Here is a 72,089-nt window from a genome sequence, read left to right on the forward strand (position 1 = left end):
AAAGATGTGATCCACTGCAGTCCATTGGATTCAGCTAAAAATGAATTTGTTATGAACCTACTATGTTCCAGGCACTATGCTAAAAGCTGGAAAGGCACAGGCAAAACCAAAACAGTGTTGAAAATTATGGGCAAAATTCTTTCTCATGTTTTCACCACAGATACTTTTTAATGGATGCAAAGATCATTTTCATAAAAATTTACCACCTATAAGAAAGCAGATAGGCAAGTGGGTCAGTAATGGTTGGTGTTGTCTTTTTTTTTTTTTTTAGTAATAGTTTCTTCTGTGGGCTTTTCCATTCTTTTGGAATCTTCCCTCTTTGAAATATCTTAGAAATTGTTCTCTGAATGTGTCAGTCACTGTTTTTGCCTTTAAAACCATGTCATCTTCAGCACAGATTTCTTCGTATGGATTTGGTCAGGTCCAGCTGTTCTTTCTGACCTAACGGAATAAATTGATGCCTTGAAGGATTTCTTCAGACAAGGAGTGTTTTTTGTCTTTTTTCATATCCCAGGGCTTAACACAGTGTCTGGCACACAGTAAGTTGATAATAAATGCTTACTGAATGACTGAATTGCTTGTGTATAATAATGATGATGATAATAGCCAGCATTTAAATAATCCCTATGTGCCAGGCACTGTGCTAAGCCCTTTTTAATGATCTCATTTGATCCACACAGCAACCCTGGGGGGGAGATGCTATTATTATCCCCATTTTACAGTTGAGGAAACTGAGGAAGACAGTGGTTAAATGATTTGCCTAGGGTCACATAGCTAGTAAGTATTTGAGGCTGCAAGCATTTTCCTTGCCTCCAGACACCAGCAGCATAATGGAGAATGACTGCATGAGAGAATGAAATTAGGCTTTAGTGATATTAGAGAAAATAAAATTATTTCTACTCAATAGCCTAAACTCCCAGCAACATGAGGTAGTGGAAACTGAGCTGGCCTTGGAGTCTGGGGACATATGTTTAAACCAGGTCATAACACACAGTAACCACCTGACCCTGGGCAAGTCAGGTTAACCTCTTAGTTCCCCCAGGACAACTCTCCAAGACTGTAAGTCCCAGATCTGCACAGGTAGAAGGCTGTTTCCTCGCTGGGAGTTCTCTACAAAGAAGAAATCACAGGTCTGGACTCTTCCCTCCCCCTTCCACCCCCCCCCCCCATAACCTGAGGGCATATAGAGAACATATAGAAGCTAAAAAAAATAAATTAAACATGTTTGCAAATAACACAAACCCTTGCCATCTTTTCCCTTTCTAACTAGGTTCTTAAGATACACTGGTATTAAAGAGAGCTGACAGTAAAGGAAGAGACACCTCCTTTCACCCTGATTGATTAGTCCAGCTGTAGCTTTAACCTCGGTCTATACCACACACTGGAATCTGGGGGTGGGCAGGGGAAGGATCCTTTCAAGTTCACAAGAGACTATTTTCAGAACAGTTTAAATTCAGCACTCAGCGGCCGCTGCCAGGGAGGAGAACTGGTCAGTTCCGGTCATCCTTAGCGCCATCCGTCCATCCCTGTCCCCAGGAGGGCGCTGTGCCCCCGCGGCCACACCTGGCTGCAGCAGCAGCAGGAGCAGGAGGAGCAGGAGCTGCTGCAATCCCAGGCTAGCGCAGCCGATGCTGCCGCTGATACAGTTGGAGACGCCAGGAGCGCTCCCCACCCCCATCGCCCGGCCCTGCCCACAAGCATGGCGGCTCCCTGCGCGGCTTCACCTCGCCCAGGACAGCGCGAGTCGCTTGCCAGTAGTTGGCACTTCCTATGCTCGGCGGTTTCCTGCAGGGCTGGCATTTAAACCCAGCCGCACAGGCTGGGGCATGCCGCCGTGCTCGCTGCTACCGCTGTCGCCGAACTGTCCGCAGGCGCCGAGCTGAGCAGAGCCTGAGCCGGCTGCACCGGGGGCTCCTCCTGTTGAGACCTGGACTGAGCCGTCTCCTGGGCATCGCGGGACACACGCCACTCCCCGGGCGTCTGCGAGGCGCGCGGAGAACCGGGGCGGGGGTGAATTCTAACCTAGCGCTTCATTGCAGCTTCAGCCCGAGCCCACTGAACGGGCGGCGGCGGGGGAGGAGGGTGGAAGGGGAAGGAGCTTATTTGACATTCTAATTGCAGATATGACTTTTATTGCTAAGACTAAATAGCGCTTGGGTCCTTCAGGTCACAGATTCTCCACCTTCCTCCCCACGCAGTTTAGCTGGATGAAGAAGGCACTACGGTTGCACCCAGGAGAAGGGGAGAGCACATTCCAGGTTGGCCCTCCCTGCATGGCAAAGGAGCAGATAGGTCCGTTTACTGCCTGTAGCCAGTGTCCTCTTCTGCCTGTGCATTAGACAGGATGATGGTGAGCCACAACGCACAGTGAGATAAAGGGTGCCTGTGTGCGTGTGTGGGAGCCCTGGGGTGTACCTGCCTCGGGTGGATGTGTGGGTTGTTTTTTTTTTCTTCTCACCATTATAATTGTAAAATAAACTGGACCAACTTTTGCTAGCAGTCTCCGTGTTTAGAAAAAGCAGATCTGAGAGAGTTGGGGGCTGGGCAGGTGCTCTCTCTTCCTGTCTGTTTCTGAGACTAGGAGAGAGAGAGAACAGGCACCTGGGAGAGGCCCTAGAATAGCTTTAGACTGCTGGGACACCCTCAGCCGAGATGTTCAGTTGGCTTGGTCATGACGACCGAAGAAGGAAGGACCCGGAGGTGTTCCAGACTGTGAGTGAGGGGCTCAAGAAACTCTACAAGACCAAGCTGCTCCCTTTGGAAGAGCATTACAGGTTTCACGAGTTCCACTCCCCTGCCCTGGAAGATGCCGACTTTGACAATAAACCCATGGTGCTCCTCGTGGGGCAGTATTCCACCGGGAAGACAACCTTCATCAGGTGAGAGAACTTATGGTCAATTTCCATCACCCTGTCCGAGGTCTGAGTTTGTGAAAACCTTGACCCAGTCTATCTCCGAGCCCCACCTCCACCTTCCTAGGATCGCCACACAGACTCAAAGCCTGGGAACATCATCTGGGAAATATCTGGGAAATATTTTTAGACAGTTTGGGGCTCAGAAGAGATCAGGATCGTAGATTTAGAGTTGGATGGGAGGTTATCTAGGCCAACCCCGGCAATTTATGTTCATAGAGTTAGGTGATTAATAAATGCTTGTTCGATTTTTTTTTTTAAGATGAGCAAACCGAGCCCCAGAGAGGTTGTGATTTGTTCAAGGTCACACAGATAGTGTCAGAGTTGGTATTTGAAAAGTTCCTCCGTCCCAGCCCACTACCTCTTTCCGCTCTTCTGTATTCTGGGTGTCAATTCTGGGTGTCAATTGAATTAACCACTCTTTTGCATAACCTTTTATAAGGGGATTGGGGGTGGGGGGATTAGTTGGCCGTGTTATTCCCCTTACAAATGATGGAACTAAAACCTAGCGAACATGAGAAATAATGAAGGAGGTGACAAAGGAAAGCTGGTTTCCATAGCTGCAAAGTTTCCGGGATATTTCTGAGGCCACTGAGGCACACATGGCTTTGCTCTTCTCCTTCCTTGTCCTGGGTTAACCGGGTAGGACCCTGGTGTCACTACCCTCCCAGGCCGGCCATCTAAAGCTTGGTATCCTGTCATTGCCGCCTCTGAGCTCAGCCTGGGCTCAAGACAGGCCATTGGAGAGCCACACTCCTTCACATAATGTGAATTACAGCTACAAGTTAAGCTTGCTGGGGCCAGGGTGGGTTAGGGACAACAGCTGCAACTGTGGTTTGTGGAAGGGTGAGATAGTTACATTTGGGTCGGGAAAAAGAGCCTCTTTTGGCGTCTCTGGGGAAAGTATGCTTATGCATCATTTTAACCCAGAAAGCTTTGATAGAAATGACTTCCAGGACCGTCTCCCATGTAGCTGTGTGGTTATGTGAGTTGCAGGGAGGCTTTGTTCCCCGTTCCTCTGGGTGGTGGAGATGGTGGGGACTTCCATGTAGGTCCTCTTTTTGGAAGCCTGGGTGACCTCAAAAATATTCTAGGCATCTTCCCAAGTCAAAAATTCCACTCCCTCTGAGAAAAAAATATACTGGGGAAAATTGTGTGTATTTTCATTTTTTGTTTTGTAGCGGCCCTAGTACCAAAAGTGATCAGGAAGAAGTAAGCAAACATGGATAAATCATCACATGATTTGCCACATGGTACAGGGCCTAATGATTGAGCCTTCAAAACCACCTAACTAGTGCGTTAAGAGGATGATGACAAAGTATAGTCATAGAGAAAGAACATGGAGGATAAGGCATTTAATTTTGGTGACCCAGTGGATAGAGCACTGGGCCTGGAGTTAGGAAGACCTGAGTTCAAATCCAGCCTCAGACACTTACTGGCTGTGTGATCCTGGGCAAGTCACTTAACCTCTATTTGCCCCAGTTACCTCATATGTAAAATAGGTGGGGGGTGTGAGGACCCAATGAGATAAGAGTTGTAAAATGCTAAGCACAATACACAATAAGTGCTATATAAATATTGGCTATTATTATTATTATAGAAAGAACTCTAAAGTTTGCAAAGCATGTCACATGCATAATCTCATTTGATCCTCACAATAGTCCTGATACTCCTAACTGCAGATTACTGCAAGTGATATTAGCCCCATTTTACTGATAAAATACAAAGTCTCGGATGGTCTACCGACTTGCCCATGGTTACCCCACCAGGAAGTATCAGAGATTGGATTTAAACCCGGGTCTTGCTGACTCTCGTCCAACCCTGTACCCTACCATTTGCCCCTTTGTGATGATGCAAACAAAGTTTTAAGTATTGGTTATCAATCCTGGTTTCTGTGGTCTCCTTTGCCTCCCACATGTCAGTCTTTGGTCTGACTTGGGGGAAATGGTAGATTTTCCTCTCCCTTTCCTCGAACCTGGTCTTTATTGATTTTTGAGTGCTGAAAGAGACAGTAGTCATCATCCCAATCCCTTTGTTTTGTAGATGAGGAGACAAAAACCCAGAAAGAGAAATGACCACTTAAGGTGACAGTTAGTTCTTGGCCAAGCCAGGATTAGAACTCTGAGCTCCTGATTCTTGGTCGAGTGTTAGTAAGAACATTAGGAGATGCATATCACCTTGAGAGAAGACTGTCCATTCTTTGGAATTACAGGATGCTTGGGCTGGAGGGGACTTTGCTGGCTTGGCTTGCCTTGAGGGTTGATCCCAGAAGGGTATATGCTTTGTGTTTTTAGGAGATTTTGTGAACTAGGCTCTCCTCCATACTCCATTCCAGTCATAAAATGTGGGATAACATAAATGGCCCTGGCCTTGGACCGTGATCTGGCACCTATCAGCTGCAGTAACTTACTTAGAGTCTCTGTTACAGTTTGCTCGTCCATAAAATGGTTACAGTAGCGTTTCTGTCACCTCCTTCACAGGGTCATGGTCAAGAAAACACCCACCTCACTCCTTTCCCCTCCCAAGAATATAAGCTCCTTGAGGGTAGGAACTATGTTACATTTTAAAATCTTTGTATTCTCAGTAGTAGACATTTTGTAGATTTTTCTATTGAATTATTTGTTAATCCTTGCATTTGGATTATTTTTTATTTATTGTGTCATAGCATAAGTGATGATGGTAGAAGGTCTGAGCTTCCTTGCTCTGGCTGCAGGGCTTTAGGTTGGTGCCTTGCCATAGTTCAAGGGATACTACCTGACGTTGGAAATTTCGCGTTACTCTACGGTGGACTGACTAGGTCTTGTATAGTGTTTGCAAGTGTGGGTGCAACTCTTTAAGGAGGACTTCAGTCAACTCAGTTTTGTCAAGGAGGTAGGGAGTATGGGAAGCTACCAGGACAGTTATAGGATTGGAGAGATTTAGTCTGGAAAAGGAAAGACCAAGAGATAGCAACAGATATCTCCAAATATTTTAAGAGCTGTCTTATGGTCTTATTGGCTCAAAAAGGCTGTTAATATTTATTCCGTATCTATAGGAAGTCTGCCATACCACTGTGTACAATTCCCCAGTTAATGTTTTGTTTTCTAGTATAGCTCTATCATTTCTGTTGAAATGGTTATCTGTTTATTTATTACAATACTGAATCACATATAAATTTTCAGCAAAAGAATCTTTCTTTTAAAAAAAAAGCTGATTTATGAAAAAAGAAGTTGACTTTTTCTTTGTAACTCCATGGGGGTAGAAGTAACAAGAAGGGAAATTTTGGTTTCATTCATGAAGAAATTTTCTAAACGAGAGCTGGTAAATATGAAATAGTGAGCTTTCCACTCACTGGGGATATCCAGACAGAGACTGGGCAAACCATCTGTTTTAGGCTGACTGTGGAAAAGATCTCAGCTTTGGGTTAGAGTCTTATAGATAATAAGGGGTGTGTGTGTGATGTGTTTGTGTGTGACCCTGAGAAAGGTACTTAACTTCTGCCTCAGTTTCCTCAACTGTAAATGGGGATGATAATAGCATCTATCTCAAAGAATTAGTGTGAGGATCAGTTGAGATAATATTTGTAAAGGGTTTAGCACCTACCCCAAAGGATTGTTGTGAGGAATCAAATGAGATAATATTTGTAAAGGGCTTAACACAGTGTTTGGCACATAGTAGGTATCACATAAATGCTTATTCCCTTCCCTCCCTCAAATGAGATAATATTTGGAAGGTGGTTAGAACAGTGCCTGGCGCATAGTAGTTGCTTAATAAATAATTTTTCTTGATCCCTTGCCCTCCATTAGTCCAATAACCTTTATGGCTGGGTTTCCTAATTTTAGGCCAAGGAACCACTGAGTAGCTACGTTTATGAATTCAGGGTAGGAACATCAGTCTGTATGTGGTACCTGTATGCTCATAACTCCTAACTTTTGGGACAGGTCAAGCTCAGAATTAGAGATAGCGGATCATGTGGAAATAAAAAAAAATGCTTGGGATTCTTTGTGATTGCAGCCTATTGGAATTGTGGTGAGCATCACCTTGGATCTTTCTGATAGATCCAGTGTCCGAAGCACTTTAGTCACTATGTGACCATGGGAGAGTCACTTTAATAATAACTATAGCTTACATGTCTAAGGCACTTTAAAGTTTACATAACACTGTAGATGTTGTATCATTTGACCCTTTCAAGAGCTATGTAAGGCTGGTGCTATTGATATTATTTCCATTTCACAGGTGAAGAAACTGAGGCCACCCTGTTAGAATATGTCTGAAGCTGGATTCCTGTATCCAGGTCCAACACTCTATCCACCATACTGCCTTTCTCTCCGTAAAGCGGAGATAATAGTGCCTGTAGGACCTATCTCATAGGGTTATTGGCTCCAATAAGATAATGTATATAAAGAGCGCTGTAAATCTTAAAGTATTATATAAATGAATTATTGTTATTAATTACTGTCGCCAGCATTGGGGTCTCAGGAGTGTGTCTGGTCTGGAAGAAGTATGGCGAGAAAGGGTGCTTGGTGAAGAGGAGCAGGCCAGCTCTTGTCCTTTGAGGTTTCTGGAATCCAGTGTTAGTCTTCCCCCAACTGTATTTCAGAGCAGTTCGAGTCCATGCCCAAGGGGAAGAGACAGGAAGACAGCTGGGTTCCTGGTCTATAGCTTCTCCATGGCCCTTCCCTTTAAGGTCAGGCTTACACCCCCTCATTTAAAGTTCTAGTTCCTGAGAGATGGTCAGAGGGGCAAAAAGCCGGTGACACTGCTTGAGGGCAGCATCTGAAAGAGGCTAAGGGAACCAGAGAGAAGTGGTCTGAGTTAAGTGCTTTTTGTACTATGAAAAATTTCCACATTAAATACCCCGCCCCGCGCTAGCTGCCTGAGTCATCTCTGTCTATGGCACTGTGTCTGGAGGAGATGGCCATCACAAATTCTTCTTGGTCCAAGGCAAGGGAAGGACAGAACAGAGACCCTCCTCTTCCCCACTTTCAAAGTTAGGCTAAATCCCTTTTTTTTTAACACTAGTGGGGTTAAAAACACTCTAATACAGCAGTTATTAGCCTGGAGTCTGTGATGCTAGTTTTTTTTAAAATTTAATAACTATTGCAATGTAATTAGTTTTCTTTGTAATTGTATGTGTTTTATTTTGTGCACTTAAAAACCTTATTCTGAGAAGTGTTCCATAGGCTTCACCACACTACCAGTGGAAATCCATTACACAAAAGTGGTTCAAGACCCCTGCTCTCATGCAGGTGCTAGCCTTCTGTGGCAGAGAGCCGCAGTGTACATCAGGAGATGCTGCCAGCCCAGCAATATCTATGGCCTAGGGAGGCAATACAAGACTTCACTGGGTCATTGTTCTGAGCCTCTCACCCCTGCCAAAACTCTTGCTTCTCCTGGGGAAGCTAGTGGCCCAGGAACCCAGCTGTCTTCCTGTTCTTTCCCCTATCTCAGCTTCTCCTGTTACACAGGATTTCTCTCAGTCGGGTCCTTACAGCCTGGTACCAGAATGCCCAGCCTACCTGGGAGGAAGCCTGTATCTGGGCAACAAGGACGTGCCTCTTCTTCCCCATTCCCTTGGCCACTGGCTTGCTCTCTAAGTGTCTGCCTGTAATTATATGCGCTTGCCACTAGTTCTATTGCCTGCCTAAGGAAGTACATGCAGATAAGAACATTCTTCTAATAATTAATTAACAAGCTGTGGTCTCTGCCTGAAATAACTTCCCTGGCCCAAGGCCCAGCCACCCAAGTAATAAAATAAACAACAAATTGGCCCAGCCTCTGTTCTCTGCTAGTGCAGCCTGTCGCTAGTATACTAGCTCAGAATCACTCACACACCAGCAGTCTCTTAGCTTTTCTTCTCCAGATACTCAGCCTTGAGCCCTTATCTCCCAGATTGCCCTGCGTTCTTGCTCCTTCAGTTCTGTTTGCCATGGAGGTGGATTTTGCTGAGGGCCATTTCTTGGGATATGAGCATATGCTTGCTGTCCCCGTGTAGACACCCACAGGGAGGCATTGCTGGACTTCAGGGCACTGAGAGGTTGGATGTGGGGGACCAGATTGGCAAGCGCTTGATGCTGCCAGTGCTGCCCCAGGTTGAGATCAGTTCCAAATCCCTTATGTCGTATGTTCCATCTGTAGCGGTATCCTTGCCATTGGGCCATGAGAAGCTGATGGAGTTTATTTTTAAATAATGTACCAGCATAGCTATTAGAGAAAAGGAGCTATGCAGGCTTCTCTCCATCTTCTCTATTAATTCTTCATGACATTCTTTGTATCATTCTCGGTGATGACTCATCATTGGAGGATGATAGCACAGTTTTCTACTACTATGCCCACTTCCTTCCCCCTTTCCCTCCACATTGTTTCACCAGAAAAGCTGTTTCTCTGATGAACTGTAGGAATGGAGAAAGGTGGATGAAATTCGGGTTGGACCCAAGAACATCTGTACAGATGCCTTGGGAGCTGTCTTTCTTCCCTTAGGCTTTTGGATCCCAGGCACTTTCCTCTGACTTGGTGTGACTTCTTTTGTAGGTCCCAGGCCTGCCAGAGCTGCAGAGTGGGGCTTGGATGCTAGTCCATGGACAGCCATCCTGTAATTCCTGCTCCTCTTGGAGGTCCTGAGTAGGATACGAGGAAGCACAAGTCCTTAGAAGAGGGGCGTTAATTAGTGATGGCTGCTTCTTGGTTACCGGTTCAGATTCAGCAGGGGATTTCTGTCCTGAAGGCTCTCAAGAAATGGAAGGATGAAAAGCATTCAATCCATTGATGGTAGAGCAAAGATGAGCTACTTGGTTCTTTGACGTGTAGCTGGACTATTTTGTATTGTTGTGACTCCTCCCGGGAAAAGCCCCCGCTGCAGGTTCATGTCAAGGCGGGAGAATCTATTTCATCCATGATACAGCAGAGAAATAGCATGGTTTAGGTTAGTGGAATAAGCCCTGGACCTAGAATCAGGAAAGACCTGAGTTCTAATCCTGTTTCTACATTTTATTGTCTGTGTGACTGAAGATAATTTCACTGTTCCAACCCTCAATTTCTTTGTGTGTGTGTGTATGCAAACATTTACCTTAAACATGTATATATTTATCTATATACCAGTATCCTCGCCATTGGACAACGAAAAGCTATTTTTAAATAATGTGCTCACGTAGCTATTAGAGAAAAGTAGCTATGTAGGCTTCTCTCCATCTTTATTAATTCTTTATGATATTCTTTGTGTATATAGCTTAAGTATGTATATGTCTGGTTTAAATACGTGTATGTACGTATATATAGCTCAAATATGTGAGTATGTATGTGTGCTTTGCAAAGCTTCTATTATTATGGCTATTAATACTTCTCCCCCTGCCAAGGCCCTGTCCCCCAGGAATAATGAAGGGAGAATTGTGGTTCTGGGAAAATGGTATTGAGTCTTGCGGAGTTAGAAGAGGAGTGGATTGAGTGCTGTCCTGTGTTTGAAAAGCACAGTAGTGATCTGTTTGCCAGACTTGCCCAGCATATCTTGTTTAATTGCATTCTGCCTCTCCAGGGGGAATAGGATATTATTCCCATTTTATAAATGGGAAAAAATAAATTATTTTTCCAGGTCTTGCAAGAAGTGAATGATATAGCCAGACCTCTTAGCAAATGTACTGTATTGATTAGATCAGCTTGCTACCCACTGAATTTTATTGACAGTGATGGGATGCTTGGGCCCCAGCCCTAAAATCTTGTCTCTGGAAGCCTCCCAATTTCTCAGTAGGCCCCTGTCCTGTGAGAAAATTTTCTCTTGTTGCAGAACACATTCTCTTATCAGAACAGACAGAGGGGTGCCTGGCCCAAGGATTTTTATCCCTGGCTGACCCAAGGACTCTTCCCTTCTGCCAGATCCCGAGGTCTATGCCTCTGACAACTCCCTCAGCGTCTGGTACACTCCCTGCACTTTCCCATCCATAGCTCCCAAAGACACCTGGACCCCTAGATTACCTGATTAGCATCCCTGGCATTCCTTTCCCATGCCCCTTTTCCATATAAGCCCCAGCACCATCCTCAGTCTCTCAGGTTCCATAAGGACCCCTGCCCGCTTTTGCTAAAGCTTTACAATAAACTTTTTGCCACTCGATTAAGAGAAGGCTTGAGTGAGAAGGCTGAATTCATTCCAGGCAACTCTGCCTTGGCATTCTCGAGGTCCCAGCACCCCCAAACCCCTTCATATTGAGAAATTGGGAGGCTTCCAGAGACATGATCTTAGGGCTGGGGCCCAAGTATCCCATCAATAGTATGGCATAATGTGGGGAGATTACTGGTTCTGGAATCAGGAGACTTGAGTGCAACTCCAGCCTTTGATGATTACTATCTGTGGGACCTTGGGTAAATTACTTTACCACCCTAGGCCTCATTTTCCTCATACCTAAAGGAGGAGGCTGAGCTTGGTGGTGCATGCTTGTAATCTCCTGCTACTGGGGAGGCCAAAGCTGATGGATCTCTTGAGCATGGGAGTTCTGAGCTGTAGGAGGGCTTAAGTGAATTGGATGTCCATGCTAAATCCAGCATCAGTATGGTGAGCTCCTAGTAATGGAGGATCATTGAGCTACCTAAGGAGGGATGAACCAGTCCAGGTCGGAAATGGGGTTCCAACCTGGGTGAGCTAGGGAGACCTAGTCTCCAGAGCCCCCAAAATAAAATAAAAATGAGGGTTTGCATTAGATGGCCTCAGAGGTCCCTAGATCTATTGACTTCTGACCACTGGTTGCCTGTTCTATTTCTTGGGCCTTGGACTCCAGGGAATCAAGTTGACTCCTGGGTTTGGCCTGTTGGGAGGATGCTTCCCCTTTCCTTGTTCCTGCTCTTCCAGTTCTGGAGATGGACAGAGATGGCCGTCACCTACTTGGATGGACCTACCCAACTACAAATCCACTCTTCTTTATGTGTCTGTGGGAATGTTTTTGTCTCCCAACAGAGGCGATTTTTATCTTTTCCCATAAAGACACAGTGTGTCGAGCTTCTCAGGAGATTTTCCTTTTGTGTGCTTGGCTCTAGACACAGTAGGACCTTTGTTCTAAGCTTGCAAGGTCTACACAGATGCCCTGTGCCTTTCCCCAGCCTGGCCTTGTCTGCTCTGCTCCAGCTTGGTGCCCCCAGGACCTGTTAAGAGGGACTCCACCAGAGTCTTCAATTTCCTCAGGCTCTTGTGCTTCCAGGGACTTATTTTTCATTTGTGCCCAGCAGGGTGGGCTGACACAGAATATCAGGCAACCCTTGAGTCTTGTCCTCCAGTGTTCCTGGGTGTTTGGTCTATCCAGTTAGAAAACTGGGAAAACACGTTATTTGGTCTGTCTGTCAGGAGCTAGAATTTGAGAAGTTAGTGTAAAGACAGAAACTTAATCACTGAGGTTTGTCTTCCCTTAGTTTGGGGCGAAAAGTTCTGGGTTTGACTTCTCCCTCCCCTCCATCTTTAGCTACTGCTGAATGGTTCTCAGCCTAATTCACAGGGTCATAGATTTAGAGTGAGAAAGGGACCTTTGAGTTTATCCAGTCCAATCCCTTATCTTATAGATGAGGAAACTGAGGACCAGACAGGTGAAACCACCTATCCAGAATCACGCAGCTAGTCATTGTTTGAACCCAGGTCTGACTGTAAGTCCAGTTTCCTATCTACCGTGCACCAAAGTGCCTTTAATAGGACCTCTCTTCCTGCCCCCTCCCCCCATGTGGCACCAGATATTATGGTCCCCATTTTACAGATTAAAAAAACTGAGTCCTAGGTTATTAATATTCAGCACACAGTAAGGTTCTGAGGCAAGATGAGAACTCAGAACATAAACCTTTCTTACATACCCTTCTCTAGTTCTTGCTCAGTTTTTATTGCAGTATCTTAATTTCTTCGTATTTGTCAATGTGCTTTTCCTTTTGCCCAAAAAGGCCCCTACAACCTAAAGAGGAACAAGACCCCAATTGAAGGCCCCAATTTACTTCTTTTTAGGGGTGGGGGGCAAGGCAATTGAAGTTAAGTGACATGCCCAGGGTCACACAGCTAGTAGTGTCTGAAGCCAGATTTGAACTGAGGTTCTCCTGACTCTAGGACTGGTGTTCTAGCCACCTAGCTGCCCCTTCCCCCAATTTACTTCCAAAATATAAGGCAGCCAGGCATGGTTAATAAAGGATTGGTTTTGCACTGCAGAGGACTTTGGGTCCAAGGCCTGTCTCTGGTCCATACTATCTATGTGACTGTGGACAAGTCACTTCATCTTTCAGTTTTCTAGACAACCAAGACCACAGGTTACAGATGAGTTGGGGCTCTCCAGGCAAAGAGGCAGTTTTCACACCAGGAGTTTCCCCACACTGAAGTTAGAATTGCAGGTGTGCACCGCCCTAATGTGCCTCAATGGGTGTGATTTGTCTCTATGATTCCTGAGCTCGTAGAAACATTCTCTGGGCCTGGACTGACAAGCCAGCATCTCTTCTTTTGGCATTAGACATCCTCATTCTATTGTTAGAGAGAGATGTGAAATGATGGGCCTCAGATGCATGGAGATGGCGCAGTTTACACAGCTCTGTTTTCTCCAAACTATGACTTAGCCCTCTCCAGACCTCCAATCTCTCAGCCAGGATCCTTCAGGGATAATGTTCCTCTTTTGGTACTTCTGCCCGCTTTGTGTACAGAGTTCAGCCTCGTTCTTGTTTTCACCTGGGCTGCCATATGGGCCCTATCCCACTCCCAGCCACCCACCCACAGTGCCTTTCAGTGACTTCTTCACAGGTGGCTACAGTGCCTGACTACAGGAGGGAGAAAGCCTTAGGGGAGAAGGGTGTAGCGCCTAGGGAGTAGGTATGATGCCGGGGTAAATGTGTTACAAACCCAAGGTCAGCCACTCCTCCCTGTCACTCTGCTCCCACACTGTGTGTGTGTGTGTGTGTGTGTGTGTGTGTGTGTGCATGCATTTAAACTTTTCACTTGTTCTTCAACAAATAAGGCAGCAGAATAGATGGCACTCCTTGAGCCCTGCGTACAGTGTGTAGTGACTGAAGGGGAGTACACAGATCACTAAGCTGACAGAGTTCTGCAGGGCATAAAAGGCAGGGTAGTACAGGAGCCGCTCCTGACCCTAACTAGCCATGGAGACTTGAATAAGCCCCTGCTAAAGGAAAACATTGTGGGCTTGTTCTATCTGATCCTTCAGGGTTGTGGTGAGAATCCATTGAGAAAATAGATGTGATAGTTCCCTTTCATATATGTGAGTGGCAGTGGAGAAGATAAACAAGATTTATTCTATATCATTACTTAGGACAGAGCTTAGAATCAGTAGGTCAGAGTCTAAGGAGGTAATTTGGGTTCAATAGAAGGAAAATTTACTACCTTTTCTGATTTTTTTATTTTTTGAAAAGCTTACTGGTCTGTAGGCTCACTAAAAACTGTCTTGTTATATCTCCAAACCATGTATCTTTTCCTCTATAATTTAATAGTTTCTCGGCACGATAGGTTTAATAGATGTACGTTGAATGACTATTGAAAAGAAACCTCCTTGGAAGGTATTTTTATTTTTGTTTTCAGGACCTTAGTGCTTGCCCTAACAGCAATCCCATTACCAAAGGAAATCCTGGCCCCAAGCTTTGTTTGTTTGCTTAGGCTGAGATCCTAGGGGGATGATCAGAGCTGGGCTGTCCAAGGCATTGGAGGTACAGCCCAGGAGAGTTTGGATCTGTTAAGGACCAGTGTAGTCCTTGATTTTTCTTAGGATCAAGACTACCCATGCTTCATACTTCCTCGTGGAGACCTAGTTTCCCCAGGGACTTCCTCTTCTGTGTTTATTATCTTTGGGGAAGGCAGGCCATAGCAACCCAACTGAAAGTGCTGGGTAACCTTTATGCAAATGAATTGCTTTGTCCTTATAATACCTAAGTCATTCTGAGCCAGTAGAAATTCCAGAGTTGGTGCCCAGGTGTGAATCATCATTGTTCCCTAGTCCTGTGTGGTTTATTTTACTGAGGAGAGGGAAACAGAGAAAGCATTATTTCATGTCATTTGCTCTCCTTGAATTCAGAAAGTGGCACCTTTATGGTCTGAAGAGCCCCTGGGATGGGAGTCTGGAAATTTAGGCACCTCAGCTCTGTTCCCAACTTGCCGCTCCTTGATCCATGCAGATCACTTCATATCTTGAGACCCCAGTTCTCTCTTCTGCGGAAGAAGGGAGTCAAGGCTGGATCATCTGTAAAAGCCCATGACACTGCCACCATTTTGTAATTTTAAAGTCAAGTTCCTTCCTTCTGGCTTCTCCTTTGTGTATGTGAGACAGATTCTCCAGCTGCAGGCAAGATTCAGTACACAGCAGGAGAGAGGTTGAATTTCTCAGGCCCGACACATTTCCATTATAAGTTGCTAAAGGGCTAAGTCTTATATGTATCACATATAACAAGTCTCTTTTTTTTTTCTCTAAATTTCCTGAACGCACGAATTGCCTGTCTTTTTATACATCAGAGGCAGTCCAGGAGACCGTTGTAGGTGGGGTCACCAACCAGCCAGAATTTGGCTAGCATTTTATCACAAGAGCTGCTTACTTCTCACTGATGTCAAGATGTGGCTGCTTTTTGTTTGTCTGTTTTGGTCTGGTTTTTTTTTTTAACCCTAATTATAGGGTTGTGTGAGAAATTCTCCTGAAACAAAGGGCCCAGGTGTACTTTGGAGATGCCCCTCCCTTGATGGAACATGACTGAGCAGTCACTAGTCCTGAAGATGTGTATAAATCCCCTGGGTTCAGATTTCTCCTTTTTCTTTTCTTTTTTCTAAAATTGTGAACCTAACAATCATTAGCAAATACAGACATTTCAATATGCAAAGAATAAGAAAGAGGAATGTATAAAAAACTGTGAAATTCTGTTACATAAGGTTTATTTCTTATGAAGTATATAAGTAAATGTATATTGTATATGTATATATTCATATATGTACATACATGCATGGTACATTTTAAAAAGATAGTAGCAAAGTTGCTCTATTGCCTGTACTTCTGTTTCGATGTTTTCTTTTGTGCGGTTTTTTGAAATATAGTTTTATTTATAGGCTGTTTTTTCACCTTCTTGCCAGGCTCTATGACGCCATGGCATCAGTTTCTCAGTGAAGGCTGGCAAATGTCTATTAAGACTACTTTGCTGCCAACTCCCTGGTGCAAGATGGTAGCAAAAAACCTGCTTGTTTTTTCTCTCTTTCTCCTTGCTTGCTTTTAACTTCTTATCTCTCTCATTCTTCTTCTCTCCTACCCATACTCCTTCTGAGGCCTACCCAGCACCATGTATATATTTTGGGGGCAAATACCTCATTTTCTTAAATTACTTAAAATGGAAACATGGAGGGACAGTTAGCACAGCATTAAGGGCCTTTTATGTGAAGGTCATGATCCTCTCAATTTGGGACCCTGAAAATAGTTTTTAAAAAATTATATACATGTATATATACATATATAGTTTTATTTTTCCCCAATTACTTGTAAAAACAATTTTTAACATTCATTTTTTAAAATTTTGAGTTCCAAATTCTCTCCTTCCCTTCTTCTTCTCTCCTCTCCCTGAGATGGTAAACGATTTAATATAGATTATACATATGCAATCATGCAAAACATATTTCCATATTAGACCCTGAAAATAGTTTTTAGGGCAACTTACACCCACATAGATCAGACTTTCAAATAGCATTGACAACTTGGAAAAAGCTTTCATTCCTGTGAGCAGTTGGGGATGAGGGATCTGGGTTAGTAGCACAGTATTGATCAAAAGGAGCTGGAGGGAGAGATGTCATGGAATGGACAATGCTTGTGTGGGGAGGGATAGATGAGGTAGAGTCTGGGGGAGTGGGGGCAGGGCAAGGTGGTGAAACCTACGATTTCATCAATACAGGGAGTTCCTGGCATGGAAACTCTCCACTGATACATGTCTGCGACTCATTCATAATTTATGGTCTAAGAGAGTAGCCTGAGTCCCTCAGAGGTTAAAGGGGCTTCTCTAGGGTCAGGTACAGGTAGTGTGTGTCAGAGTAGGACTTAGACCGAGGTCTGCTGACCCTCTGTCCACCATGACATACTGCTTCCCAGAGGCAGAAAACCAGTCTTTTCAAAGTTAAAAACAGAGGCATTGAATAAAGTGACTTAGTAAGAAAAGAAGCAACCAAACATTTCCCCAATAAGCCTCCCAAAAATATATAGAACACCAGTGAAAAGAATTGACCCATTAGGGAACCCACAGGGACCATGGATGGCCAGGAAATACATATGGAGAGATAACTGCAGAGGAGAACATGATTAGTCTTTTAATAAATGCTCAAACACTGATTTATTCTTTTCTTCACTTACTTCAGATGCTGCGATAAACCATCTCGGGCCTTTATTTCACTAATTCAAATAATATGCAAACTATTCCACCATTTCTTTTCTTTCTCTTCAAGCCCTGGCAAGTATAACTAATGTTATCAGCAGATTTTTCACTTGAAAATAACCTGAGCCAAAGCAGCAAGGTCTATATAGACATCATTTCTGTTTTTAAGGCATAATTATAGTTTATTTGTCCTCCTTGTTGAGAAATGCTAGCTTGCATTTATAGACCACTTTGAGGTTTGCTAAGCATTTTGTAAGCATTATCTCATTAGAGGCTTATAACAACCCTGTGAGGAGGGTGATATTATGACCCTCATTTTACCAATGAGGAAACTGAGGCCTAGAAAAGTTAAGCGACCTGTCCAAGGTCACATAGCTAGTGTCAGAGGAAGGTTTTGAACTGAGCTTTTCTTGGCTCCATGTCCAGCACTCTAACTACTATAGTAACCTGTCTTAGTAATGATTTCATATGCCCAGATATAAACCCCTAGAAAAGTCCAGCGTACGATATAAGACTGGGGACCTTCTTAGCCATGGTATTGTCCCTAGGATAAAGATTCTTAATCTGGGGTCTACGAACTTTAAAAAAAATTATTTCAGTATAATTGGTTTTATAATCTTATATATTTTATCCATTTAAAATTTATTCTGAGAAGAGGTCTATAGGTTTCACCAGAGTGCCAAAGGGGGTCCATGATGTACAAAAAGTTAAGAACCCTTGCTTTAAGATAAAATTCAAACTCTTCACTATGTTATTTAAAGCTCTTCACAGACTGGCTACAGCTTTCTTTTCTGCTTTGATTATAAATTACTCTCCCTCACACATTCTGTACTCCAGTCAAACTGACTTACTTGCTAGTCTGTATAAAAGATATTCTGTATTCCCACCTCCATGCCTATGCACAAGCTGTCCCTTATACCTGGAATGCCATTCCTCCTGACCTTTGCCCGTTAGAATCTCTAGCTTCCTTCAGCTCAAGTGGCATATCCTAAGGAAGTGTTTCTATTCTCTCTAGTTGGTAGTGTTCTCTCCCTCCTCAGATTAGCCTCTCTGTATTTTTCTATTTATATGCTCTATTCCTCCTGTATAATTTAATCTCCCAGGAGGCAGGTACCACTGAGCTTTATCTTTTTAACTCCAGTGCTTGGAACATAGTAGGTGCCTAGTGAATGAATCTTAGATTGTATTAGAGGTGGTAATGGCCTACAACAATTTCTTATGGGATCTTTCTTGGCATTATGGCATTACAGAAAGAACACTAGCCTTGGTAGAGAAGATCTGGGTTCAGATTCCCCATTTTATTTGCTAGCTGTGTGACCTTGGGCAAATCACTTATCTCTGAGCTCCAATTTCTTCGTCTGGAAAATAGCAATTGTGATCTGGAAAATAGTGATTGTTTTGATAATCCAACAAGAGAATTTAAGGTAGAATATTTTTTAAATCAGGCGGTACCAAGCATTTATTAAGTGCCTACTATGTTCCAGATACTGTGCTAAGCCCTAGGGTTTGAAAGAAAGGCAAAAGGCAGTCCCTGCTTAGAAAGAGCTCAGTCTAATGGGGGAGACATCATGCAAATAACCATGAGCAGAAGAGATATGTGCTGGATTAAAGGGAGATAATCAAGAGAGGGAAGGCCCTAGCTTTGATTAGAGATCAGGAAAGATTTCTTATAGGAGATGGTATTTTAGCTGAGACTTGAAGGAAGCCGGGGAAGTTAGGAGGCAGAGAGGAAGACGGACTGAGTTCCAGGCAATGGTGGACAGCAAGTTAAAATATCCAGTGAGGGGATGGAGTTCCTTGTTCAAGAAACAGCAAGGAGGCCAATATCATTGGCTCTCAGAGTATGTAAAGGGGTAGGGTACTAAGGAATAAGAAGACTGGAAAGGGACTCCCTTAAATCTATCATTGGGCCTCTTAGGTATTCATGGACCACACTGTAGTCAAGAATCCTTGGTTTAGAGGCATTGTTCTGTTAAATGACATCTAATACATTCATATATAAGGGTGAATATATTTATTAAAGTAACAAGTAGATTAAAAAAAAAGAAAGGTAGGAAGGGGCTAGGTTATTAAAGACTTTTAAAAGCCAAATAGGAGATTTTATACTTGATCCTGGAGGTAATAGGGAGCCACTGGAGAAGATTGATATAGGGTGGTGACATGATCAAACGTACACTTTAGGAATATCACTTTGCCAGCCAAGTGAAGGATGAACCGAAAGAGGGAGAGTTGAGGCAGGGGGAACCAAGCAGCAAACTGTTGTAATAACCCAAGTGTGAGGTGATCACGGCCTGCATCAGATTGGGGACAGTGTCAGAGGAGACAGAGGAGCATTATACAATAAATGTTGTGAAGGTAAAAACAATAGAACGTAGCAGCTAATTGGATATGGATCGTGAGAGAGCCAGAAGTCGAGGATGATGCCTAGGTTGTGAGCTGGTGTGGCTTGGGAGGATGATGGTACCCTCTGCATAGCACTTTAGAAATGTGTGGCCCATTATAATTGTTCCTTGTACAGAGTACCGCAATCAGGCCTCTCTTTCCTTTCATCAGGTACTTACTGGAACAGGACTTCCCAGGCATGAGAATAGGGCCTGAGCCCACCACCGATTCATTCATCGCGGTGATGCAAGGAGACGTGGAAGGAATTATTCCAGGGAATGCACTGGTGGTCGACCCGAAGAAACCCTTCAGGAAACTCAATGCTTTTGGGAATGCCTTCTTGAACAGGTTGGTGAGCGGGGCCCTTTCTTGTCTCCCTCTCCTTGGGGGCTGCAGCAGCGGAAGAGGTAAAATGAAAACAGTGACAGAGGAGAAAAGATGGAGTCAGCTGTTTCCTTAGACTCCCAGTCTTTATTGTAACCAGAGGACTTCCCCCCTCCCTCCTCTGCCATTGGTATCTTGGGTCATGCTGAGCCGAGCCAAGTCACTCTCCATGTGGACAAACATGAATAGGCTCCTCGGAGTGGCAAACACCGGGCCCATTCACTGCTACCCAGGGTGGGGGCCAGGGCTCTAAGCCAACCCGAATTCTCCTTGCCCTTCTTTCTCCTTTCTCCGGATGAGTGTGACCCGAGCTGCCTCATCTGGTGTATTTGTTTCCTGGTGGTTGATCTTAGCCTGCCTGGAATTTGGCTCAAAGTCATAGGATTATAGATTGATAGATGGAAGGGACCTCAGAGGTCATCTGGTACAACCTGTTCATTTTAAAGATGAGGAAATAGACGTCCTAGAGATGTGAATGAGGTTACTCCCCCACAGTCATGCGGCTAGTGAATAGTAGAAGTGGCATGCCAGTCAAGGGCCCACCCCCCCGACTCGAAATCCAATGTTCTTTCTACTGTACCAGCTGCCACCTGGGAGGGGTGTTAAATCCCAGGAAGCTGCTTAAGGAACATGGAGGTTAAGTGATTTTCCTGCAGTCACCTAGCTTGTAAGTGTCAGAAGCAGAATTTGAATGTAAGACTTCTTGATTCCAAGCCTGTTGCTTGGTCTACTCTGCCTCAGGTGCCTCCATCTATCAGCAAGTCACATTTTCATCATGAAGATACAAATAGGGGAAATGCAGGGTTGGTAGGTTGGTAAAAATCAGTGGTCCCGTAAAACAGGTCACAAAATAATAAACCCAGGTGATTACAGACTGCCAGCTAATAAAAACAGAAAATTAAATTTGAAAGTAGAGGAAATTTTAAAGATTATCTTGTCCATGTGTTCCTCCAGAGAGAGAACTGATGAACTCTGAGTGCAAATTGAAACATATTTTTTCACTGTGTTCATTTTTCTTGCCTTTTTTTTTGCAACACGGCTATCATGGAAATATGTTTTTCATGACTTTACATGTATCATGGGTATCATATTACTTGCCTTCTTAATGGGTAGGGGAGGAGAGAATTTGGAACTGAAAATGAAATTTTTTTTAAAATTTAAAAATATATTATCTGTCCAATCCTATCATTTTATAATACATAAAACCCAGAGAAGTGAAGGTTACATGGCTAGTTAATGACAGAGCTGGTATTAGAATCCGAGTTTTGAGTTCATGCAACTTGAAAATCATTTGAATAAACTAGATGTGCTTAGCCTGGAGAAGAGAGATTCAACAGGGCCATGGCAGCTGTATTCAAATATTTGTGGGCATGTAATTATAACAACCAAACTTGACCCCTGAGACGAGTTGACAAAATGCACCTCCTACCTTCTTTATAGAGGCGGCATGTACTGTCAGACTTGGTTGATGTGTTAATTAGTTAACTGATGTGTTCATTCAGTTATACTGAAAGTTTTTATCCTTTTATATTTTATTCTCTGTTTCAAGAGATGGTTCTCTGGAAAGGGAGTTATAGTGGGGATTCTTTTTATATATGGGTTGTACTTGACCATTGAGGTCACCTCCAACTATCAGATTTTATGATTTTGGTGCCACTGAGCCTGTGGTACCTCAGAAACTTCTGAAAAGCTTGTAGAGGTCCAGTAACGTGTAATATTGTGCTCCTGCCATACATGTTGTGCTATAGGGAATGTGGAAGAAATAGAAAAAACAATGCCCATCCTCAAAGGGCTTATAGTCCAATGAGGCAAATGAGTTTAGCCCAAGAATCAAGGTGAACAGTACAAGATAGAATGTAATAAAGCACAAAATTTCATGGTACAGTTTGTAAGTGTCGCAGATGTTCAGAAAGGAAGGATCGTCACAGGGGGCAGAGAAACTTGGGTGATGAGTTGGATTCGGAGCAGTGGGAGACATTCTTGGTGTGCTCTGTGGTTGGGGGTGGCATACAACCTCAGTGAAGGCACAGCGATAACCTTCTCTCTTCCCCTCTGCTCTCCAGTGTTTCCTCTTTGAGGACCTTTGGGGAAGGTATCTCCCTCCTCACAGTACTTTACTTGGGGAGCAGGGGAGAGGAACCCAAATGTTTGGGTCGAGACATGGTCATTGTGGCCCTTCCAGAGGCACTGGGCTTGGCAAAGAGCCTGTCATGACCTTGAGACAACAAGCGGCATCAGTTTGATGTAACTAGGATAGAGATTGCCTCTGAGAAATAAGGTTGGATACCCAGAACTGAAACAGTTTATTTAAGGGCATTGATAGCCGGGCAGGGGCTTTTGGAAATGGTGTGGTAGAAAAGAATGACCCACTGAAGCTTTTTGAGCCAGTGAGTGATGGGATAAAAGTTTTGTTTTCAGAATATTAGTCCGATGGTGGGATTCCAGGTGGATCACAGCAAGAGAGTGTTCTGGATCTCACAGTGTCTAGAACAAAGAAAGTGCTCAATAAATGCTTATGGATTAAAGCAGAGATGTTCAGGTAACATTTAACAACCAGCTCTACAAAAATGTACCCATGACATGCACTTTTAAGTTTAATCTGTATTATAAACATTTGTTCCATCACTTCCTTAAATCTAGACAATCAGCAAAGCAATAAACCAAGACCTAATTTGTAGCATTTGTTGATTTCTGAGGTATAACTGTTCTCACTGAAAATTAACAATCAGATAGCTGGTTTTGAGCTGGCTGCATCACAGCCCTGACCTAGTGTCAGGAAGGCTACCTGGGAAGCAGTTAATCATGTTGGTGTGAAAGAGAAGGGCCTAAGTGGAACCCCAGAATGTCAGAGCTCTGAGAGGGATCTCAAGAGACCATCTAGTCCAAGCCAGACCTGAACAAGCCTCACCTCTGCAGTATACTTGAAAAGTGCTGGTCTAGCTTTTATTCAGTCTTCCAGTGACAAAGAGCCCACTACTCCTCAAGTCAGTCCATTCAACTTTTGTACATCCTTATCATGCAAGTTGGGGCAGCTCAGTGGTGCAGTGGATAGAGCTCTGTGACCCTGGGCAAGTCAGTTAACCTTGTTCGTCTTAGGTTCCCCATCTGTAAAATGAGCTGGAGAAGGAAATGGCAAACCACTCCAGTATTTTTGCCGAGAAAACCCCAAGTGGGATCACGTAGAGTCAGACACAACTGAAAAACGATTGAACACCAAAAATTCATTCAAATTAAGCTTGATATAAGCTTTTTCTTACATCAAACCTAATTTTCCACACAAACTGGAAGTTTGACATTGGGAAAGGAGAGGGAAGAATTGATATGAAATGTTTTAAACTAAAAATTGACAGGATTTCGTGAATGACGAGGTGAACTACGGTTACAACCTCAACCTCAGTGAAGGTACAGCGATAACCTCAGTATATACTTAAAAAAAAAGTTGTATGTAATAGAGATCCATGGTACAATACTCTTTGTTCTGTTATTTATTTTATAGAAAAGTTTGTGTTTGCTAATATTTAAATTCATAATCAAAAAATAAAATTATTAAAAGAGAGTAATGGCACAGGGCAGTGGTTCTCAAACTTTTTGGTCTCAGAACCCCTTTAGATAATTCTCTTAAAAAATAATGAGGACCTCAAAGAGCTTTGTTTATGTGGGCTATAAATATCAATGTTTACCATTAGTAGAAATTAAAACTGATTTTTTTAAAAATATGTATTTTATTAATTTAAAATAACAGTAATAACATGGTAACATAAATAACATTTTTAAGAATAATTTTTTTCCTAAACCAAAAAAAAATGAGAAGAATGACGCTGTTGTACATATCTTTGTGAATCTCTTTGATGTCTGGCTTAATAGAGAACAGCTAGATTCTCATATCTGCTTCTGCATTTAATCTGTTATGCTGTATTGTTTTGGTTGAAGTAAAATCTGGTCTCACACAGATATGTGGTTGGAAAAGGGAGGATTATTTTAATAGGTAAATGATATCATCGTATTATTAAGGAAATTGTCTTTACCTCAGGCGCCACCAAGGATCCATGGACCATACTTTGGAATTGGTATAGTGGACAGATTGCTAGGGTTGGAGTCAGAGGAATTAGATTGAAATCCTCGTTCTGCCACTAACTGCTTGTTTGAACTTAGGCAAATGAAGCTCCCTGCCCTTCAGTGTTATCTATAAAAGGAGAGGTTTGGTCTAGATGACCTTCAAGGCCCAGGGTTGTGCTGGCATATTTAACATAATGTTTTACAGCTGACTTCCTGGAAAAAATATACACGGCACCCTTTTAAGTTTAATCTGCAATATTAATGTTTTCTTTATCACTTGTTTAAGTTAAGCCCTGACTTGTATGTAGTCTTTGCCAGTTCCCGAGGTGTGAATGCTCACATTGAAAATTGAACAGTTGGGGAGAGCTGGTACAAGCTGGCTCGAGCACACTGCTGAGGTCCCTTCCAGTCCTAGTCTTGTGATGTATGACGGTGCCACTGAGAAGGAGTTATAATGGGAAGCCAGTGATGGGGGGTGAAGGGAGAGAATTAAGGGGGAGATGATAAGTTTGATTGTACATATGCAAACTGTGAAGTGATTGTGAGACATCCAAGTGAAAATATGCAGTAGGAAGCCTCTTGGGAACGAATAGAGATGGAAAACCTTCTGGCATCAGGGGATCCTGTGGTCAAGGGGGCCCCTCAACCTCAGCAATGTAACCAGCCTCAAGGAGAGGGTGATGTACTGAGCATTAGAGTAGTGACCTTTGTTCTTCCTCTACCCCTTTCCCCTGGGGAAGGAGCGTTTCAGTTTCTTCTTCCCCCAAGTCTTTGTTCCCCCTTGAGTGCTGCCTGTATACAAATACCAGGTGAGTGAACCTGGGACCCCCATCGCTAAGGCACTTATTGTCCCAGTTCTCTAGGACTTGACAGGATGGAGCTGGATGTCCCTGCCATGATCCTTCACCCTCGTCAGCATCATCATGGATGAGTGCCGTGTTGTAGGATGAGATGCTAGGATCACTAGCCTGTTTAAACAGGAACTCGTCTCAGTTGTCTATTGGGCAGATGATGCATGGCTAAAACACATGCCAGTTTCCCTTCCCTCTGCCACCGAAAAACACTGACTCTGGGGATGGCAAGTGCCGAGTGACTGAAAACAAGATGTAAAATGAGCCTAAAGGAAACAATCTGGAAGGTAGAGTTACCCGCAAAATAAATCATAAAGCATATCTGAAAGCCAACTAGAAGTGATTTTTGCGTTTTAAAAATGTCTAGTGGTCATTTGGACAAATGGCATTTGTTGCTCAGCTAAGAGGATGAGCCTGGGGGGAAAATGGCCTTATCTACAAAAGATAGTATCAGAAGCCACAAGAATGGAAATACATGAATTGAGAGTTCAATGGTTTACCCTACTCTAGAATTAAGCCCCCATAGAATTCATGTAGATGTCTCCTTATGGGCGTGTATGTCACAAGATTCCCAGGAACCCAAAGTCAGGGATTGAGATCATCATTTTTGAAGAGAGAGAAATTGAAGTTGAGAGGAGAGCCAGGATTCATCTGATGTCAGTGAGTGACATAAATATAAAGAGATGGAGGACAAATGGTGAAGCATGCCTCCTGTCTCTTAGCAGAGAGGTGGTCAATTATAGATGTAAATGTCAGAAAGGCCAGTGGGTGGGTTCATTGTTTTGCTTAACTGCACTTATTTGTTATAAGAGAAGGTGCTGTAGAGTCTAGGAAGAGTCAGTGGAAATGAGTGGTAAAAAGAAAAGAAAAAAATGTCAAAACACTTTAAAAAAGGGGGGAAAGGAGTATAAAAAAGGAAGACAGTATAATATCACAGAAAAGGAACCAAGATAGGAGTCAGGGATTCAGGTTTCTACTTCTGGATCTACTGTCAGTGACTATTTGACCACAGGCAAGTCATTTGAGAGGTGAAAATTTATTTTTAAATATTTTCTTTATCACTTGTGTAAGTTAAGCCCTGATTTGTAGTCTTTGCCAATTTCTGAGGTGTGAATGCTTACGTTGAAAATTGAACAGTTGGGAGAGCTGGTACAAGCTGGCTCGAGCACACTGCTGAGGCCTAGTCTTGTGATGTATGATGGTGCCACTGAGAAGGAGTCATAATGGGAAGCCATTATGGTTAAAAATTATCATCATACATATTTATAATTAATTATTATAATAATAAACCATTATTATTTAGTGCTTAAAGGTTTGCACACTGCTTTACATGCATTATATTACCTCATTGAATCCTCACAACAACCCTATGCTATATGTGAAATTTTTATTCTTATTTTTCAGAGAAGTAAACTGGGGTTCAGAAAGGTTTAAGTGACGCCCACTGTCACACAGTTAAGTAGGTATCTGAGACAGAATTGGAACTCAGGTCTTACTAATTCCAAGCCCTCTTTTGCTATACCACCCAGAGTTAGGAGGACCTGGGTTCAAACCAAAGGTGTCCTAATAAATGATTAACAACTGCCTCTCCAGAAAAAAAAAAAAGTTATGTATGACATACTTTTAAGTTTAATTTCCATCGCTTTCTAAAGTCTAGACAATCAATAAAAATCAAGCTCAAATTATAAATTTGCCAATTTCTGAGGTGTAAACACTCACACTGAAAATTTAATTATTGCCTCTGCCCATTCAAGCTGGCTCCAGCTGGGTGACCGAGTCTAGTTACTTACCCTCTCAGAGGTCCCTCAGCTGTATAATGAGAATGGTAATTCTGAAGTATCAGGGTTGTTGTGAGACTCCAGTGAGATAATATTTATTAAGCCCTTTGCATACATCAAGGGAATGAAGGCTGGTTGTCATTCCTAATCTTTCAGTGCCTTCTCTATTTCCTCCTCTTGTCTTAAGGTTATTACAGCACAACTGGGAAGATGAAATGATTTACCAAGCTACAAAGCCCTGTACAAATAGAAGGATTATTATTCTAGAGTACCCCATGAATGCTTAATTAATTCAAAGGGTTTTATCACTTTGCAGAAGTGAGTAGCTGCTTGGCCATCAATCCATCATCCCCAGGCTTGAGTTAGAGATATGCCGGAGAACCGATACATTTTCCCTGTTCTCCTCTAGACTGTATCCGACGGTTTTTTTTGTTTTTTTTTTTTTGCCTCTTGTGAATGTTCAGAATGTTTGAGCCAGGCACCTCCCACCTCCCTCTGCCTTGGCCTCCTACGTGCTTTCTGGCTGGGCTCAGGCATCAAGTGGGCAAAAAAGGTCTCACTCAGGCCCTTGGAGCCACTGTTGCAGTCAAGCCAGGCTGTACGGGGTGGAACCTGGCAGGCATGCTGGTTAACAGGACACATTTCCATCAAAGGCATTGTAGGAATAGCCCAGTTTCTCTGATACGCCTACTTGAAAGATACCGGTATGTCAAGATTTTTGCTCTGGGAGAATGTGTGGGTCCGACATTATAAAGACCCACAAATCATGACCAAATTCCAGCTTACAGGAATTTCTCCCCACTCACCCCGCTACCTACTCTTCTTATATTTTAATAAACCACATATTGCTTCAAGAGTAGTTGGGCCTGAAAATTATACATTCATCTTAAATTAAGATGAGGGAAGGAGGAGGAGGAGGGAATAAGTATTAAGTACCTACTATGTGCCAGACAATGTGCTAAGCGTTTTACAAACTTGATCTCATTTGAGCCTCGCAGCAACCCTGGGAGATAGGTACTAATATTATCCGTATTTTACAGTTGAAGATACTGAGGTAGACAGAGGTTAACTGACTTTTCCTGGGTCACATAGCTAATAAATGTCTGAGGTCAAATTTGAACTCGGGTCTTCCTGACTCCAGGCTGTCCTTATACTGCTGTGATCTGTTTTTTGGTTGTCATTCAGTCATTTTTCAGCTGCATCTCACCTTTTAATGGCCCCATTTGGGGTTTTCTTGACAAAGATACTGAAGTGGTTTGTCATTTCCTTCTCTGCCGGATACAGTGGATCCATTTGTCAGGCAGTCAGAAGTTAAATGACTTATCCGGTTACACAGCCAATAAGTGTCTGAGCCTGGATTTGAATCCAGACCTACTGATCTATCCACTGAACCACCAGCTGCCTCTTATTGTGATCTTGCAGATCTTCAAAAAGGGGAGAGTTCACAGAATCATAGGTTTAGGGCTCGAAGAGGTCTTAGAAGCCATCTAATCTAGCCTCCTCATTAAGGAAACCGAGGCCCAGAGAAATTAAGAGACATACTTGCCCAAGTCACAGAGGTAGGAAGAGACAGGCCAGATCTGAACCTGGATTTTCTGTCTCCAGAGCTCAGAATTTCCCCTCCATTGTTCTGGATATTGTATACATATCTCGTTCTATTTCTGAAGAGCTCAGGCTGTCTTTTAGCCCCTGGGCTTGTTCACCCCTCCAGAAGATCTCTGATGTGGCTCGTATTCATCATCACACAGGATATAAAGTCATAAGGGTGCCTGTGAGAATTTCTTTTTGTTCTCTATTAAGAGCAGTGTATCTGAGAAAAGGTCTAAATTACTGTAAATGCGAACGTGGATTCTTCTACTTGCCAGAAGAACTGTGAGTCACTGGGCTATGTTCCCAGAGGTGGAGCGAGTGGAGGAAGGTGGAGGATTAAATTCTCTCCTAGAGAATTTCACTTTTAAAAAGTCTGGCTGTTAGCTTAGTAATAGTACCAAACTGCATTTATATGCTGCATCATACTTTTAGCATCTGCTCTCATGCATTATTATCCCCATTTTGCAAGTAAGGGCTCTCACACATGGCTACAAACAGGTTGTGATTTGCCTGGAGTCACAGAGCCAGGTTATGTCACTGTGCGGGGTGCTGAGGGTGCAAAAATTGAACATACTCTTCTTCCCTTGAGGATGTTACAGTCTGCCTCTCTGCCACTAACTTACTGTGTGATCTTGGGTGAGTCAGCCTCCCTCTGGGTTCTGTTTGCTCATCTGTAAAAGGAAGTTGTTAGACAGTATGGTAGTGTAGAATGAGCCCAGGCATCAGGAGATGGGTTTTTCTTTTTTTTTCTGCCACTAGTCTGCCACGAGGCCTCAGACCAGCTGGTTTACTTTTCTGGGCCATGATTCCCCAGTTTGTAAATCCACAGACTGGATCAAATGATCTCTAAGAATCTTGGAACGTTGCAGCTTCACCTTCTACAGGAAGGCTTTCTTCTCTGCTTCCTCCCCCCCCCCCATAACTGCTAGGGACTTCTCTCTGTAAACTTCTCCCGATTTATCCAACATATACTTGTTTATGTACCTGTTGTCTTCTCCAGTACACTCCTTGAGGGCAGGCCTTTGTATTCCCCAGTATCTAATAGACTGTCTGATAGATAGTGGACACTTAGTAATGCTTGTGGATTGATTTATTAACCTTGCAAATAGATATCCATTATAAATATACTAAGGACAGAGTATAGAAGTGACTGGTATGGTCAGTCAGAGAAGAAGTCAGAGGAGATAAGTTTGGGCTCCCATTTGGGGTCCCCCTGAGAGATGGGAACTAGTGGCTAGGAAGGATTGAGAATGTCTTCAATATGTATATGGATGGACAGGGAAGAAGCCCCACTTGCAAGGGTATAGCTCCTTTTGTTCTCTAATCTGAGATCTGGGGCATGGGCACTGCCTTTCATAAGAGTTCCTTGAATGGGGTCCAGGTCTTATGTGACTACACATCACAGCCATTTGGTTAGCACAAGTTTTACACATGCTTCAGTAATCAGTCAGTTGTTTTTCCATTTGGGTCCAACTCTTCATGACCCCATTTGGGGTTTTCATGGAGAGATATTGGAATGGTTTGCCATTTCCCTGTCCAGTTCATTTTACAGATGAGGAAACTGAGGCAAACAGGGTTAAGTGACTTGTCCAGGGTCACACAACTAATAAATGCCTGACACCAGATTTGAACTCAGGAAGATGAGTCTTCTTGACTCTAGGCCTGGCATTCTAACAATTGCCCCACCTGGCTGCCCCTTATACTTGCTTAGCTAATGTTTATTGAATGAATGAATGAATTGAATTGAATGAATGAACTTTGAGCTGCAATTTGTGGTCTAGTATAAGAAAAGAAACCAGAAAGAAAAAAGACAACAGAAGCCAGAAACAACACCTGCATCATGTAGTTATATACTAATTGACCTTCGAACTCCCCTAGGCTGCCTCATATCTATTACTCATATAGAGTTCCTCAGATCCAGCAATTGGAGCTACAGTAAAGAGAAGAGGCCAACTGGGACTAGTGGATCCTATTCAGAGTCATACCCCTAACTTGTTTGACCAGAAAGAAAGAACTCTAGGTTTGGAGTCAGATGATCTGGGGAAAACCCTGCTACTGACTTGTGGGACTTTTCTGATCTGTCAAATGTGGACTTGGAACTCAATGATCTAAGGTTGTGGTCAGCCCTAGCATTTAAGCTCGTCAATTAAGATCTGAAAGAGGTTTCAGAGGCTATCTGATCTACATACAGCCTCATAATTAATTTCATTTTTCTTAAGAATTTTTTTAATTCTTAAACACCAATTTAAATTTAAATTTTGGTCTGTTACATACATAATAGAATGGAAAAAGAGGATTGTGCATAAAGCTGCAAAACTCTGTTATGTACAGTCATATAGTAAATTCTCCATTTAAACTTTCAAAACCATCCTGTTGATCTGTAATTTTTTTCTGGCTTTCCTTTTGTTCTGTTTCCTTTTGTGCATTAAAAAAATGTTTCAATGACCATCTTTCCTTTTTCTTCCTTTTTCAGATGCCCCACACACACACACACACACACACACACTCACACTCACACTCACTCTCTCTCTCTCTCTCTTTTCCTCTTTCCCACTCTCTCCCAAATTAAGGGGGGAAAAACACCTTTTAACAAATGCACTTACTCAAGCAAAACGAATTACCACTTAGGAAATGCCTGAAAACGTGTGCCTTACTCTGCATCTTAAGTCTATCCTGTCTCTCTGTCAGGAGCTATAGTCCACCCCCACCCTTAAGCCCTGTGGCTTAGGAAATTTTCTCAAGGTCACATAGATGGTAAGCATCAGAGTTAACATTTGAACTTAGGGCCTCTTACCTCAAAGCCTTATTTTTGTATAATAAGACCCTGGATAATAACATTTGGCATTTACGTAGTTCCTTCGGGTCTGCAAAGTATTTTGTGTATGTTATCTATTTTGAGTCTCACAATAGCCCTGTAAGGTAGGGGCTCCTATCAGTCACATTTCACAGATGACCAAACTGAGATTCAGCGAGGCTAAATTTTGCCCAAGGTCACACCAACCATCGGTGTCCAAGACAGAGTTTAAATTCAGGTCTTCCTGACTTCAGCCCCACTGTGCCCCGCTGCGTCTTGGTTTCCAGGCTTAACTTATTAATGGGCACATAGATTTTTTTTTATCGCCTTTCCACTAAGGATATAAATTCATCTCTATATGTCACTATGATATACATACAGAGGTAACATTTGGATGGGCTGTGCCTTGTAGAGGAAAACAGCCACTAAGAGAAATTAACAGCTTTATTCAGGTACTTGAGAAAATAAGTCTAATGTAGTTTCCTAATTAGAGATATCTAAATATTGTATTGGTGGCTGTGGCAGGGGTGGGACAGGGTAGTGAGTTCACCATCGCTGGAAATACTCAAGCAGATGCTGGTTGATTATTTTTCAGGGATGTTGAAGAGAAGGAGTCATACTTTAGGGAGAGGTCAGTCTAGATGAAGTCCCTTTCCGCTCTGGGATTCCCTAATTCTCCAACGCAGTGTATATGACTAGGAGCTGGATTTCATTGTTTTTTTATTCCACCTCCTCCATTCCCTCCTTCCCACCCCCACCACTCAACTAAAAAGACCCAAGGCTTCCACAAGGAAAACAATGTCCAGGTTGGCAAAGTGTGGCCTTTTTCTCACCAAGGTTTTCTTTTTTTTTTCCCTCTCTCTTTTCTCCTCTGTAGATTCGTGTGTGCCCAGTTGCCCAACCCAGTGCTAGAAAGCATCAGTGTCATTGACACGCCGGGGATCCTGTCTGGGGAGAAACAAAGAATTAGCCGAGGTAAGAGAACCATATTGCTTTACTTGCAGGACAGAACAGAAAGGGGAATTAACCGGGAACATGGACCCAGAAATGGACTGTAGGGGCTAAGCCCTGAACAAAGAAATAAAAGGACAGCTCCTTTCTGTCCTGTAGGACTGAAATGCTTTGCCACTCCAGTGTCTGAGAAGAGTGCTGGAAATTGTCTTTTGATCTGTAGGAACTCACACGTGCTAGGAAAGGGGAGGCGGGGTGGGGAAGGGTGCTTCAGGGAAGGAGGGAGAGGGGGGCTGAACTGGTTCGAGGCTTTGTGGAAAGAGCCCAGGAGCCCCATATCAGGGTTGAGTCCTGGCCAGGCAAACAACCAGCTGGGTGATCTAGGGAACTCACTTTCCCTTTTCAAAATGAGGCGGTCAGACTAGCCAACCTCCAGGGTCCTTTCTAGGTCAAATGGTCTAAGAATTCTAGGAACCTTATCCAGCGTAAACTTGTCTGGGATAGAAGCTCCCTTCTCCTCGCCTTTACTCTGTCATTCTCTGTATTCATGTCCTCAGGGCAGCTAGGTGATACATACAGTAGATAGAGTACTGGGCCTGGAATCAGGAAGATCTGAGTTCAAATCCAGCCTCAGACTCTGACTGTGTGACCCTGGGCAAGTCCCTTGAACCCTTTTTGCCTCAGTTCCTCATCTGTAAAATGGAGATACACCGGAGAAGGAAATGTCAAACAACTCCAGTATGCTTGCCAAGAAACCCCCACGGACTTTGTCGTCGGTTTGTTTTGTCGTGTAGAGCCAGACCAGACTGACCGACAACAATTCATGGCCGTCCGGGTGGGGTGGACAGAGAGCCAAGTCTTTTGGCAGGTTTTGCTTCTTAGAGTGGGGAGTTCTAGACATTTGACTAGCCAAGGCAAACTCTGTGCTTCACAGGGGCCAGTGCTTGTTATGTGACCATTATTGTTATTCATAATAATAATCACAGGAGGCAGCATGGTGTAGGATTGAGTTGGTCTCCCAGACGAAGACCTGGGTTCGAGTGCTGCTTCTGATACATACTGGCTCCGTGACCCTGGGCTGGTACTTTAATTTCTCAGTGCCTGACAACTGAGTATATAACTTGCAAAACAGTTATAAATGTTTACTGGTCCTTGGGCATTTCCTCAGTGGGAATCAGAGGGTCCGGTTTAGAAGCACAAAAGCTAGCGTTGGTATAGAGCTTTAAGGCGTACATTCATTCACTCATTTAATCATCCCAACCCTGTGAGATAGGTACTATTATCATTCCATTTCCTGGGTGAGGAAACTCAAAATGAGAGGTGTTTAGTGACATGCCCAGAGGCAGAATTTGAACCCAAGCCTACCCCCCCCCCCCCACCATACTCCATCCAGTCATTCATAGAGGTTAGGTCATCACTGTGGAGGCGGATGAGAATATCTATGCTTTTAGGTCCTTCCTCTCCTCTCTTCCCCGGGAAACTTCCACGGCCATCTCCCGCGGCTTCCTTCATCCTGAACCCCTGCTGAAATCTTGGCATATGGCTATTATTAGAGGTGCTCGTCTGGCCTGTCTTCCTGGGGCTACCAGAAAATTGTAATCTCCACATGCCATCTCAGGGGCATAGCATCCTCTGGGGACAACGGAAATCCCCACCTGTTCCCCAGGAAGGAGTTTATTGGGGTATCATCCCCAGTCCAGACCAGACTGACAGCCAGAGCCATTGGGGGAATAGGAGGGTCTTTACAGTGAAGTAGACAAGTACTGAGTACAACAGGAAACCCAGGGGTAGGTCCTGTTTCCCTCTTTCTTTCCGACTCACCTCTTCTGTTTATCATGGTCTGGAACCCTGAACAGTCTCCGTTAATAGGGGGTTCCCAGCCCATCAGAAGCATAAGGAGGGAGGAGAGGTGGGGATTTCAAGACGGAGGAGAAGATGCTTCCTTAGAAAATGAACTGTCACTTTATACAGACCGGGAGCTAGGTTGTGCAGAGGTAACAGCCCTGGGCCTGGAGGCAGGGATTCCTGAGTTCAAATCCGGCCTCCAACACTTAATAGCAGCGTGACCCTGGGCAAGCCACCTAACCTGCATCTGCCTCAGCTTCCTCAGTGTAAAATGTGGTTAACAATAGCTTCTACGTCCCAGGGTTGTAAGGATCAAACGAGATCATATTTTGTAAAGTATTTAGGACAGCGTCCAGCATATAGTGAGTGCTTGATAAATGCTTGTTTTCTTTTTTTCTTTCCTTTCTTCTCTAATAGCATCATGCGATTGGGGGGAACATCCTGGCTGGATGCCTTCTCCATTAAGGAGCTGGTAAATTAGGCTCTAGCAAAGGGAAGAGGTGGCACAGGGGCCCACAGGCCTTCTTTCTGTTGCCACATCCCTAGTTAGGGCTTCGGCACTAGTTGGAGCCCAGGCAGTAATTCCCGGGCACATAAAAGTCGTAGAGAGTGAGCATGGCACACTAGAAAGAATTTGGAGTTGGGGGCTCATGACACGACACCTAGAGCTGCAGGGCTTCTCGGAGGCTCTCTAGTCCAACCCCCAGATGAGGAAACTGAGGCCATGAGAGGCTACAGGACGAGGGTCCTGCACAGGAAGTCACAGGGCTTTGTTTTAAATTCCTCCCTCTGTTGCTTAATCCCTGTGTGATTTTAGACGAGTCACGTCTATCTTGATCTCATTTTCCTCTTCTGTGAAATGAGGAAGTTGGGCTAAAGGCCCTAGATCTATCATATTTTTATTGGTGGGAAAGTAGGGAGGAAATTTAACGTCTGGGGCCTGGGATCTCCAGATTCTCCAGCTTTGTTATGGCGCTATGTGTCCTATGAGGTATAGCATTTTTCTTTTTTGGCTGAGCCCTCTCCATTCATGGGCCTGCAGCCACTGTGATAACTAGGGTGGAGTGACTGCACTTTGGCCCAGGGCGCCAAATTTAGAAGGTGCGGACAGCACTTTCTTTTAATTCCTCAACATCAAAGAGGCCAGGGAGCTTAAGACCTAGCTGGTAAGAAATTATCCTTAGTTAAATAGCGAGAGCCATCATGTGACCTTCCTCTCCCTGGTCTCTTGACTTCATTTGCCTCATTGTGTGATTCTCGCCCCATGCTCATAAATTCCTAGCTGCTACTTTGCCTGCAGATCTTGGGTTACCAAAGATTCTTCCTTCCTCCTCTCTACACTCCATTCTTTTCCCTAGTTAGGTGACACAGCGCATAGAGCAACGGGTTTGTATTCAGGAAGACCTGAGTTCAAATCCTGCCTTAGACACCTAATATCTCTGTGACCCTCAGTTTCCTCTTCTGTAAAATGGGCAGCAATTAGACTGACCTCTATGATCCAGCGCCAAAAGAGCGCTTTAGATAGATTGGAAAAAGATGTGGAGATTGGAGGAGTACAAATGCATCTCCCTTTCCCTCTCCTGACCTCCCCGTCATTCTTTACCTCTTCCCTGCTCAGCTCAGCTGTTGTCCCTGGGGAAGACTGAGCGTGTGGCCCTTTTTTGTTCTTCTCAGGGCTTGCTGCTGCAGGAGAGAGACAGGGGGAAGCCGGTCTGTGCCCCTGATGTTGGGGACCTTGTCTCTCTCCTGGGTGCCTCGTCTTCATCTCATCACCCTCTTTCTCCTTTCCCGTCCAGATGCAGAGAAAGGCTATAGCTGCCTGTATAGATGCGCATTTGGAGGTATACCCCGATGTTTTCTCTAGCATGTGGGCTCTCTCACCTCTTAGCAGCTTGGGTGGCTGTTTTATTTTTTATTTTTTAGCCTCTCCCTTTGGTTTCCTAACCCTTCCTCCTACCTCCCCCAGCCCTACTTCAAACCAGTAGAATTTGTAACACTTCTGCCAATAGTTATGACTCATCCCTTCCCAGAGTGGTGTGGCAGCCCTAACAGAGAATTAACAGCTTAACAAATGTACAACCCAGTTGTCTCTTAGGAAGTATGTGATAGGCCTAGTGCCTTTCATTCGAATGACTTGGAAATGGCACATTCTAGTGTGTGGGTCCCCTTTAGGGGACTCCATTCCTCTTTGACAGAGTGTCCACAAAGGCTCAAAAAAGCCTGGGTCTCTGAAACTTTAAAGAGCCCTGGATTAGGATTCAGGAGATTTGAATTCAAGTCACAGATTTAATTGGACAAACAGTGTAATCTTTACCTCCCTGGGCCTCACAGCCTACTCATCCCTAAAGCAAGAGAGTTGGATGAGACGATCTCTCAGGCCTTTTCCAACCTCAGTAATCCAAGATTAAATTCTCTCTGTGCCAAATCAATAATAAATCCTTTTGCTCTGAGAACTGCAATCAAATCAGTAGCACCATTACTAATGAAAAGGGCATGATAAGCAACTGCCCTGTGGCTCATCTCACCCTCCCTGAGACTGGCCAGACCAAAACCGCCTTCCCTGACCACCATTCCCCTTATGTGTGCTGTGTTGCCCTGTTGGAACATAAGCTTCTGGAAGGCAAGGACTGTCTCACTTTTGTATTTGTAGCTCCAGGACCCTAATACAGTGCTTGGAACCTAGTAGTTGCTTAATAAATGCTTGTCAGTTGATTGAATAAACATTTATTAAACACTTAACATGGGCCAGATACTAGGTATACAAATACAACCATGAGATAATTCCTCTTTGTGGACAGAAGAGATTGTAATGATGGAGACCTAAAAGTGGTGAATTTTGGTCTATAAGATGGAGTTCAGGCTAGCCTAAATACCTGGGTTTGCATGTGACAGAAGAAACCCTGGCCTTGGGTGTATTCTTCAGTCTTTGCCTCTTGTAGGAATTTTGGGTATTTGTTTTCATTGGGTGGGCAGGGAGAGTCCGGGAAGGTTGGAGGGTTCTCAACCTGTACGTTATCCTGAAAAGGACTCACTCAGGTGGTTAGCACCACCCTGTTACTGACTGCTAAAGCAACGACTTCTTGTTCCTACAGTTTGATCCTACCGTGAGACTCTCCCTGTATCCCTCTGACCTCTCACACCTACACTAATCTGTTCTTCCCCACTCGATGTCCTTCTGCGTTGAGAGATAAAGAGCAAAGCCTGTAATATGCCTTCACTGAGGAAGACCAGTTTCCAGTTTCTCTGGATTTGTAAAGTCATCATTTCTCTCCCTTCTTTAGATACAAAGTGTTTCTTCTATACATTTCCCCATCTTTGTGGAGTTCAAGAAGAAATCCCTTCAGTTTGAATCTCCTTCATAATTTAGTCTTATACCTTTCATTCCTTCTTCCTTTTCTTCTTTCCTTTTTTCTCTTTCTTTTCTTCTCTCTCTCTCTTTTCCCCTTCCTCTCCCTTCTCCCTCTCCCCACCTCTCTCTTTCCCTCTCTGCCTCTCTCTCTGTCCCTCTTTCCTTCTCTCCCTTCCTCCCTTCTTTCTTTCTTCTCTCTCTCTTCCTTCCCATTCCCTTCCCTTCCCTTGAAATCAGAAAGACTTGGACCCAAGACCTGCCTCAGACATATATTAACTCTGTGACCCTCAGCAAGTTACTTAACCCTCCTCAGCTCAATTTACTCATTAGATCGTAAGCTCCTTGAGGACAGATAACTGTCTTTTGCTGCTTCTTGTATCCCCAGTACTTAACACAAAATAGGTGCTTCGTAAATGTTTATTGTTTAATCTGTAAAATGGGGATAATAGCACCAACTTAATGGGGCTATTGTGAAGATCAAATGAGATGATACATGCAAAGCACTTTATAAACGTTAGGTATTTTTATTTCTTTTTTTTCTTCCTGCTTTACCTGTGCCAATGATTCTTTCCCTCCACCCCACCCCACCCCCATTCCCTGACCTAACCGGAATCAACCTTGCCTCAGCTGTTGCTTAGCCCCGATCTTGGGGTTAAAATGCTTATGTTTCTTGTCCAGCACCCATGAGTCTTATAAAATCTGATTAGGCTGAGCAGGGTCCCCTCCCCCTGCTTTCCGGAAGAGATAATGGACCTGAGTCAGTAATCAGACTGGCATATCCTCTTCCTGGCCCAGGTCCAGACCACAAATGTGGCTATTGGCAAAGGTGGCCCAGATTACAAGTGCATGCTGGGAACCTGGGTGCTGCCACAATGTGCTTGCCTTGGGGATGCTGATGTGAGCACCTCAGTAGATTATTATTATTTTTTTAATTGCTAGGAGCCATGGTGAGTATGGAAGGAAATTTTTTAAAAAAACAAGACCATAAAGAAACAAGAGGAATGAACACAACAACAAAAAACCAACTAAACGGCTTCTGACTCTTGACCTGGATAAAGCCTGACATTGATGGGACCACAAACTGAAAGAGAAGTTTTGTGTTGACATAGTGCCCTTCCCTATCCTTCTCCCCTCCCCAGTTTGCCAAAGAAACCTGCCATTCCATTGAAAAGACAGGAATACACTTCTCAGTTCTCCTGTGCCGCTGGCACTGTTTACTCTGCATTACTTAGCCCAGTAGCAGAACCAGCCTGGCCAGTTTGGATCAGGCCCCTTACCAGTTCCTCTTGCCTGTGTTCCAGCTTGGGGCCCTGTCACTAGAGTGGATCCTGTCCCCTGTGACATCTCAATTCTCCCCAGGAAGCTTCCTGAGCAAAATTATCTATTATGCTCCAGTGTGAACCTGAGTGTGAGACCTGGGGGAATTCTTTAAAAAGTCTAGATTTAGGCAGAGAGACTTCTTTGCCTGAGATTGGGTAGGTAAGTGTTCAGTTTCATTGACCAAGACTTCTAGTGATGGGTGAAGACAGAGAAGTGCCAAGCACTCGGTATATGTGGGTACAAACCTTGGTATACATAGCCCACGTAGAACACGTAAATCTGTGAGGGTTACTGACTGGGCTGGGAAAGGGAGAAAAGGAAGGGTTTAGAAGAGGGAGGAGAGACATTTGCTGCTGGCTGTGAGGTCTCTTCTGTCCTGTTAATTCTAGGAAACACCCAGCCCTAGGGATCTTACCAGGAAGGGACAATGATGGAGCTTAAGTGGGAGGGGTATAAAAGGCTAGACCTTCTTCTGGAGCCAAGATTATTGAGTATTTCTAATATGGAATTTCCCACAACCCCCACCTCAGGAAAGGAGCCCTCTGAACTCTGGACTGTGGTTCAAGGAATAGTAGGGAATGCCATCTGAAGCCACATATTTCTATTCTTTTTATAACTGGCTGAATAGGGAAGCTCAACTTTTGCCTCGTGTCAGATCCCTCAGGCAGTTACTAGATATTTAAAACCAATTCCTTTTGAGGTGTAACTACCCAAAAGTTTAGGCAGATGTTTACTTCATGGCCTATAGGATAATCTGCTTTTTTAATCTTTTTTTAGCTGAGAAGAAGTTGGATTGAAGTGGAGTGAGGGTGGATTGAATCAAGGAGACCAACCCCAAGACCAGGTGTGAAGTGTTGAGGGCATGTACCAGGGTGGTAGTCACCTGAGTGGAGAGAGGGGGCTGTATAGAAGAGATGTTGTTAAGGTAAAAACAAGAAGTCTACAGGTTGGATATTTGGGGCGAGTGAGTGTGAGGACTCTAGGCTGTGGGCCTGACTGACTGAGAGGATGGTGGCACTCTTAATAGTCATTGGGAAGTTCAGAAGTGGAATTTTGGGGGAAGATAATGAGTTCTCTTTTGGACGTGGTAACCTTTGAGATGCCTGTGGAACACTGACTTTGAAATGTCCAAGAAGCAGTTGATGATATGAGACTGAGCTCAGGAGAGAGATTAGGGCTGGATATATAGATGGGGTGTTGTGTTCAAGGAACTGCAAGCAGGCCAGGGTAGCTGGACCGTAGAGTGTGTGGAGGGGAGTCAAGTATATGAAGGCTGGAAAGATAGGAAGGGTCCAGGTTACAAAGAGCTTTAAAGGCCACACTGGGGAGTTATACTTGATCCTGCAGGTTATAAAGAGTTACTGGAGCCTATCGGTATGGTCAGAATGCTACTTTAGAAAAAATCATCTTAGCAACCAAGTTGGAGGATGGAATGGTGAGAGACTGGGAACAAGGAGGCTAGTGGATACCTCATTTCACCTAGACTGCTCACTGTGAGTCAGGTAGGAATGCAACTTTTTTACCCCAGTTTATGACTGGAGAAACCGAGGAAAGACCATGGAGCACATTGTAATCATAAAGGCTGGTAACTAGAAAGAAGCCTGAGATCTGCTGAAACATTCACCAGTGCAGCAGTGCAAAGGCAGAATTCACATAAGACAAGTATAGATTCTGGTCCTGGTCCTGCCGCTTGCTCACTGTGTGACCTGGGGCAGGCCATTTCCCTTCTCTGTGCCTCAGTTTCTGCATCTGTAAAAGGAAGGGATTAGACTAGCCAGGTTCTGTGTTGCTTTCCAGCTCCAAATCTCTAGGATTTTATTTCTCCTCCCAGCCTCTCAACAACTTCCTTTAAGGGGGAAAACCTGCTGGACCTCACCCAGTAAGAAAGTAGAAGAGTTTCAGGTCAGTGCCAGGACAGCGTTTGTGTAGCTCTGTAACTTAGAAAAGCAGCACACTGTCATGGAAAGAGCCCATTTGTTCAATAAGAATCTATGTGTTTAAGTTTTAGAGCTTCCTTTTTTACATTGCCTTCATTTTTCTCTTCCTTTCCCCCCTAGAAAGTTATCCCCTCTGACAAAGAAGAAAAGACTGGGGTCTAGGGAGGGGGGAGGTGGAGAAGTGGGAGGGGTGCAGTTTTTTTTTAAACATTGCATTTTTTTAAAAAACGAACCAATAAATCAACCAAGTCTAACAACGTATATAGCATTCCATACCCTTAGTCTTCCGCCTCTGCTAAACAGGCAGGAAAGTCTATTCCCATCTTTCTTCTATTAGGCAGACATTGTTTTTTTTGTTTTGTTTTAGCACTGAAGAGAGAGAAAAATAGCTAAAGCATAGTGCCTGCCCTCAAGGAGCTTTTGTAGGGAGGTTAATCCATGGGTGGATCCTTGATCCCATGAATGCAGATCGCAGTCCCTCTGAGCTATCTTCTCCTCTGGGAGTATGTGCAAATGTAATTATTATACAAAGAATTATTATACAGAAATCTTTGCTGATGTCTATATGTAGCAGTTTCAGTTTTTCAAAACTCTTGACATTTGATCCTTACAACAAACCCCATTAGATAGGTACTATAGGCATCTGTTTATGGATGAGGAAATTGGAAGAGATGACCTCTCTCGTCGAAGGTCACACAACTAATAAGTGTCAAAGGTGAGATGTGAAGCCAGTTCTTTACTGACTCTCAGTCCAGTATTCTTTCCACTGTACCAAGCTGATTTTCTGTGTAATAGGATTGTTATACGAAGTAGATATATGCCTAAACCAGATACAAAGAACTTTGAGTTAAGAGGACTTAGGTCAGCGCCCAACACATAGTAGGTATTTAATAAATACTTGAGGAAGGCATCACTTCTACTTTGGAGATGGAGAGAGGAAATGAGTTGTTGAGGGAGGGTTTCATGGAGGAGGAAAGGGATTTTCGTGCCTTCATTGAGTATTTACTAAGCGCCCACTATGGACTAGGCCCTTCCCAGCCTCGAGCAAGCCCTTCAGTCCCTGCCTGTGCCTTCTGTTTCCTTGCCCACAGAATGGAGTCACTAGTACCTATCTCAGAGGGCAGTTGTAAGACCCAAATAAAGTAATGTGTGTGAAAACTAGAAAGCTGTTTTCAAAGTATAATGTGTACCATGCAAATTAAGGTGACGGTTGGTGTTTTTTCACATACCCTCGAACCATCTCTCAGTATGTGGGGAAGAAGTCAGAGGGAAAAGTGATTACTGCAAAACCTCATTCATTTCCTACAGCTGAGCTTTAGATAAGCTTTGTTTTCTAGCTCTCCAGGGCCTTTGAAGTCAGAGGATTGGAGCACAGGTCAGCGATGCCTACACAGCCTGGGCAAGTGACCTTGTTTTTGGTTCAGTGCTTTTGGAACAGCCCAAATAGGACTTATTCATTGCACCAAATTCTTTCATCCATCCATCCATTCATTTATTCAGCATTCACTAAGTGCTTCCTATATGTCAGGTACTAGAGGGTATAGAATCATAGAATTTGGCAGTTAGAAGGTACAGAGTAGCTGGCTGGACCAACCTCCACACAAAAGAAATCCCCATCGTAATATACCCATTCTCTGCATGAAGACGTACAAGGAAGGCAAATCCACTGCCTCCCAAGGTTGCCCATTTCACTTTGGGAGAGCTTTATTCATTATGAAGTCTTTCCTAGCAAATTTTCCTCTTTGCAACTTCTACCCTTCGCTTTAAATACTGGAAAATAACTATTATCTCTCCCTCTACCCCCACCCATCCAGTCTTCTCTAGGCTAAAATCCCCATTTCTTTCCACTGATTCTCTTAGGCCATGCCCTTGAGACCCTTTTCCACCCTGGTTGCCCTACTTAGAACATTCTCTACTTTCACCTATGTCCCAGAACTCAGAACTAAACACATTGCCCCAGATGTGGCCTGGCCAGGGTATGTAGAACAAAGCTATGTCTCTCTTAGTACGGCCCAAGATGGTATTCACTTTTTGGCTGCCATATTACAGGTTGTCAGTTCAGGCCTTCCTCATTGCCCATCTTATTACTGCAAAAGTCTTCTCCCGTTCACCATTCTTTAGCTTTTCCAGCCTATATTGCAGCTGCTATCAGATTAGAGGTCATCCATCCCTCAGTTCGCAGATGGGAAAAAGAGACCCAGGGTGGCAAGTGTCTGGCTCAGTGTCACACAGCTAGCTGGTAACTGAACTAGACCCCGGGTCTTCTGATTCTCAGTCCAATGTTCTTGTCACTGTTCTATGACGATTCTCAAAAAATCATAGACTCTTGAAGCCCTTTCAGTGCAAAACCTGGTAGAAACTGGTGTTTACATGGAGCTATTTTTAAATAAGAGGCATATTTCTATTCTTGCAGTCAGGCCATGCTGACCTGGTATTTTATTAAGTTTTTCTCCTTCCCTTTACCTCAGGTGGAGATTTGTCAGTCTTTCGTTCCTCTCTTACCTTCTGTTTTGGTTAGGGGCCATTTGAGACCATACTGGCAATGAAAAAGGCCAAAGATGTCCATCTGACCTCTGGAAGCTTTAGGCTAAGCAGCCTGAATTCCAAAGCCCCCTCTCTCTTTCTAGTAGCACATCTTCTTTGCAGATTCTCTGGCCCCCTTATCTTCCCAGATCCAGAGGTTTTCTTCCCTTTCAATTCAATTTAGAAAACCACTATCTAATAAGAGGATATCAATGTTAACTCTTTAAGGGTATTTTTCATCTTGCTTTCCCTAGCACAGAATTTGGGAGTTAGAAGGGTACACAGTAGCTATCTGGACCCTGGCACAGAGCTCAGTAGTCTTTTTGAGTCTGATTTCATTGATGTAAGCTTGACGTCCGGATGAAGAATTTCCCTCCATAAAAACACATCTGCAACTACTATTCAATTTATCTATAATCTAAGAGTGTTGCTTGGGGACACCAAGAGGTTAAAAAAGATTGCCCAGAATCACAATCCAATTTTTATCAGATATGGGACTTGGATCCAGGTGTTCTAGACTCCAAAACTGGTTCCTTAATCATGACTCCACCCTGTGTCTGTTTTGTACCTAGTCCACATTTAACAAATATTGAATACACAAGTAACTGTAAGCAATAAATACCCATAACATAAGATAATAGATTAGAGGATGAGTGAATTAGAGGGGCCATATCTAAACAAATCTCTGTGTGAGGTCTTAGAGGAGGTGGGGGTGAGGACTATCAATCCCCTCCCATGTCCCTCTCCTTTTGGCACAGACCAGTGTAGGAACAGCTGTAGCAGGGAAATAACCCTCACCAGCCACCTTAAAGTGTGTACTCAAAGAAAATTCTAACAATGCCAGAGTTTTTGGAGCCTCAGAGTTCACTGCTGTACCCTGAAGATGTCCAGGAAACATAGGATCCTCCATAGCCCACCAAGCAAAGGACCTATAGCATTCAGTGGGAGGGGCTGCTTGGTGCAGTGCATAGAAGACTAAATTTGGAGTCAGAGGACATGAATTTAGATACTGATTTTGACACTCCCTGTATGACATCAAGCATCATTCAGGACCTCATCAGAAAATGAGGGAGTTGAAGCAGATGACCTCTAAGGTGCCTTCCAGGGCAGCCAGGTGGAGCAGTGGGTAGAATGCCAGACTCATCTTCCTGAGTTCAAATCTGGCCTCAGACACCTACTAGCTGTGTGACCCTCAGTAAATCATTTAACCCTGTTTGCCTCAGTTTCCTCATCTGTAAAATGAGCTGGAGGAGGAAATGGCAAACTGCTCCAGTATCTCTGCCAAGAAAAGCCCAAATGGGGTCATGAAGAGTCAGATACAACTGAAAAATGACTGAACCACATAAAGGTCCCTTCCAACTCTAAATCCATGATCCAGAAGCTCCCTCTGAGTACTCCAGGTCCCCTCAGCACCTTCTGAGGGACAGCAGTTCTGTTGGACAGCTTCCAGAACCTCAGAGCAGCCCTGGCTCTCTACTGACTGGGAGGTTTAAAAATAGGATGGAGCTGTCCCATGAGGGTTCAGGGTGGCAGGCTGCCTGCCCCAGCTGGATGGAGCGCCAGCAACTTGAAGCTAGTTCCTATGTTTGGCACCGATCAGCTTAGCTGCAACAGGCATTAGCTGGGCCTCTGTGTCTACGCGGCAGCAGGGAGGGAAGCTGTCTTCTAGAAGAGGCAATGTTATAGAAGGAGAAGGATGCCTTCCCCTCTCAAGGACTCCCTGGTCCTTGGGGTCCCTGGTAGAGAAAGCCATGCAAAAGTTGGGAAGAAGAAGAAGGAATAGAAGAGGATCATAGCTTTAGGCCTGGGAAGGTCCCCAGATGCCCTCTAGTGCAACCTCTTTGTTTTACTGACGAAGAGATGGAGGCCCAGAGAGATCAAGTGACTTACCTAAAGTTACACAGCTAGTATAGGGTCAGGAAATTCAGCTCAAACACACACCATTCCCTGCCCTCAAAACCATTACCAAGTAGTATCTGGAAGAAAAACAGTTCTCCTTTCCCAGCTCGGACATTAAATTGCTATTAAAATTCCAACTTGCCTCCTGCCAGGATCCGTTCAGGACTGGTGGGGACAAAAGGATTTGCTCATTTACAGGCCTTCACCAAACCCAAGTTGACTCTGCCTTTGTTCAAGGTTATTTTTAGGCATCCTCTGAAATGACTTGTTTCATTCCAGCTGTGGCTCCTAAGAAGGTGAGTCTAACGGGCTTTGTCCAAGAGCCCCCACTCAGCCTCCGCCTCTGATCTCATAGGTCAGTCTATTTTTAATCAGCCTTATAATGATTATCAAACATAGACTTACCTGTTCCTATGTTGAAACACACTCATATACTTTGTGTATTTGGAGTCAGCCAGATTGGGGTTCAAATCCTGCCTCAGACGCTAGCTGGGTAATTCCCCTAACCTCTTTCGGTCTCATGTTCCTCACCTGTTAAATGGCGGTCATAGTAGCACCTATGTCACTGGCAGCAAGGTGATGTAGAGTAGCTAGGATTGGAGGTGGGAAGACCTGAGTTCAGTTCCAGCCACAGACATCTACAGCTGTTTCCTCATCTGTAAACCGGAGATAATAGCACCTACCTCCCAGGAATGTGCGCACACACACACACACACGTGTATGCGTATGTGTGTATATATGTATACACATGTGCTTATACACGTGTGTATATGTGTGTATATATATGTATGTTTTCCAAACATCAAAGCACTATATAAGACATCTCAAAAGTCTCAGTGTAGTTGAAGCTTTTAAAAAACTGCACAGACTTTTGGGATGCCCTTTATAAACCTTGAAGGTTTTTGTTTGTTTTTTGCAAACGTTAATGGCTATATAAGTGTCACCACTTGTCATTAACCTCAGGCAAGTCACTCCATTTCTCTATGCCTCAGTTTCCTCATGTGTAAAATGAGAGCATTAGACTCAGTGGCCTCTGAGTTCCTTTCTAATACTAAATTATGATAGTTAAGTCACTTTATGTCTCTGGGCCTCCGTGCACTCATCACAATCTAGTCAAAATGATGATACCTGACATTTATGTAGGTCTTTAAAATTCACCAGTCGTTTTATACATACGTTATCTCATTTAGTCCTAATAGCAGCCCTCAGATGGAGGGGCTACCATTGTTATTATCCCTGTTTCAAAGATTAGAACCCTGTCTGAGGTAGGATTCCACCCTAGGTCTTTCGGGCTACATACAAGTCAAATCGATAGCCGCTATGGGTCAAAAAATAAAGTAGCAGAACTAAGAGCCAATCGGAGTTCATTGGATTTAGCCCTTCCGGCTCTAAGATTCTGTGGAGGCCTCTGGAAGGCGTTTGGTAAGTGGGTGTAGGCTAACTGACACATGCCATCGAAACTCAGCCAGAGATTATCCTGTCTGAAAGCATTTCATTCAGCCATATACTAGTAAATGTTTAACCACTGGTTCTTCCCCCAAAAGATTTTTACACATGATAACACTTTCAAGTTTAATCTGCATCATTAGCATTTTTCTTTCACTTTCATAAGTTTGGAAGCCAACAAAACAGTAAATCAAACCCCTAGTTGTAGCATTTTCTGATTAATGCTCTCACTGACAATTTAATAATCGGCCAGCTCAACTCTGATTTTCGTTTCATGTTAATTTTATCCCTCATGACACGAGCAACCATAGTGATGGAGAAATGGCCTTAGAAGGAGCCAGCAAGATGGGGCTTCAAGTCCTTCTTTTTACACATACTGACTTTGTGACTCTGGGCCAGTCACTTAACTCTTTGGTACCCCAGGCAACTCTCATGCTATAAATTGAAGAAAGGGGGCCAATTTGCATTATAGAGGGAGTTTCCTGCTCTGGGAGTTCCGATACCCATGTAATCTTAGGTCCCTAGCCTACTTCTTACTCCTCAGGTAGGATATTTAAAAAATACATTTCTTCCCTGTGCTACTTAGAGTTCTCACAGCCTCTCTGAAATCATTAGTGATCTCTGGGAGGCTTCAGGAGAGCTAGCATTCCCATTTTGCCTCTGAAACCTCTCTCCCCTAAATGATGATAATATTTTGACTTCCCCTGCCTAGAGTATATACAGAAAGGCCCAGGAGTTTTTGTATACTCAGAAACAAACCAGCAGAAAAAAAATGCTTTGGGGCCCTGAAGATTCTCTTTCTCGATATTGCCGGCTGGAGAATGACAGCTGGAGACAGACCAGGCCTATGTGGGGCTATCAGAGATGGTACTGTCTGAACAATAACCATTATGGATGATATAGGCTGGATGAGCGAGGAAAGCCTGAGCCTCCGAGGCTGCAAGGCAGCCATCTGAATTACCCAGTTTGCCTCCTTCAGCCTGTCTGCGGGCAGAAACAACTCCTGCTAGACTATCTTTTATTAGTGGGATGTTTCAGCTAGTGACAGCAGCATGTTTAGATTCTTTGGGCTATGTCATCTCCTCTGCCCCTGGCTCAACTGATTTTGATTAGACCAGAACTCAAAAGATATTTATTGCCTTTTAAGGAGGATAGGAGAGACACAGTTCCCACTTTTGTGATAATATCAGGGTAGTGCTATGTAGTCATAGCTGGAAGAATCAAGATTCCTCTTCAGGCCTATACCTTGCCCAAAACATTGGCCTCACTGCCTTGTTCTCTCTCTCTCTCTCTCTCTCTCTCTCTCTCTCTCTCTCTCTCTCTCTCTCTCTCTCTCTCTCTCTCTCTCTCTCTCTCTCACACACACACACACACACACACACACACCCAAGCAATATTGGATGCTGGCAGAGTACCTGCTTGCTTGGGGTCTGTTTAAGCCAAGCTCACTATAATCAGACCACTTGGTAGGAGTCCAGGAATGACTGACTAGTGTGTGGCTTCTGACATTAGAACAAAAAGCCTCCAATAACAAACCTTCTGCATAAGTTTCTTTGAGGTGGACGTTAGGGAATGTCCCTGTTTCGGTGGGGTTGGTGGGCATAAGGGCAAGTGTCGTATCTTCTGTAACAGGGGTTCTTAACCTTTTTGGTATCATGGACCCCTTTTGTAATCTAGACTCCTGAATGATGTTTTTAAATACATAAAATAGGATCACAGAGGAAGCCAATTATATCAAACTGCAGTTATCAAAATGTTTTTGAAAAAATGTTTGTGAACACCAGGTTAAGATCCTATGTCCTCTAATAATAGCACCTCTATTTTTCCCTTGTTGTTACTGTTCAGTTGTTTCAGTCCTGTCTAGCTCTTCATGGCCCCATTTGGGGTTTTCTTGCAAAGATACTAGAGTGATACCAGGTTTGCTATTTCCTTCTCCATTTTACAGATGAGAAAACTGAGGCAAACAGGGTTAAGTGACTTGCCCAAGGTGACATAACTAGTAAGTGTCTGAGGCCAGATTTGAACTCAAATCTTCCTGACTCCAGCCCCAGAGTTCTACTCACTGAGCCACCTAGCTGCCTATCTAGCTGTGGCAAGATAGGGAGATGCAATTTAAAAAAAAATCCCAGGACTTAGAGACTAAAGACATGAATTTGAGGCCCAAATGGTCATAGCGAAGTCATTTAAGCCTCAATCTGTAAAATGGGAATACTTTTACAAAGAGGCAACATGGAATGAAGAATAAAGGGTACCAGCCTCATAATCAAAAAAGGGGTTCAAGTCTAGACTCTGACTCATGCTAGCCCCGGATGACCCTGGGCAAGTCACTGGGTTTTTCATTGCCCCAGGCAGCTCTCTAGGACTTTTAAGATACAGAGGAGCAACCTCTCTGCATGGACAAGAATTCACTCACCAGTGAAATGCCAGGGTCAGTCTAAATAAATATGCCCTCAGTATCTCAGAGGTTTTGTGAAGAAGGCACTTTGTAACCAGTAAAGTACAATATAAGCCTAAGCTATCATCATAAGTAAATATTTGCTGAATGAACAAATATTCTCCTAGATAATTTCTAGGATTCAGTCTTTGAGTCAGTAGGACTTAGTCATCTCTCTACTATTTAGTCCAGAGCTTGGGGTAAGGTGGTGTAAGAGAAGGAGCACTGCCTAGAGTCAAAGGACCAGGGTTCAAATCCCCGCTCTGATGCCTTAGTACCTGTGTGATCTTGGGTAAGTCACTTTCCTCCATGGGCCTCGGTTCCCTCATCTGTAAAACAAAGGGTTTGGAATAGTTGGTCGCCCAGGTCCCTTCCAACTCTAGCTCTCTGATCGTATGTTCTTCTCTCAGAAGGATCTCAGATTGGTAAACAAATCTAGGACAACTGGGAAGGAGCGCTATATTCCTGGCCTATCATTATCGGCCTTTCTGACCTTTGCCCAAATTGTTCCGTTTTCTGACTTGGATCAGTTTGTTCTTCCCTGATGCCAGACAGACCTTTCTGTTCCTCTCTTACACCCTCCCAATCCCACAGGTTATGACTTTGCTGCTGTCTTGGAATGGTTCGCGGAGCGTGTGGACCGCATCATCCTGCTCTTTGATGCCCACAAACTGGACATCTCTGACGAGTTCTCCGAAGTCATCAAAGCCCTGAAGAACCACGAAGACAAGATGCGAGTGGTGTTGAACAAGGCTGACCAGATTGAGACACAGCAGCTAATGAGAGTATATGGGGCCCTCATGTGGTCTCTGGGAAAAATTGTTAACACCCCTGAAGTAATCCGGGTCTACATTGGCTCCTTTTGGTCCCATCCCCTGCTCATCCCAGACAACCGCAAGCTCTTTGAGGCTGAAGAGCAGGACCTCTTCAGAGACATCCAGAGCCTACCCAGGAACGCAGCCCTTCGGAAACTCAATGACCTCATCAAGAGGGCACGACTGGCCAAGGCAGGTCTCATTCCTTGGGGAGAATGAAGCTGGGCATTGTGGGAGAGGGAAGGGGCAACATGAGAGAATTGAGAAAAAGAGTATAGGAGAACAGATCAAGGAGTTGTGGCTTGGGGAGCCTTACCACATGAGTCATTGAATATTGTTGGAATCGTGGCCTCCAGATTGTTGCCCTGAAGAGAAATCAGGCAAACCAAGACCTTGTGACCATCCATGCATTGATCTGCTGGCATCATCTCTTTTTCTGTTCAGAGTTGTGAAAAGATAATTAGAACCTAGGGCAAGCAGAGTGTAAAGGGGTGGGGAAAACAATTGACTTTTAGAAGAAGGGAATTTTGGAAAGAGATGGGAGTAGGAATAAGCAAAGGTGAAAGGGATGTGTATATGTGTAGATAGATATAAATTTGTATATCTAGATATAGATATATCATTTATATAGAGATAGATCTATATAAATAGATAAATTTATATTTATATTGAGAGAGTGTCTTCATCCTTGATCTGTCTTGCTTCTTAGGTCCATGCCTATATCATCAGCTCTCTAAAGAAGGAGATGCCATCTGTGTTTGGGAAAGACAACAAGAAGAAAGAGCTAGTGAACAACCTGGGAGAGATTTATGGACGGATCGAGCGGGAGCACCAGATCTCACCTGGGGACTTCCCCAACCTGAAGAAGATGCAGGTAAGAAGAGACTGTCCTAGGAAGCCTCATATGAGCAGCTACTGTGGGAGATCCAGGAGAGTCAGCTCAACTGGACTCTGGCTCTAGGACAGACTTCAAAGCATTATTGAGATTATATGGTGAAGATTAAATGTCAAAAACTAGCAGAGTCTCACAGAAGAGGCCTGAACATAGAATTAGAAAGGCAGCTTTATAAATTAACCCGACCCGGGGGTCTGAGTCAGAGGGGTGGAACGTTGAATTTTCCTGTCTTGAAGGGAACAGTAGGTATGTGCCATCCTTGGGATTTCTGAGAACTCCAACGCTCAAGTAGGTGTGAGCATCCATGAACTTGGATATCTTTGTGAAACCTAATATTCTCAGACTTTCTTTGGATGGCGGTTTGTTTCTCAGTGCCTCGGTGTTGAAATCATAGCTCCTCGTGAAGTGGGTGGAATTACGAAAGCCTCCCAGGCCATTAGTGCTCCACTGAGCTTGGGACTCAAGTCTCCAACACATTTCTCCTCATCACGTTCGCTTTTATGAAGGGCCCTTTTGCCCAAGATTGTGTGTGTGGTTTCTTCGAAAAGAGCTTATACCATATGGAAGGACTAGATGTCTAGCTGTTGATCTGTTGAATGGACTCTTCAGTCCTATAGGGATCCATTTCCAGGTATTGCTGGGAAGCCCTGTTTGTTCACTGAGGAGACAACATGAGGAAGGCAGACTCGTAAGATAAATTTGATAAATTAAGATAAATTATCATAAAGATAAATTTGAATGGGCAAACACTAGACTGAGTTAGGCTGAAGTGCTTGTTGAATTGGATTACTCCAGCCAGGAGGGTTATTGGAAGCCATCTAATCCAGCTCCTTCATTTTAAAGATCATTGGGTCCAACCCCTGCCTTTAGGTAAATGAAAACACATCAGCTGCATCTTTCACTTTCTGTTAGCCAGGCCCTGGAAGAGCTAAGTTAGAAATGTCCAAATTAACACCTGCTCTCAAAATGTGGCAGTGCTTCTTAAAATTCTCCTGGATTTTCTTCACACTGTGACTATTTTCCTGTATGGTGACATCTTCTTCATGGCCTAAGGTGGCATGCATATGTACACATGTATTGGGCTGGCAGCCAGAACGGCAGTTGTAAGCCTTCATCCCAAGGCATCTCTCAGCTGAAGCCAGGGAGGCCAAAGTCAGGCAGACTCTTCTCAGCTCAGGACCTCTTAAGAGGACACGTTAATGTAAAACCTGAACATACGTCTTTAGGTTATTGTAGAAACAGAGGGAGAAAAGGAAATATTTGAACCTTAAGCTCCTGGGTTCCCTTGGTCCTGTTGACTTTTATGGGGATCTTGGGGAAAAAGTAGATGCCACAGGACATTAGAACTCAGAGAGATTTAAGAGAAATCTCTTCCCACATGATCACAAAATTAGCTTTGAAAGGGACCTTAGAAATCATCTAGCCCACCCTTCTCCATTTTACAGATGAGAAAATGAAGACCCAGAGGTATTATGTGACTTAACCAAAGGTCACACAAATCTACCATCATCACCATATATTCTGTGAGTGTCTGTATAAATTGCCCTAGTTCAGCTTCAGTTCCCTCATCTGTGAATGGAGACAGAATGGAGGGGATGTTTAACTACTTCAAAGGGATATTATGCAGATTAATGAGAAAAGGTATATGTAAGCATTTTGGGGCCTTTGGGAGGCTGGGGCTCTCCTAGTTGGAGGAAATAATGTTATTCATTTTGTCTCACCTGTCTCAGGACCAGCTACAGGCCCACGACTTTACCAAATTTCAGCCCCTGAAGAACAAACTGCTAGAGGTGGTGGAAGACATGCTGGCTCATGACATTGCCCAGCTTATGGTGCTGGTGCGTCAGGAGGAGACCCAGCGGCCGGTCCAGATGGTGAAGGGAGGGGCTTTTGAGGGCACCTTACATGGCCCCTTTGGACACGGCTATGGGGAAGGAGCCGGCGAGGGCATTGATGATGCCGAATGGGTGGTGGCCAGGGACAAGCCTATGTATGACGAGATCTTCTATACCCTCTCCCCAGTGGATGGCAAAATCACCGGGGCCAATGCGAAGAAGGAAATGGTGCGTTCCAAGCTGCCCAACACCGTGCTGGGCAAGATCTGGAAGCTGGCAGACATTGACAAAGATGGAATGCTGGATGACGAGGAGTTTGCCCTGGCCAACCACCTCATCAAAGTCAAGTTGGAAGGGCACGAGCTGCCCAACGAGCTGCCCTCCCACCTCCTGCCCCCTTCCAAGAGGAAAATGGCGGAATGAAGGAGAATTTTCTAAGCAGGCATGAGTTAGAGTGAAAGATAAGAAATGTGACAAGATAAAAACACACATATACACATAAATTTAAAGAACTGCACCTTTAAGTACGGGTGACCACTTTTATCAAGATAGCTAGAATCTGACTAGTTTGGAGAGGTGAATGAGCTCCCCAGTGTTGCTGAGAACTCATCCAGAGCACCCAGATAAGATAATTCAAGGACCTCTAACCCTATAACTCTAGGTAGGTATCCCTACCCCCTTTTTCTTTCTACTTTGTCCCCAAGTCCCTTCTGCCTCTATAACCCTTAGATTCATACTTCTATAGACGTAGTCACCCTAATTTAAAGGTGCAGTCACCCAGAGGTGGCATTCCAATTCTTGGCTGATTTCTGTTATTCCCAACCAAGAATCTGAGTAGACAAGAAAAGCTTTTATCATAATAGGCAATTAACTTTTTTTCTGTGTATTTTTAATTTGGCTTTTTCATATGAAATTTGCCCAGGCAGAGTAGGAAATATGAGAGAAAGGAGGGGAGCAGATGATATCCTTCAAGCCTCTGTTTCTCAGGATGAAGGAGGAGACCAGTGTGTTGACCTCAGGTGTAATTTACTAGAGGATTTGTTCTACTGATTACGCTATGGACTCATTTAACCAATCATTTGTTTAGAGAGATCTCAAGGTAGGAAAAGGGGGTAGAAAGATGGAGAGGAAACAAAGCTGTATATCAGAATTTGCACAGTGATCGTCAAAGGCAAGAGGATTATATTGAACAGATATAGTAACAATAAATGCACGTGTGGCATACACCCACTCTGCAGTTCAGGTATCTGGAACCCAGTCGGTCAAAGAGGACCAGGTGTAGAACTGTTACCTTTTCTCCCTGATCTTAAAGCGTGGAAGACACCTTGCAAGACACCTACTTTACTCACATCCTGCCTCTTGCTAGAACTTGCTGACTAAGGAGGAGAAGGTGGATAATCAACATGCCCATCTGACAAGTGGGATTGAAGAATCTAACTGCTCTTCAAAATCTGGGACTTCTCTTGGACCCACATTATGGAAACTCAACAGAGTCACTGGCAGGAAATGGGATAGACAAACTGATTATCATTCAATATTCTTACATCCTCACTCCTTGCCTCCAGTAACTTTCTTACCTGCACCCAGACCATAGCCCTTTTACATTGTGGCCAACTGACCATTGTCAGGAAATCTCTCCATCCTGAGTCTACACCCTGCTGGGACTCTCATTGACGACTCTCCATCCCCTTCATGCATCCACATTGCTCATCTCCCTCCTCCATTTTGCTTTTTGGTCATTGGTATCCTATTGTCATTCCACATGCTGTGCTCATACTATGATGGGAGATAAACCCCAGATGAGTCTAATTTATTTTATGTCTCTGTTAATGTGCTATAGAGAAATATTACATGTATCTAGAATGCACTTATTCTTGCATTGCATATTGTCAACTGTCCCCATACTAATACAGTGCATTAACCCTTTGGTACCCTTGGTCCCAGAGCATCATTCAAATGGGAAAATGGGGGAATGGTGAAGTAGAAAGGCCAGGGCTCTTTGAGGATGTCCTCTTATAGAAAGCAGCCCACTTGACTCTACCCTAAGTCCACAGAAAAATACGCTGAATATACACTGGTATATCTGCTTCAAAAGTCCCAGTGGTTCATCCTGGACCAAGCTTTAAAAGCCACATATGGATCATATGCTCCCACATCTGAAAGGCAAAGTCCTCAAAGCTGAAAGTTTTTTTCTATATCATACAATTCCTTTATTTTGTCTAAAACAAAGGAGGAGGTTCCCTTTTCATAGGATTTATTTCATAAACAAGGAAAGTAGGGTCCAGTAAGGCTAAGTCCTAGAGTACTCAGTTGCCTAAAGTTGAATGCCCTGGCTCTGCCACAGCTGTGTGACATCAGGCAAATGGCTTAACCCCTCTGGGCATCAGTTTCCTTGTATAAAATGAGAAGGTTGTACTAGACCAGAAATGTCAAAAACATTCACTGTGTCTAGCAACACTGTGCCGTGCTCTGCCCAAACCACATTAAAATGTAAATGGGGAATAACAAAATAAAAATACAATAGAACATAGATAATGTTAACATATGATGTTCTAAGTCATTATGCAGCCCACAGGGATCCTTTAGTGGCCCCTGTTTCTAACTGAGCTTGATAACTCCTGCACTAGATAATTGCAGAGTTGCCTTCCCGCTCTAAATCTATGCTTCTGAGAAAACTAGAGTAGGTCAACACAAGTCCCATCCATAGAATGCAGTATAACTGAACAAAAGGTATTGGACCTGGAGACCTGGGGTCAAGTCTTGACTCTGTTCTTAAATAGCTGGCTGACCTTGGTCAAGTCTCTTTAAACTTCTGGCCTCTGGTTTCCTTGTTTGTAAAATAAAAGTGGGAATAGATGGTCCTTAAGGACTTCCAGTACTAATGATCTAAGATGAAGGGGATACATTCCTGAGAGGACCAGTGTTCTTTAAGGAGGAATGGGAAAGAGAAGGGAAGTGGAGGGGGAGGGGGAGAAATGACATCTTTTCAAAGACTAAGGGTGTCTGTCTGTAACCTTTGCCCCTACATATTCAGCTACATGAAACCTTAATGACATCTACCCTCTTTCCCCTTTGTGCTTTGTTGTGGTCATTTTTTTTCCCTCTCCCTTTTTCTTCAAAAGAGCTTTGCTGGAGGAAAACATGAAAATTTTACTTAGAGGGGAAAAAAATTCAAGACACAGGCTTTCTACTCAATCCACTCTTTTGTTTGTTTGTTTTGTTTTGGAATTAAATCAGAATTTAAAAATGCATGTGGTGAAAGAGCAGCTGGGGCCCCTCAGGGTGGGTTAAGAGTCAGAGAATTCTCTGGGTGGGAGCACTTCCCTTTGGGAGGATGCTACAGTGTGTGAATTATTTGTATGAAGAAACTGACTCAGCCCGAAGAAAAGATAAGACTAGATTTGTAGCCCAGCATTCTAGAAGAGAGCCCTCCAAAACCCTGCTAGCCTGTCCAGTTGCTTCCCCAAACTTCTCCATAAGACTACCAAACATTGACATCCCTTCACTGCTCACACATTGAGAGTCCATCTTGAGCACAGATTCTAATTCAATAAAATCTGATTAAATAAAGATTGAAGTGTGTTCTTTCTTAAATGAATGAGTATGCCATTATTGGTCCATATGTTTTGGAGTTACTTTCCCAGGCACGGTGATGCCTTCCTCTGCACCGTCCACACTCATTACTCCAGCCGTGTCCCTCCTCTGCTCATCTAGCAGCACACATTCCTCAGGCAGTTGTGTGGAGCTAGTAGCAATGAAGTAGTTTTTTGCTTCGTGCAGAACTGGCCCACGTGGGAATCAATCCACAGACAGACCAAACCTTGGCCCTTCTTAGCTCCATGAGCTAACCAAGGTGAGCAAACAGTGCCATTTGTAACACACCTAGAAAGGGTAGATCTCCTATTCCTAAAGAGGGCTGGACTGACCCCCTATCACTTTGGGCAAGAGTCCGGAGGCCAGGGTAAGGTTCTCTTCATCCTTACTAGGGCAGGCCACGTCATCTAAGATTTGGATCATGTTCCACACTCTTCCCACAGTAGCTTCATATCATAATGGGTAAGTGCCACCCTTGAAGTCAAGACCACAATTTCAAATCCTGCCTCAAAAACTAGCCTAGCCCCAAGCAAGTCACTCAGCCTCACTTTTCTCACCTCTAAAAGGGGTATGATATAGCACCTACCTCAACCAAATGAGATAACATGTAAAGAGCTTTGCAGACCTTAAAGTGCTATATGTAAAACACCATCTATTATTGCTATTTAAGGACCCTGAACACTTACAGTACTAGGTGTTAGCAGGAATTATAAGCACCCCGGGCTGAATTAAAACTCAGCTTGAGTGAATGAGTAATTTTGATCTCTCTCACCTGCCTGAGAAGTCCCACTCACAAGCAGCTGTTTCTAGCATCCTGTTTTCTCACATTTATGTAAGTGCTGAGCTATCCAGTAAGTCTTATCATGGGGTATGCCAAGCTATTTGTAGCAAGGCTGTCCCAACAACTAAGACTATACAAATTTCAGTGCCAGTGAGACAGAGCTTAGTTGCATCTATACCAACACATCTCCCCACACCACCCCGATCCTTCCATTAGCATCCCTCTCTTTCTTCTCTCCCTTTTTCTCTCTCCCACTCTCCCAGGCAGAGTTATAGCACATCTATCACAAAGAGAGTGTTGTGTTCAGTATGCATAACTCATGGGGTCATAGAGCTAAGGCTGGGAGGGACTTTATCAAATGGTGTGGCTGAGAAATTAAAAAGGTAACTGCTTGCCCAGAGAAATCAGGGCAGGGCTAAAGGAAACCAAGCTGAATGTGTAAAGGTCTAGCAATGAGTCTTAAATAAATCAAGTCCATACTTTCTGCTTTGTTTTCCCCCACCAACTTGTGCCCCTGCCCAGGGGTTCTAGAGTTGTCTGTGGGACTGGGCTGCTGGAAAGTGTACATGCCCCTAGAATTTCATTGGTATAGAAAATTCCTGATGAGAAAACTCCTCCAATGCAGACCTACACCTGCTCTGTAACTTACAGTCTTAAAGAATGACCTGGATCATTAAGGAGTTAAGTGGCTTACCCAGGGTCACACAGCTGGTAAGTGTCAGAGGCCTGACTTGAGCCCAGCTCTTCCTGACTTCAGATCTGACTCAGTTATTTATCCTATCAGGCTGTCTCTGTGCAAAGAATACTACTCCCATTTTATACATGAGGAAAATGAGGTTCAGAGGCTTTAAAGTTTTGCCTGTGACCACTTATCAAGTCAAGAAGCATTTATTAAGTGCCTACTGTATACCAGGGACTGTGCCAAGTGTTAGAGATAAAAACAAACAAAAAACTAGATTTAAAAAAACCTACCAATAGTCCCTGCTCTCAAGGAGTTCATTTTCCAATGGGCAGGACAACGTGCAAGAACCATGTACAAACAAGATAGAGGCTGGGTAAATTGTGGTTAATTGTAGAGGAGATGAGTGAATAGTGCTTGAACTCAGATACTGACTCTCTATCTACTACCTACCCCGTACTGACTCTTGTGATCTCCTTATGACCTGATTAAAGAAGAAATGATAGAAGAGGCAGAGAAGACTTTACAGAATGCCAGATCTTAGAGATTACCTAGCCCAGTCCCTTCAGGTGACGGATAAGCCAAGGCAAGGCAGCTTGTCACTGGACTAGTTTATGGAATAAGACTCAGGTCCCCGTGACTCCCAGCCCAGGGATCTTTCACCTACCATACAAGTAACTGATTAATGGACAACCAGCTGAAACACAGCTTTTACAATGAGTAGAATTTAAGGACCATATCATCAGCCCATAATTACCCACATTCAGGGCCATTGCTCCCTAAGTCCCAAGACTGTCCAGGCTTCCCTGCCATGCTCGCAGTCAACTTCTCATCCTGTGCCCTTCTTCACCTTCCTGCTGTAACCTCCCCAGATCAGTATGCTTTCTCTGCCATGTCCCCTTGGCTACCAGGTGCTGCCCAGCTTCCTCTCCTAAATCTTGCTACAGATAATATGAAAGTAGGTATTGGGAGGGAGCAAGGGAGAGAGGATAATTGCCTTGAAACCTTACTAAGCCTTTTCTCACATTCTTCAAAGGCTTTTAGTCTCAGAATCCTGGCTGTAGAGACAGAGAATGTGAGTCACAATGACTTTGGCTACTAGATGTCTGACACTGAGTCTTAGCTCAGTACCAACCTGGCACAGTATAGTTGCCAGTAGGTTGGACCCAATCAGGACACAGCAGAGAGTAAGCAAGGAAGAAGAAAAAGAGGCAGAAGTCAGGCCCCACCCCGGTTTTATCAATCTATTCGTTAATCAAATATTTAGAATGCCTCTTCTTGTGGAAGCTGCTGCGGGGCATAAAGGAGACCAAATTAAAAGCATTTATGGTACAGAAAAGAGACCCAGACTCGAAGTCAGGAAGACCTGAGTTCACTCATCACCTATGACACATCCTAGATACGTGACTATGGACCAGTCATTTAATGTTTCAGTGCCCAAGGCATCTCTCTAAGGCAAGTGAAAGAGAAGGTGCCAGTTTGGATGGATGGAGTTGTTTTGTTTTCTCCCCCAGGGGATTCCCTATATCCCTGAAGTCCTAAGTCTGAACATTTATCCCTATGAGGCTAGAATAATAGTAGCTCATGTCTCTGCAGTGCTCCAGGTTTCGTTACTGTTGTGTATTGTGGTTGTATTTAAAATAACCATCTGATAGAAGTAATATAACACCAAAGCACATTTAAGACCTATATAGAGGATAATAATAAAAGTTAGCATTTATAGAGTGCTTTATGATGGACAAAGCGCTTCACAAATATGTCATTTGATCTTCACAATGACCCTAGGAAGTAGATGCTATTATCATCCCCATAAAGTGGTTAAGTGGTTTGTCCAATTGGGGTCATAGAACCTGTCAGTATCTGAGGCTGGTTTTGAACTCTAGTCTTCCTGAATCCAAGTCTAGTGCTTTATTCAATTAATAATCACTAATTGGGGCTGCTAGGTGGTAAAGTGACTCTGGTGCCAGGCCTGCAGTCAGGAAGATGAATTCAAATCGGACCTCAGACACTTACTAGCTGCTTGACCCTGGATAAGTTATTTAACATGTAACTAGTTCATTTTCCTCGATTGTAAAGAGATAATAATAAAACCTACCTCATAGGGCTATTGTGAAAATCAAATGGGATAATATTTGTAAAGAGCTTAACACATTGCCTAACACATAGTAAGCACTTAACAAATGCTTGTTCTCTCCCTCTGGCCATTATGCCAAAAATCCCTTAAAGAAATAATGAGTCATAGTTGGAAGGGTATTCATTGCACATGGCTAGGCTATGCCGATATAATAGAAATGATAATACTACAAACATTAATTTATAGATTTAGGACTATACCAATCAAACTACCAAAGGGGTGCTTTGAAGAACAAGGCAAAATAATATTATAACTAATTTAGAAGCTCACAGGGAATCTCAAAGGAAAGAATGGGGGAGGCATGAATAAAAGGGAATTGTCACTTCCACACCTCAAATTATACAGAGAGAGAGAGAGAGAGAGAGAGAGAGAGAGAGAGAGAGAGAGAGGGTGGGAGAGAGAGAACACTAGAAACTAGGACAATCAGGGAAAGGTTCGTGAAGAAAGTATCACTTGAGCTTATCCATGAAAGAAGAGAAAGATTCTGAGAACTAACATGAGGAGAGAATGCAATCTACAGTTGGTAGGGAAGACAGTTTGTGTGACTGCAAGAAAGCAGGTAATGAAACATTTTTTGTTTGGAGAAAAGCAAATAGACCAGTTTGTCTGGGACCCAAATGATGTAAAGGGGAGTAATTTGAATCAAGGCTAGAAAAGAAGATTGGAGCCAGGTTGTGAGGGGTGTTAAATGCCTGAGAGAAGCTCAGGAAATGGGGAGTCATTTAAGGATTTTTGAGCAGGGAAGTGACATGGTCAGACCTGGTGCTTCAAGATGATTTTGGCTGCTGAATGAGGGATCGGAGAGGAGAGAGACAGTTTGGAATCTATTACAATAGGGGCCACCTAGGGAAGTAGCCATGCCAGCAGCTGAAGGATTACTTTATTTTGTCTTTATATCCTCAGAGTCTAAATAGTAGATAGTCAGTAAATGCCATGGAGTTAGATTCAAGACTCGGTTGTATATGGAAAACAGAGGAGAGGGAAGACCTGGGAATGGTTCTAAAATCTGAACCAGGGTTCCTGGCAGGATAGTGTTGCCCTCCACAAAAAGAAGGACATTTCGAAGAAGAGTAGATTTAAGGGAGAACATAGTAAGCTCATTTTGGTCATGTTAAGTTCATAATGATGAAGAATTTCTAGGTAGATATATCCAACGGGTAGCTAGAGATACAAGAATGGAGATCCATAGGGGACCCTTATCCTAAGAAAGCAGGAAAGGAAGCAATGAATAAAGGAAACATGCATTTATTAAGCACTTACTGTGTGCTGGGCATTGTACTAAGTACAGAGACTATAAATACAGGAAAAAAGATAGCTACCCCTTGCCCTCAAGGAGCTTACATTTTAATGGGAGGAAGATAAATATACAAAAGGGATTGAAAAAGGGGTAAAAGGGAGTGAAGGTACCTGCTCCTAAGGCCTGGCGTTGCTGCTCAGTGGTTGTTCAGTAGTTTCAGTTGCATCCAACCCTTTGTGATCCCATTTGGGGTTTTCTTGACAAAGATATGGGCTGGTTTGCCATTTTCTTCTCCGGCTCATTTTACAGATGAGGAAACTGAGGCAAACAAAGGTAAGTGATTTGCTCAGTCACACAGGTACTATGTGTCTGAGGCTGGATTTGAACTCATGAACGTGAGTCTTCCTGATTCCAAGTCCAATATTCTAGTACATTGGGTAGTAGTGGGAAATAAGGTGGGATAATTATGACGAGATAAAGAAAGTCAAACAAAAGAGTTTCCACTAAGCAGGAAAGGGGAAATTATGGTAGGTTCTTAAGCTGGGAGAGGATGTGGTGAAAGCAATGTTTTGAAATTAATCTGGCAGTGCTGTTCAGGGTTAATTAGAGGAGAGAGGGTGACCAGCTGGGAGGCCGATGATAATAATCAAGCACCAAGAGATGATGACCTTTGTTGTGGTGATGACATTATCTGTCAAACAAGCTGCAATTACATCCCACCAATGTCATGATATCAGATTACAAGATGGGCAATTATACAGGAGCCCATAAAATGCAGGCATAGAACAGGGAAGGGGAAAGTGCTGGAAATCTACATCTATGCCCCCAAACTCTTCCTTCCAGCTCTCTGCCTTTTATAATTCAGCCTCTATTTTCCAGATTTACAGACCAGTCATAGAAATGCAGGAGGATTACTTGCTGTGACCCAGAAAGCCTTGCTCAACTCTGTAGTCTGGTCTATTAGTTCAGATACTGGAGAGTGGATTGTACTGAAAATATCTACTGAATCAGTTAATGCAATACCCTGTTGTTGTTTTTTTAACCTTCTCACTGGCCTAGCACCACTGCTTCAGTTTTCTTCAGCCAGAACACTCCCTTGGTTTCATCTCTAAAAATATACCTACTCCAAAGGGCTGTTGCAGTTGGCAGAGAAGGAAATTCTTATAATAATGCTAAGGTCTATAATGTTCTACAATTTGGGACCCTGTAAAACTTTATTTCTTCATTTCACAAATTCTTAGGGGAAGCTGACAACAGATGACACTAAGATTATAGGTATAGTATAAATGTTAGATTGGATCAGGCAATATATAGAACACATGGAATACAGAGGAGGCATCTAGTTGGTACAACCAATAGAGTGCTGTCTTTGGAGTCAGGAAGCCCTGAGTTCAAATCTGTCTTCAGACTCATCTTCCTGAGTTCAAATCTGGCCTCAAACACTTACTAGCTTGTGACCATGGGCAAGTCACTTAACCCTGTTTGCCTCAGTTTCCCCATTTGTAAAATGAGCTGTAGAAGGAAATGGCGAACCACTCCAGCATCTTTGCCAAGAAAACCCCAAAAGGGGTCACAAAGAATGGGACATGACTGAAACGACCAAACAAAAAGCTATAATTATTATAGAACAGAAGGTATCTTAGTGAAAAATTTCCTTCACTACTCACTGCTTTGTACACTAGAATACTTGAGAGATTTTCTCAAGTCATTATAGGCCCACAAACTGTTACTGATGAGAAAGGAAGGGTGACTGGTGATCCATCAGAGAAGCAGAGTTAGAAGAGACCTCAGAAGCCACCCAATCCAACTCACAGCAAATGTTGCACAATAAGCATCTAATCAATGTGTATTGCCTGCCATACCTGAAAGAATTCCCTACACCAGAGGTGTCAAACTGAAATAGAAACAGGGGCCATTAAATTCTACATAAGGATCCCTGCAGGTGCATATTGACCCAGAAAACCACACACATTGATGTATTCCTTTTTTGTTAATACATCAACACATTAAAATCAGATAAAATACATTTTAATCTGGTTTGGTGCAGCAGAGAGTGTTTTGGGTCATATGCAAACTGAGAGCCACATGTTTGATACCACATGTCTTACAAGATACCCATCAAGTTGTCATCCAGGCTCTCCTTGACAATTTACGACCACCTCTTGACATAACCCATCAAATGAATTAATATTTGCAGAGTGATTAACATAGTGCCTGGCACGTAGTAGATGTTTAATAAATTCTTCTCTCTCTCATCATTCTGCTTTTGCATGATTTTAATTATTACTTATTAGTTATTAGTTAATTTTTAGTTTTCTAACATCAAAACTAAATTTGCTTTTTTTGCAACTTCTATTCCTTGCTCATGATTCTGCCCTCTGGGGCTAAACAGAGCAAGTTGAGGCCCAGTTCCAAAAAAGGCCTTTAAATGCCAGAAAGCAGCTAACGTATCCAACCCTGTGCTGAAAGCATCACCCTAGTCCTCTCCCCAAAATCTGTGCTTTTTTGAGTTGAACAGCTCAACTCCCTTCAACTGATCCTTGTACGGTATAATTTTGGAGTCCCCTTACTTTTCTGGCCATTCTCTTTTGGATCGGCTACGTGATAGAGCTTTATTACAGTATTGCTAGAACTCAACCCCAAAAGCTAAAAACAGGTAGGCATATCCTTTATTGATTCAATTAATTCAGAAGAATTACAAAAATTGGGGCAGCTAATAGAGGCCCTGAAGTCGGAGGACCTGAGTTCAAATTCAGCCTCAGACACTTGACTCTTACTAGCTGTGTGACCTTGGGCAAGTCACTTAACCCCAATTGCTTTGCCTCCCCCTTCCAAAAAAAAAAAGAATTACAAAAATTTGTAGGGTTTTGGATTTGAGAGGGGCCATTTAGCTTCATCCTTGTAAAAGCAGCCTCTTGAGAGGGCCTCCATGTTTCCTCATTGCTTTGGGTCCCAGAGAGCCTCTAGCATCAACAGGATCCCTGGACTTTGTGTCACAGAAGGCTCTGAACCAACTGCTGCACAATGTTGTAAATAGGCTCAGCCACTAACATGTTGTGAAAAAGAAAAGTTGTAATCTTGTGCACAGAAGCTGATGAGAGTGGGATTATTTTCTTAGAGTAGCAAGAGTGCCAGAGAGGGCACGACTATGGTCAGGCCCTGGTCCTGATAGTTGTTTTATTAAGATTCTGTGCTAAGAAACAGCACTATAAGAATAGGCTTCAATTTCAGTGTTCGCCTGGTTCCCATTCCGAGGAGAAACAGAATTCTGAACCACACTCCCAGATTATCTGAGAGCCTTCTTAGGTGGATAGGCCGTGACAAAAAACCAAACCTAGCTCATCCAGAACAGCTGCTACTGCAGATGCCAATCAACTATCTTGTCACGAGTGACTTCAAGCATATTACTCCTGTAATCCTGAGTAGCCTAGGACTCTCCAGGAGGTGGTAGCTTTGGAAAGTGGGTGGTTAGCATGATTTAACCCTTTGCTATTTACCTGGAATTTGATTTTAAGTAAATATCTTTTGAAAGTCAGTCATTAAGCATTTATCGAGTGCTTACTATGTGCCAGGCATTATGCTAAGTACTGGGGAATAAAAAAAGGCAAAAACAGTCCCTGACCTCAAGGAACTCTCATTCTAACAGGGAAGACAAAATGCATTAAATGTTTTTACATACAAAATATATACAGTGTAAATGGAAGGAATGTCAGAGGGAAGTCACAAGTCATAGGAGGGGTGGGGAGAAGGGATTCGAAAGACCTCCTACAGAAGGTGGGATTTGAGCTGACTCTTGAAGGAAGCTAAAGTTCCAGGTGAGAAGAGAGAACCATTCCAAGCATGGAGGACAGCCCCTTGCAAATGTACAGCGTCATTTATATGGAATAGCTAAGGGGCCAGTATACCTCTATCACCAAGTGAATGGAAGTAACAAAAGATGACTGGAAAAGCAGGAAGAGTTCAGGTTGTAAAGGGCTTTAAGTGCCAACCAGAAGATTTTATATTTGACCCGAAAGATAATCATGAACCACTGGAATTCATTATTTATTTATTAAAATACGTAAGCAGATCTACATTTCAGGAAAATCCCTTTGACAGCTGAGTGGAGGATGGATTAGACTGGGGAAAGACTTGAGGAAGAAACCTATTAGAAGGCTATTGTCAATAGTCCAGCTAAGAGGTGGTGAGGGCAGTGATAAGGAGGGGTGGTGGTTGTGTGAGTGGAGAGTAAAAAAAAATACAAAATTTGACAACATATTGGATATAGAGGGTAAATGTTATTGAGGAGCTAGGGTTGATACTATGGATGTGGGCCTAGATGACTGGGAGGGTGGTAGTGTTCTTTCTAGTGATACAACAATAGGAAATGGAGCAGGGAGAGAGAAGGTAATGAGTTCTGCTTTGGATGTATTAGGTTTGAGATGCCTACAGAATATCCATTTGGAGATATCCAAAAGGCAGTTGGTGATATGAGATTGGTGCTCTGGAGAGAAATTAAGGATCCATAGACATATCTATCTACCTTCTCTATCTGCTCAAGTGATCCCATTCCATCCCATCTCAACAAACTCCCCCCTGTCTTCCCTACTCTACTCTTTTTTTTTCAGTTTCTTCCAGTCTTTCAGTTCATTCTCTACTGCCTACAAACATCTTCCTATTCCCCCCATTCTGAAAAACCCTCACTTGATCTTTCCATCCTTGCTAACTGTCTTCTTTGTCTGATTTGCCTTTTGTAGCTACACTCCTCGAAAAGGTCATCTATAACAGGAACTTCCACACTCTTTCCTCTCACTCTCTTCTTAACCCCTTACAACCTGCTTCCAACCTTATGGTTCCAATGAAACATCTCTCTCTAAAGTTACTAACGATCTCTTAGTTGCCGAACCTAATGCCTTTTTTCCAATCCTCATTTTCCTTGACCTCTCTGAAGCCTTTGACTCTGTTGATCACCCTCTCATCCTTGATACTCTCTCTAGGTTTTCAGGACACTATTCTCTCTTGGTTCTCTACCTACCTATTTGACCACTCCTCTGTGTCCTTGGCAGGATCCTCCTCCAAATCACACCCATAGATGCCCTTCGGGGTTCTGTCCTAGACCCTCTTCTCTTCTCCTCCTATACTACTCCACTAGGTGATCCTATTAGCAACATTGGATTTAATTAACATCTCCGTGCTGACAATTCTCACATCTACTTATCCTGCCCCAACCTCTCTGTTGACCTCCAGTCTTGCATCTCCAACTGCCTCTCTGACATCACAAACTGGATGCCCAGAAGGCATCTTAAACTAAAAATGTCCAAAGAACTCATTTTTGCCCCTGAACCCTCCCCATTCCTATCTTCCTTATTATTGTAGAGGGCAACCCTATCCTCTCAGTCCTCCCAGCTCACATCCACTCTGTTGCCTGTTCATTTCACCTTTTCAGCATCTCTCAAATATGCCCCCTTCTCTCCTCTGACCTTGCCACCACTCTAGTGCAGGCCCTCATCACTTCACACTGGGACGAGTGCAATAGCCTACTGGTGGGTCTGCCTGCCTCAAATCTCTCTGCACACCCATCCACTCTCCATTCAGCCACCAAAATGATTTTCCTAAAGCACAGGTCTGACTATGCCACTTCCCTATTCAATAAATTCTAGTGCCTCTCTATTGCCTCCAAGATCAAATACAACATCTTCTGCTTGGCATTCGAAGCTCTTCATAACCCAGCCCCCTTCTACCTACCCAGTCTTTTTATATTTTTCTCCCCACCATGGACCATAGAGACACTGGTCCATGAACAGGATACTTCATCTCTAAGCTCTGGGATTTTTCTCTGACTGCCCTCCATGCCTTGGAATGTTCTCCCTCCTCAACTTAATCTACTGACCTCCCTGGCATCATTAAGTCCCAACTAAAATTCCAAGTTTTACAAGAAGCCTTTCCCAATCCCTCTTAATCCTAGTGCCTTCCCCCTGTTGATTATTTCCTGTTTATCTTGTGTCTAGCATATCTGTATATATTTATTTACATGCTGTCTTTCCCATTAGATTGTGAGGACCTTGATGTCAGGGACTGCCTTTTGCCTCTTTTTTGTATGCTCAGTCCAATGTGCCTGGCACACAGTAGGTGCCTAATAAATGTTTATTGACTGATTGCTATAAATATTGTTTTTGATGGTGTTCCTTTGTACTCAAAGAGGACCAATGGCATCGTGATGTTAGGGTCAAAGTACAGTGTGGCTGATCAGTCTAATAAGAGCTGGAAGGTTCTACCACAGGTCAGACACAAATAGTCCATCTGAATATTTGGGATGGAGATGTCTCTAGATATGCATTTCCTTTGTGCTACTTCAATTCTTCTTTGTCCTGTCTTGAGTTGAACTGCCAGTTATTCAAACTCTACAGCAGAGAACACAACTCTAATGGGTTGGCCATGTAGCCTGAATGCCAAGTGTATGTTTTTCTCAAAGACTATCTTACAAAGAACTAGAACAAGGCCAGAGCTAACACAGAGGTCAGAAGAATTGGTACAAGGACACTCAAGGTCTCTCTGAAGAACTTTAGTATGTGTGAGACATGGGACATACTGGCACAGGACTACCTAGCATGGCATGCCCACATCAAAGAAGGCACTGTGTATTATGAGCAAAAAAGTATGAGCTATAGATACAGACATATGTATGTATGTATGTGTGTACATATATGTATGTATGTGTATTATATATATGTATATGTGTGTATATGTATGTGTAAATACACACACACACACACACACACACACACACACATATATATATATATACACATACATACATCTGGGAAGCACCTAAATAGAGATGATAGATGAATCCTTGGAAGGTGAGGAGATCACCAAGTGAGATAATAGAAAATAAAAGAGGACTGAGCCTTGAGGGACATGATCTTAGTGGGTGTGACCTGGATGAAGGTCCAGCAAAGGACACTGAGAAGCGGTTAGATAGGGAGGAGAAGAATCAAGAGAGAACAGTGTCACAAAACCTTAGGAGTGATTGAGAAAGATAACCTCACCCTTCACCTTGAGTCACATGGACCTGAGAGTAGGCAATGGCAAACCACATGAGAGTATCTGAGTGACACAGCTCATATTGCCATGTGTTAGTATCAGAGGCCAGACTAGAACCCATATCCCTCGAATCCCAGGACAGGGGGATTTACATGACACCAAGTTACATAGTGCTGTCATGTTTAAAAAGAAGAAAATGAATGACTGTGTAAAGTATAAATATCTAGTGTTACTACTATAAGTGAAAATATTAGAACAAATCACCAGGCAAATACCTGGGAAAAAAACTGGATATAAATTCTTTTTTTTTTTTTTTTGGAGAGGGGAAGTCAAGGCAATTGGGTATAAATTCTTAATGACTCAGGAGAGTAGTTTTCATCCCACAGACTCATCTAACCTCTTCTATGATAGCATGATGGACTTAAAAAATCCAAGGACATCAATAAATACTCTATGCCTTAATTTAGACAAAGCATTTGATTGGGGCTCCATGAACTCAAAGTTGAATTGAGAATATATATGGGGTTTTTTTTGTTTGTTTTTTGGCAGGGCAATTGGGGTTAAGTGACTTGCCCAAGGTCACACAGCTAGTACGTGTACCAAGTGTCTGAGGCTGGATTTGAACTCAGGTCCTCCTGACTCCAGGGCTGGTGCTCTACTCACTGCACCACCTAGCTGCCCCCCATTCAAAACTTTTATTAAGAGTTTATTTGTATATAAGGCTATGTTAGGAGCTGCGCAACTTTAGTTAATGGGAAACCATTTGTTATATAGCACCTTGTAATTAGCAAAAAGCTTTTATGTTTCTCATTTTATCTTCAAAATAACTCTTTGTGGCAGAGAGGACAGGTATAAGCAAAGATGGACAAGAAGCAGGGAGGGAGATATGTCAAAACAAAGAGAAATAATAATTCATGGGAAGGAAAAAGAGAAAGGAGACACTGAGGGGCATTGAACTTTAGCGTTAGGGTCCCGTGACCTACATCTTCCAGGGATGCTTTGCCTCTGACATAGACACACCAGAGAGGATTTTGAGCTTCACCATGAGTTGCATTCTACTCTGTGTATTGCCTTCCCTTTTACAATTCATGCCGTGCTTCTGTATGTTAGCACCATCAATCATTCACAAGCATTTATTAAGTAACAGACACCTATGAAAGAGGCACTATTGTAGGGGCGGCTGGGGAGGCAAAGACGGAAACAGAAACAGTCTTTGCCCTCTAGGAGCTGAAATCCTATCAGGTGAGACAACTTGTACATTTCTAAGTGTATGCAAAATAAATGATGAAAGAATGGAAAGGGCACCTGAGAGGTGAGATGGCCTGAAGTTGTTTCTGACATAGCCTGGCTATATGACCCTGGGTGTATATGTATTGTACATATGTATGGTTGTATGAATGTATGTAGGGTTGTGTTATGTTTGTATGTCATACCGAAACACATACACAGGTAAATACAGGTATATGGACATGCATTTGTGCACGTATATATGTATGTGTACATGCCCAGGGTCATATTGTCAGAATATGTTAGAAATGACCTGAACCCAGGCCTTCTTGACTCTCAGGTGGTCTTTTTCATTATACACACACACACACACACACATATAACATACATATACATTTCATTACATATACAAATATGTACATATGTATATCTGTGTGTATGTGTACATGTGTATTGTATATAGATACATACATGTACATACATATTGTATGTGTGTACACATATGTAAATATAATATGACAGCTGGAGGATAGATAGATAGATATGATGTTCATTTCTTAGATTGAACAGAAAGCAAAATTTTGCGAAGTTTTTCATCTTGATTTGTTTCCCAAGCAAATGCATTTCAGGTAGAAAAGATGAATTACTTAGGCTAGGCTTGTTTTTCTTCTCCTGCCTCTAGCCCAGTTTGCTTATGCATTCCTCCCCAATTCTCCTCTCAGGGAAGCTTATTCAGATCACAACTTAACCCTCTAAGCTTTCTCCTCATCTTAATGAGAGGCTTCCAGTACCAAGACCTATCTCCTGGCACATGCAGGAGGCGTCATACCAGAGAGACAACAGCATAGGGCAGCATGGTGTAGGAGGAGAACGAGACCAGGAGTCAGAAGACTTGGATTCTGGGTCTGGCCTCTTCGAGAATAAAGGAACACCAACACCAACTTACTAGCCATATGACCTTAGGCAAGTACCTGGTCTTATCTCTCAGGGTCTCAGTTTATTGATAGAAAAATAGATGCAGTATAATCTCCTCTGCCTCCTTAATAGGGTTGTGAACATCAACTCCATATGGCAGCATTCCAAGCTGAAAAGGAACTTAGAAATCATCTTATCTCACCTTTTTTCTTAAATAATATTTTAGTTTCCTTCTCCAATGACATGTATACACAATTTTTAACATGTGTCTTTTTTAAGTTTTGAATTCCAAATTCTAACCCTCTCCTCCCCGCTTCCTGAGATAATAAGTAATTTGATATAAGTTATGCATGGTCTCACCTTTTTAATATTGATAATGAGGCCCAGAGAAGTGAAGTAGATCACCCAAGGTCTCACAGGTGGTAGTAGCCATTGGAAATTGACAATCATCTGATTCCATGTGCATACTTGGGTCAATGCATGATAGGTAATAGAGTCATAGCTTTAGGTCAGAGATCTCTACCTGCTCTTACTACTCCTTGTTTTTTTATTACATCCATCTATCATCCAATAACTTACATTTATATGGTGCTTTAAGTTCTGCAGATCAACTAATTCCAATATTAAATAAATTATTTGGAAAAATAGGTAAAGAAGGGATCCTACCAAAATCATTTTATGAAACAGAGAGAGAGCAAAGTTAGAAGTAAAATAGATAATTTTGATTACACTAACTTAAAAAGGTTTTGTACAAATAAAACATATGTAGCCAATGATTAGAAGGAAAGCAGAAAACTGGGAAAACATTTATAGACAGTTTTCACATAAAGGTCTCAATTCTAAAATATATAAAGAATGTTGTCAAATCTATAAGAATATGAGTCATTCCCCAATTGATAGATGGTCAAAAGATATGAACATGTTATTTTTCAATAAAGAAATCAAAACATTTTACAGTCATATGAAAAAATGCTTTAAATCATTGTTGATTAGAGAAATGCAAATTAAAACATTGAGATATCATTTTATGCCTACCAGATTGGCTAAAATGATTGGAGGGGAAAGTAACAAATGTTGGAGGGGATGTGGAAAAATTGTGATACTAATTCATTATTGGTGGACTTGTGAATCAACCATTTTGGAGAGCAATCTGTAATTATTCCCAAAGAGTTATTAAACTGCCTGTGTCCTTTGACTCAGTAATGCCACTACTTAATCTATTTACAAAGATGATTAGAGAAAAAGGAAAAGAACCTACATGTTCTAAAATGTTTATAGCAGCTCTCTCTGTGGTAGCAAAGAACTGGACATGACAGGGATGCCCATCAATTGGGGAACGACTGATCAAGTTGTGGTATTTAAATGTGATAGAATACCACTGTGCTATAAGAAATGATGAGCCCAATGATCTTAGAAAAACAGGGAAAGACTTGAACAAAATAATGAAGAGTGAAATGAGCAGAACCAAGAGAACATTGTGTACAGTGACAGCAATACTGTTTTAAGAGCAACTTTGAGCGAATAAGTCATTTTGACTATTATAAATATCCAAATTAGCTATAAAGGACATATGAAGAAAGATTCTATCTGCACCCAGAGAAAGAACTGATAAATACAAGTATGTATAGAACAATTTTACACACATATGTGTATATACACATACATATATGTATATTGTGTATCTGTGTGTCTATGAATGCATATATACATATGTATGTATGCAGGTGTGTGTATGTATATGTGTGTGTATACATATACATATACATACATACACACACATACCTATTTGTGTCTAATGGTAGCCATCTCTAGGGCAGAGGGATGGTGTAAGGGGGAGAGAAGAAAAAAAGTAAAAAAAGAAATGTACATGATAGTTTTGTTCTGTATTTGAAAGGAATAGCAAGTTGTACATAGCAGATTTGCAGTTTCATGTACAATCATGTTTTTATGTTTTGAAAATGCTTGTTTTATCCCATAAATTAAAAATAAAAACAAAACAACAGCAATAAAAAACTTTGTCTCATTTGAGCCTCGCAACAACCCTGCGAAGTAAATACAATTATTATTTTGCAAATTAAGAAACTAAGGCTTAAGTGGGTTTTACGTGACTTGCCTATAACTGCACAGTTAGTAATCAATCAACAAGAATCTAGTAAACACCTACGATGTGCTAGATATTAGAGA

General features: G+C 43.1%; 1 protein-coding gene across 1 annotated transcript; it reads left to right on the top strand.

Annotated features, from left to right (window-relative positions):
* Positions 1-1,595: 1,595 nt before the first annotated feature.
* Positions 1,596-55,885, top strand: EHD3 (EH domain containing 3). The gene is made up of 6 exons (XM_036749321.1): positions 1,596-2,879; positions 19,785-19,961; positions 31,944-32,041; positions 49,365-49,777; positions 50,295-50,459; positions 52,211-55,885. Exons 1-6 carry the CDS (start codon positions 2,653-2,655, stop codon positions 52,736-52,738), a joined length of 1,608 nt encoding a protein of 535 aa, XP_036605216.1. The 5' UTR covers positions 1,596-2,652; the 3' UTR covers positions 52,739-55,885.
* The last annotated feature ends 16,204 nt before the right edge of the window (positions 55,886-72,089 follow it).

The sequence above is a fragment of the Trichosurus vulpecula genome, chromosome 3, assembly GCF_011100635.1.
Source record: "Trichosurus vulpecula isolate mTriVul1 chromosome 3, mTriVul1.pri, whole genome shotgun sequence".
In the NCBI taxonomy this organism is placed as follows: Eukaryota; Metazoa; Chordata; class Mammalia; order Diprotodontia; family Phalangeridae; genus Trichosurus; species Trichosurus vulpecula.

Coding starts and splice junctions, on each gene's coding strand:
- EHD3 (XM_036749321.1), top strand. CDS start 2,653: ATGTTCAGTTGGCTTGGTCATGACGACCGAAGAAGGAAGGACCCGGAG. Junction 19,962..31,943: donor GGGAATGCCTTCTTGAACAG/GTTGGTGAGCGG, acceptor TCTCCTCTGTAG/ATTCGTGTGTGCCCAGTTGC. Junction 32,042..49,364: donor GAAACAAAGAATTAGCCGAG/GTAAGAGAACCA, acceptor CCAATCCCACAG/GTTATGACTTTGCTGCTGTC.